Below are 69,434 nucleotides of genomic sequence, written 5' to 3' on the forward strand. Positions count from 1 at the left end.
CCAGGAGTGTCACCCCCTCTGCTCAGCCAGCCCAGCCTCGCCCGTGCCCCCGAAACCCCCGGCCCCGCTCTCACCTGCGGAGCGGGCGGCGTTGCGCAGGTCGCCGTGCCCGGCCGCGCTGCCGCCGCTGCGGGCGGGGACACCGCAGCGCACCGGGCGGGATGCCGGGCGGGGGATGGCCCCGAGCAGGGGATGGCCCCGGGCGGGGGATGACCCCGAGCAGGGGATGGCCCCGAGCAGGGGATGGCCCCGAGCAGAGCCGGTCCCGCCCGGGGGCCCGGTGCCGCCGCGGCAGCCGCCGCCGGTCGGTCGGGCGGAGCGGGGCGGTCCCTGCGCACGCCCGCCTGGCACCGGCCCGCCTGGCACCGGCCCGCCTGGCACCGGCCCGCCTGGCACCGGCCCGCCTGGCACCGGCCGGCCCCGAGCGCGCCGCCCCCGCCGGCCCGGCACCGGGCACGGGCTCCCGTCCGCCAGAACGGCCGATCCCCCGCTCGGTACCCGCCCCCGGTGCCGCCCTCCCCGTGCGCCCCGTCCGCACAACCCCGGGCGCTGTGCCGGCAGCGGCTGCGGGCCGAGGGCAGGGGACACACCGGGAGGGCAGGGGACACACCGGGAGAGAAGGTGACACACCGGGAGGATACACCGGGACAGCAGGGGACACACCGGGAGGATACACCGGGAGGGCAGGGGACACACCGGGAGAGCAGGAGACACACCGGGAGGACACACCGGGAGAGCAGGGGACACACCGGGAGAGAAGGTGACACACCGGGAGGATACAGCGGGAGAGCAGGGGACACACCGGGAGAGCAGGAGACACACCGGGACAGCAGGGGACACACCGGGAGGACACACCGGGAGGGCAGGGGACACCCGGGAGAGAAGGTGACGCACCGGGAGAGCAGAGGACACACCGGCACAGCAGGGGATACACCGGGAGGACACCCCGGGAGGGCAGGGGACACCCGGGAGAGCAGGGGACACACCGGGACACCGCCTCGCCCCTGACACCGGTAACAGGGACAGGTCCCCCATGTCTCCCTGGCATTGCTGCGCCCCCATGCGCAGCCCCAGCGATGCCCGGCTGTTCCCACAGCCCACCCCAAAGGCACAGGGCTCCCGCCGTGTTATCCCAAGGTCAGGCGTGTTCCCGGCACTGCCCCCCTGCTCTGCCGTCCCTTACCCGCTGCTCAGCCTCGGGAACGGGGACAGGGAAAACAGAAATGAAAATACAACCGAGGAAGCGGTGGCCAAGGTTAGGGCATGGGGAAGCAGTGCCTGCTTGGCATGAAGTTGTTTTTTTGCTCGGTGAGGTGTCTGCATCCTTATAAATAAGCTATTGAGAAGAGAGAGGCTGAGCCCTTGTCCTGACCACAGGGAGGGAATGGCAGCACTGGGTTTTTTTCCAGGCTGACCCACAGCGTGCAGAAAGTGTCACTGAAAAGGACTCTGAGTTTTTCAGTGACTCATGCAGGACAAGGCAGCGTCTGTGACCGGATCCAAACCTCCCCATGGGCCAGGACAAGCTCTCTGGCACTCCCAGCCCTTCGCTCTGGGTCCCTTTGTGATACGGGCAGGACAGGGCAGCACAGGGACCCACATGCACCTGCTCCTCTGGCTCCCAGCCAGTGCTGTGCCACAAAGGCCATCCTGTCCCACTGCTTGTCCTGCCTGTCCCACCTCCTGCCACGGAGAGACAAAACTCCCAGAACTGGCTGGGTAGGAGGGCGGCTGGGGTAAAGCACCCCAGGAAGATCATTCCCAGGCTGGTCTGTGCCATGTGGGCTTAGGGAGTGACATGGCTGCAGGAGGGACCCGCACAGGCTGGGCAGCGAGGGCGTTACCTGGCCGTGGCCTCGGGCACACAGATGTCCTTCCTCCCTTGCAGGTGGCAGCAGGGCTTCAGTCCTTGCCCAGGCGCTTTCTGAAGCAGCAGGAGGCCCTTTGGGCTGGCATTGCCCCGATGCCAGGAGTTCTCAGCTCCATCCTTGGGCAGGAGCCCTTACTGCCATGTCCAGCAAAGCCATCGGGACACATCACAGCTGCTTTGCTCCCATCAGCACGTTGTGGATGACCCAGGACAGGAATCCCATCAGGGCAGAGCTCCCTCCTCCCCCAGCATCTTCATCCCACCAAGCAGGACCAACACCCCCAGCCCCAGCTCCTCCCCGGCCAGCTCACAGCACGGGTGTTCCCTCAGGCATATTTCCCATTCCAGGCTGGTTTTTCAGAGGCAAGATAGCCTGGCTCCAGAGAGTTCCTTGCAGGATGGGCTTGTCCTTCCTGCCAGCTCCTTCCCTCAGCACAAGCCGTTTCCTTCCTGCCCTGCTGCTGGCACCACACACCTCCCGTCCAGCCCTGGGCTGGGGCTGTGGCTCCACTCGCCTCACCTGGGCGGCTCAGGGAGCACCGGGAGCGGTGTGACAGCGCTGTCACCGCTCCAGGGCTCCCCAGGAGGTGTGACACTGGGTGTGACACTGGGCTGGCTGCCCTGGCCCGGCTCTCCTTACACCAGGAAAACAAACAGGCGCCGGCTGGTCGAGCACAAGTGTTCGTGTCGCAGGGTGAAGCCAAGCTGAAAGTGTCCCAGCAGGGTGGGCTGTCCCCTGGCACCCAGCTGGGTGTGCTCCCACCCTGCCAGCACAAACCCGGAGAGCTGTGGCAGGGAGTGGGGTGTCCTGTGGGAGCCTGCAGGGAGGCAGGACCGGCTCCTCCTGCAGCAGAGCCAGCTTTGAGCAACCCCATTGCAAAACTGCTTCTCACAGAGCAGGGGCAGCCACCTCCACAGCGCTGCCCAGCGCTCCCCATACCCACTGCCACAGCAGGAGTGCTCTGCCAGCCCTTCTCGGGCAGTGTTTGAGAAAAACCCAACCCTGTGAGGCTGGTGGGACTCGATCCCCTGTGACCCTCCTTGTGTGATGAGCACAGCCTCTGCCTCAGCCCAGGGGCTGGAGAAGCACCTGGTGATGGTTCTGTGCTCAGGCTCAAAACAGGACGTGGCGAAAACCTCGGGAAGAGGAGGCAGGAACATCCAGGCAGAAGGCACCACCTCACCCTGAAAAGGGGTTATTTCCACCCTACATCTCACCCTGAACTTGCTGGCTCCTGCAAAGCCTTTTGCTGTTTTGCCTTTTCCCAGCTACTCCAAACATTAACGCTCAGGATATTGGGATGAAAGCTAAAGCCATCAGGGGGCTCTCTGGGAACACTCCAGACAAGCTTGGCATTAAACAGGGCTTGCTCAGAAAATAAACACAGCTTCCAGCCATGCAAAGCACGACAGTTCAGGCTCTGCCTAATATCAGCAGGTGGGGGGTTCTTCTCCAAGCAGCAGGTTTGTACAGGAAAGTTACATTTCCTCAATTTAATCTCTTCCATTCTTACTGTTCTTTCCTGTCTAGAAAGGACCTGGTTACCACAGGATGGAAAGGAAAACACAGGGAGAAAAACAGCAACTCAAGAATGTGCTCCCAGGTGCGTTCTAATAACAAAACTTCCTCCCACATAGGGAGGCAGGGATCAGAACTGGACTTTGCCTGCAGTCCCACTGCCTGTGTGTGCTGTGCTCCAGCTCCAGCACTGGAAAGGAAGAAAAAGCCTGTGAAATTAAAGGTTTTCATTCTGCTGAGCTTGCCACCAGCATGAGCAGCTCCTGAAAAACCACAGGGATGTCATTGCTTCCTCTTCCTGCTTCCTTTTCCAGCTAATGTGCTTAGGAGGAAAGGAGGGCTGTGCCTGCCTGCTGGGGATAATCCCATCCAGGTACTCGGCCAGGGCTCCCAGGCAGGTGGAAATGGTGTCAGCTCCAGGGCTCTGGATGGAGCTGCAGGCTCCAGCCACATGCCTGCACCACGAGGCAGAGCACAGCCTAAAAATAAGCAGATAGGATTTGATCTAGGCAGAATAAACGAAGAGTCAGCTCTTTATTTCCAAGAGGGTTATTTATGGGCCTTGCAGAGGCCTCCTTCATGGAGGTGGCTTCAGCCCCTCTTGGCCTCTGCTGAATCCATGTTTTTGTGGTAAAAGCTTCACGTCCACCAGCCTCTGTGGTCCTTCCCTCTCCCCTCTGCTGCTCTGCCTTGCTTTTCCTACCCCCAGATCTCCATTTCTCTCCCAGGGCTGGTGGCTGTGGGCCTTTCACCCGTTTATCACAAATCCCTGTAGCCAGCTGAGCCAGCTGGTGCTCACAACAGCTCAGAGGCTGGTGTGAGGGCACTGAGCTCTGAGATATTCCTGTTTCTGCCCTGTTTCTGGGATATTCCTGTTTCTGACAGAGGATCCTGCTCTCTCAGGACCAGCAGAGAACGCAGAGTTGCACAGTCCATGGGCACCAGAGCTGAATGCAGGCAGAGAGGGAGGTGTCTGCAGCATCCTGCAGCTCTGGCAGGAAGGACACATGTCCCCAGGCCAGTCCAGCCCCACACAGGGCCACCCACACCCCCATGGGGCAGTGCCAGTGACAACACTCCTTGCCCAGGGCACCCCACTGAGGAGCTTCTGCCTGCAGCAAGAAGGTAACAAGACATGGGAAAAGTTAGAAGGGCTCAGAAATTTCTGGTGGTTTCTGCTGATTACTCATTCCCACTGATCCAATACTGATCTCCTCCCTGGCTGACTTTGTAGGATTTCTGCTCCTGCCACGTCATCACAGCCACCCACTCATGGAGCTGGAACTCCACGTGAGTTCCTCCTCCTCCTCCTCCTCCCTGTGGGCACCCCACACCCCCGGGTACCCCGGGCATCCCCTGCCCACAGCTGCCCCCGGGTGCTGCCACTCTCCTGCACAAGGCAAGGGCTTGGGAAGCCAAGGGAGACACATCCCCTGAGAGTCACCTTCTCCTTTGGGATCAGGCACCTCTGGAGTCCCACCAGTTCCTCCAGGCAAATCCCTGCAGGAGGGGTTGTTCTGGAGGCACAGCAGAAGCTGCTGCCTGCGCAGGAGGAGCTGCAGGAGCTGACTTCTCTTGCTTCAGAGAGAAATGAGGTGGCAGGGAGGCGAGAGCCCCTTCAAGATGCCAAGCTAGTCCTTGGGCAATCTCCCCATCCCTTTTCCCACTGATGCACCCAGGAGCGCCTGTGCTGCCACAGGGCTCGTGTCTCTGCCACAGGCAGGTGCCCCTTGAGAGAGCCACTGGGTGCTTGTTTCACTGCTGGAGGCAGAAACCCAGCCCAGGGGCTCAGGTGGGGCTCACAGCATGGTGAGGACACCTGAAGCAAAGACCTGGCAGGTCACCAGCTCCAGTCGCTGCTGAGAAGGAGGGCAGGACTAGGCAGCCCTGAGTTTTGTGCTACAGCCTGGGGAAATTCATGGCCAAGAGCTCTTTCATGGGAGCAGCACCTGGGTCCCTCTTCATTTTGGGAGAAATGATCACCAGAGGCTTCAGAGAGCTGGGACTGCTGGGGCTGCCAGGTGCCAGGGCTGAGAAAACAGGGAGATGTGGCTGAACAAAGCCAGAAGGGATGAAAAATGGTGGAGGTGGAAGGAAAGCTCCAGAGGTCCCTGGAGCCTCAGCAGCAGCAGAGGCTGCAGGGCCAGCTCATGGCGTAGCCCACACATCCTCCTCTCCCCACCACATCACACCAGAGCAGGGAGGATGTTTTACAGGGGAGGAAGGTGTTGTGGAAAAACCCCAGCAGCTCATGCTGTGGAATAGAAAATGACAGCCAGGAATCTCAGTTCTGGTGGCACTGAGGTCTGCCAGCTCAGCCTGGGCGCCAGGTACAGCTCAGAATCCCCCACGGCTGTGGGTTAATCCCAGCTCTGGCCATGTGGAGCTTCCTGCCAAAGTGGCAGCGCCTGCCCAAGGTTATTGAGCCTGTCCAAGGTTACTGAGCCTGTCCACTGCTTCTGCTGAAAGCAGAGCTCCCCTGTGTGTCAGCAGCCATTGCTTCACCTCCTCCCTCCAGCCACAGGGTGGCTGCAGTGTCGGAGGGACGTGTCCATTATTAATCAGTCTCCATTATTAATGAGATTCCAGCTCTTGCAGCCGCCCTGACTCACCAGCCCATGGCCCAGCTCCTCCCCAGTCCTTGCTGGTGAGAACCACCAGCCCTGACACCCCTGCCAAGCCTGGCTCCTGCTCTGGGCTGCGAGAACACGGGGCCATCCTGCAGGGATGGGGAAGGAAACCTGGTTTGTGAGATTTTGTGAGAGGTCCGGCCAGGCCTCCCAGCAGAGCTCCTCAGGGACAGGGGAGGGACGGAGGAAAAACCTGCCAGGCAGAGCAGTTGTTACAGGCAGGAAAGGAAGGGCTCAAATAAAGGGGTTGTTTTCACAGCTAAGGGATGTTACCTGTGGGAAGCCACTGAGTTTGTCCACAAATTGTCTGGAAAAGGGCAGGGCCAGCAAAGTGACCGTGTTTGGCACCAGCACCGAGCTCTTTGGAGCTGCTGGTCCATGTCCCTGAGCAGGGGGCAGCCAAGGGAACTCAGGAAAGGACTGGGAAAACACATAAAACCTGTCCTAACACTGGTAGCCCGGTGATAGAATCTGACTGGTGCATCTCCTCCCAAGAAGAGAATCTTGGGGGTCGTGCAAAATGATCCTTCCAAAACGCCTGGAGCAGAGAAAGCAGAAAATTGCCTGTTGGAAATGAGCAGGGAAGAAGCAGAGGATGGGAAAGGAAGCACTGGCACAGTGTGAGCTGGGCATGTGCCCACGCTGAGGATGCTGCCTGCAGCTCTCCCCGCTTCCTTATCTCCAGAGGGGTGTGGAAGAAGCTCAGAGAAGAGAAGCGAGATGCCCCAAGCTCTGCAGCATGAGGAATGGCAGCGTGGGCAGGAGAAGGGGTGAGGAGAGGGGTGTGATGCAGATCTGCCCTGCCTTGGGAGGCGTGTGAGGGCAGGCAGGGTGATTACTCACAAACTCCCTGCAGGAGCACAGGCTCCCAGTGAAACTACCTGCAGGGAAGGCTGGGGCAAGGAAAAGGAAGTGGTTCTTGGTGCAGTGTGTAGTTAAACCACGGAGCTCCTCGCCACAGGATGTGACAGATGCAAAGCATTTAAACAGGAACTGGATGAATTCATGGAAGAAAAATCCTTTGGGTTATTAAAGACAAAGAACTACCACCTCTTCCTTAAGGCTGGAGGTCTGGGGGGAGCTCAGGGGACGTTCCTGGGACAAGCACTCTGCAAACGTCTGCTGTGGGCCACAGCTGGACCAGAGATTGGGTGAGCTGTCCCATGGCTCTCACATGTTGGCCTGAGATGGAACCAGAGATCAGGAGTTTCCTGGGAACACAGCACACCACTTCCTCACCCAAGGAATGCTGTCACCTGCTGCACCCCAAGGCTTGCTCACCTTGTGTGAGCACTCAGCACTCCTTCCTTCTTTTTCTGGACTGAGGCCTTTTTTCTCTCTCTGTGGCAAGCACTTTTCTCCCCCTCTCAGGATTTTTCATAGAGGTGCACAGAGAGAAATGAAAGAGAAAACAATTCTTATCTCTGCTCCTTGTTTTTCCTATGTGGAATGTGTTTGGAGAATTGTTTACCTGGGGTGATGGCTTGGTTGGATTCTGGTGAGGATTGTTTGACCCTGGTGGCAAATCCAACCCACCTGGGGCTGGATCTCAGAGAGGGCCTCGAGTTGTGTTAGAGTCAGAGAAAGTAGTATGTAGTTTTAGTATTCTCCTTTTATATAGTATATTAATGTATTTTAACATAATTATAATAAGAAAATAATTCAGCCTTCTGAATTAAGTCAGACATCAGCATTTCTTCCCATTGAGTTCACCTGCATTTACAATATCTCTCTGCAGAGGGGAAGCAAGTCCCACATGTCTGAATTTTCTTGAGAAATTTCAAGGTGAAACATCTCCTCAAGAGAAGGCAGGTGGGATCCCAGTCCCAGGGCTCCACCAGCCCAGGGAATGTGGGCTGGCTGTGGGGAGGCACTGTTCAGTCAGCACACATTCTGGGGACACAGAGCACTCTGTGTCCCTTGAGGTAGGGTCACAGGACACCTTGGGACAGCATGGGGACTGCCTCTCTTAGAACCCTGAGAGGTGACAACTCCTGGGCCTGGTCACACGAGATTTTGATCTGCTCCCCAGCTACCAGTGGGGTTTGGACTGGGCCAGCAGCACCGTAATGGGGGTGAGGTGTCCTGGCTGGGTGACATTTCTGTGCCAGGCATCAGCCACCACCTCACAGACCTGCAGGAGCTGCTCAGGAAGCAGTGGGGTTATGAGAGCTCATGCAGTGACAAATCTGTCTGTATTTTCAGCCAGCCTCAGTGCCAGGGAGGCCAGGCACAGGGCAGTGACCAGCAGAGCTGTGCTCCCATCATGAGGCTGCTCTGCAGCCAAATCTGGTGCCTCCAGCTCTGCAGCAGGGACCAGTCCCTGCCAGGATGTGCTCCCCCATCAACAGAGGATGCTGCACAGGGAGCCTGTGCCACTGTGCTGAGCAGAAGGGAGCTTCATCCTTGCCCCTGCTGCTCCCACCTTTGCACTCCTGAGCACCCTGCCCTGCAGGGCACCCAGCTGCTTCCCAGGGCTGTCCCCTGAGCAGCAGGTCAGCCCTCGGGCTGCCTTGTGCCACAGAGCCCCAGCCCAGCTGTCCCCACAGGGTCTCAGAGCCACCCAGCTCTGGGGCTGAAGTTGGATCTGGTGCCCATGAGACCCCACAGAGCCACTCCTGGGGTGCCTAAATAAAGGCTGAAGTGTCCAACATGGGCAAGAGTGCAAACCACGGCCCTGCTCTGTGCTGAGCTGCTGCTCATCACTGCTGAAACTCACTGAGGGCACAGAAAGGAGCCCTTGACAGAGCTCCCCAAGTGCATCCTAAGTGCCAGCCCGTTCCCTCTCCATCTGCTTGTTCTGCTCCTCAGGCCCTGAAGGACCCACCTGTCCTGGCTGCTGCTCCAGAGGCTCGTGGGGCAGCGCCTTGTGCATCAAGGGGCTGATGGATTCATTAGTTTTATTTCCAGTGCTGTGCTGACAATAACATGTGATGAGCCTTTCCCCTTATCTGGCACTTTCCACCCTGTGCTCTTCCCAAACGAAAATGAACCCGAGCTCGTGATGATCTTTGGAGGAGGGGAGAGAAAAAAATTCAGGCATAATCAAATAGCATTTCTCAGCTCATTGTTGGGCTTTTTTTAATCTCAGCAAGCATCAGCTTCTGAATGACCTGAAAAGCTCACCCATTGAGGAGAGATGTTCAGGCAGGAAGGAACTTGCTTTAAAAAACAAAGGGAAGGGATTGTAATGTCCTGACAGGAGAACTCTGCTCCAGCTCCACATAATTTCTCCCCCAATGTGTAAATAGATCCAGAGCACCCCAAAAAGAGGGTGATGGAGCCACTGGGACAGGCTGTGCTCAGCTGGCTCCTGCCACTGGAGAGCAGCAATGTCCACCAAGCACAGCCAGAGCCTGCACTGGGACCAGCTCAGGCACTGCACCAGCTGCTTCTGTTCCTCTTATCCTCCCTGGCATCCTAAAGCACAGCACACGACATGTATAAAACCCATGTTCCCTAAAATGGTTCAAGAAATTGCATTTAGTAGGATGATTTACTCCCAGGTGTATCAGCTGTCATCCAGCAGCTGAATTATTTTGTGTTAGAGCAGACTCACCTCAGTGATTTGAACCTGACTGATTTAAGCAGCCACAGAGGAAATGTGCCTTGGCTGCCAAATACCAGAACTCTGCACACCAGCAGGGTAATTAATTCAAAAGCACCAGAGAAGCTGCTGCTGAAGACTTCTCCACAGCACTTGACATGCAGTGGATCAGCTGTGCTGCCATTTGCATCTTTTTGGGCCCATGACTTGTTCAGGCTCTCTTTCCTCACCTCCCCGTGCATCCTCTCAAGCACTCAAAGCAATTTCAACCCTGACATCGCTGGAAGGTTTGGGCCTCAGCTCCACTCGCTCTGCAGGAAAGTCTTCCAGGGAACAAGTTCATTGCTGGAGCTTCAGCTGTGCACTAAAAACATTCCTGTGAATCATCCAAATTACTTGAAAATCTCCCTTTTCCTCCAGTGCTTAAAAAAAAATTATAAATCCTTTCTCCAAACAGCCAAGAATATCCCAGGTTGCAGAATTCCCCTCTAACTTCTTACAGGCTTGGAAGTGGCTCTGTTGGCTCCTGGATGGTTCTCCCTGGACACAAATACCTTTGGTTCAACCCAAGCACTGCCAGAATGAGATTTGTGCCACTGTCCCTGCCTGCTCCAGGCTCTGTCCCAAAGCCACCTCCCATGTCCAGGGCCTGCTGTGTCCTTTCCCTGCTGGAGAACAGCAAGGCACAATGGCTGTGGGTGCTGGGATCTGCCTGGAGACAAGATGAGGTCAAGTATAAAGATTTGGCATTAGTGGGGGAGTCTTGTCCCTGCTGTCCTCTCCTGCAGCAGTGCTGGTGTTGAAATCCCATCATTTCATGGCTGCTCACATCCCTGCTGAGGCAAAAAGGCATCTCCTGTGCTGGCTGTAACTACAGGGGCTGACAACTTTCTGAGGGTTGCATGCAAACACTTAAAGCAAGTGCCCTTGCCAAAAATAATGGTGCCTCTTGCCTCGTGCCAGCACTGGCATTGAAGCTTTGCACTGAGATCCAGCCTGGCAAAGGCTGCCAGTGTCAGACTGTTCCGGAAAAACGGAGTTATTTTCAACCTGGAGCAGCTCCCCGGGCTGGCTCCCACTGTGCCAGGGCAGGGGAGGGAGGCACAGGAGGGCAGGGACAAGTGGCAGGGTGGCCAGCAGCACCTCTTGGGGTGCCCTTGGCGTGGGTGGGTGTCAGGCAGGACACTGCCCGTGGAATGTGGAGGGACAGGATCCCTCCTGCCACGCTGCAATGTCCTGGTGAGCCCCACGTCACCCTGCTCTGCAAGAACCACCTGAGGGACAGGAGGGTTTGGCAAATCCACTTGTCCTTGGCCAGGAGCGTCCGAAGCTGAGCTGCCTCACCTGGTTTGGTCCCTGCTGGCACAAGCTGCTCCTCTCCAGCCATGTTCCCAAACACCAGAAGCTCTGCTAAAATGAGCTGCATGGAGGATGAGCTGAGGGCAGCTCCAGGATGAAGGCTCAGGAGGGAGGGCAGAGGTCTCTGTGTGAGGGACACGCTGCTGGTGGGAGGCATGGGCAGATGCCAGAGCAAAGAGGGGGGCCCAAACCAGGACCTGCTGGCACCACCTGGGACCAGATCTCACTGACACACACCCCTCAGTGTGCCAGAAGCTCACTTGCTCCTCCTGGCAAAGAGCAAAGAAATTCTGAGGTGATTTTGGCTGCCCGGGACTCGGTGACACCCATTGGTGGTGTCTTGGTTTTGTCTGCATCTGAGTTTTGCTCACTTACGGGGAAAATGGGGTAAAATTGTCTTGGGTTCCCCAGCTCTCTGAGACAATAAACACTTCAGAGAGCAGATGAAGATAAGGCTGAAGATGAGGCTGAAGATGAGGCTGAAGATAAGGCTTGCTCACACTGGAGGCTTGGTCATGCAGCAGGATTTCTGGCCTCCCAAGTGATGCAGATACAAAGATGTTTTCATTGTCTCAGTGGCCCTGAAAGATGTGACGAATAATAAAGGACAGGATGTTGGGATTTCACAGATTCTCCTGCTCTCTCCTGGTGTCTGCAGAGCTCCTTTCCAGGAAATGGGAGATGTTCCTTCAGTTTTCCAGCTGACACCTCCTGCCTGCTGTTCTGCCATGTCACTGCCAGCCTGGGACAGCCCTTGCACTGTCCCCTGGAGCTCCATCAGGGTCACCAGCCTGGCAGAACATTAACCCGGATAAAGCACTGGGAGAAACCATTTGGAAAAGTTTCTGTTGATTTGGAGAGCTGAGCTGCCCATGGGGGCTCTGCTGACCTGCCAGAGCTGGGCAGTGAGAGGATGAGTAGGAGGGAAAGAGGATGAAGAAGAGAGACCACCCTGTGAATGAGCAGCAGTGAGACCTCGGGTCAGCTCAGCCTGAAATTCCCCTCCCAAATGACATTTTCAGTGCTATTGAATTGGAATTTTAAACCCAGTCTCTGGACACAGAGCTGTCCCCAGGACACAGAGCTGTCCCCAGGACAAAGAGCTGGACACAGAGCTGTCCCCTGGACACAGAGCTGTCCCCTGGACAAGGAGATGTCCCCAGGAGAAAGAGCTGGACACAGAGCTGTTCCCTGGACACAGAGCTGTCCCCTGGACACAGAGCTGTCCCCAGGACAGAGCTGTCCCCGGCAGGCAGGAGGTGGCAGCATTGCCTAGCCCAGCAGATCCTGCTCTCCTGCACACCCAGGCACAGGGCTCTTTCCTGGCCCAGGAGCTCCAGACCTGTTTTTCCAGCTCTTCCAAGGATACGTGACTCAAGCCAAACGCCTCCCAGCTGCCCGGATCCCACTCAGAGCAACCATTAAACACAACCCCAAAGGGTGACAGAGGCACATCAGCTCTGAGCTGTCTGCAAATCACAAGGGGCACCTGAGGACACGGGGCTCTGCTTTCAGGGATGGCTGTGGTGTTCAAAGATACCTCATTTGCCCTTGAAGCTCCAGCCCCCTGAAGGAGTGTGTGATGCATCCCAGATCCCCCACACGAGATCCGCAATCCCTGTGAGTGACAGGAGTGTGGATATTCTTGCCTGCACAAATGCTCCCTGACAGAGCCGAGGTGGGAATGAGTTGGAGGCCAGCTCGTTCTCGGAGCATCGTTTTCCTTCTGGTGCATCTGGCTGATTTTGAATCATTTGCATTTCAGTTTTTTTCATCAGAGATGCAGAGAGAGCTGTAGTAAAACCTTGGATGTAAGCTCCCTGAAACACAAGGGGAACTTGGAGATGATATTTGCCATGCAGGGCATTGCTGAGTGCCAATCTTCCCTCTCCAATCCTCCCGGTCTCTCACTGTGGAGTCATCTGGAGCTCAGTGAGTCCACCACAGGAAGAAACTCGGGAAAATCACAGATTTCCCTTCCTGCCTCACAGCCAGATGGACACAATCCAGGGCTCTTTTGCACTTGTGCAGGCAGAAAGTGTTTTTACCAAGCTAGAAAGCAACATGGTGAATTCAAGAAGAGCTTCTTCCACTGTGTGGATGCTGTTCTTTGAGAGAACTCCTCCACCTTCATATCCTATTGATATGTCCTAACCTGGACCTCTCAGTCTCACTTTTCTCCAAAGCAGCCAGCTATTAAAAAAAAAAAAATCCATGCACAGAAAGGTTTTAAAATCCATATTTTTATTATTTCCATGGCTTTGGGTGCACCAGGCATGCCGGGAAGCAGTTTCTGCCTGCCTGCCTTCAAAGCAGACACCCTGAGTAGGCTTTCCTTCTACTTCCATGAGCCACATTAACTGGAGGAGCTTTCTCTCTCCTGCAGACTGAATCATTTCCCAAATGTAGCCTCGCACGGCAAAAGACGCCGCTGTGACAGGGAGTGATGATGAGTCACCGGGAATCCACAGTTTGGTGTTCCTGCAGAGGGAAAACTCACAGCGCCCAGAGGGAGAGGGGGCAAGGCAGGAGATGGCACTTGTGCCAGGCAGCAAGAACAGCCCCTGGAGCACGAGCTGCTGGGTCACGGTGACCCTGGCCAGGAGAGAGCCGCGTGTGGGGGCCACGTGAAAGTGGAGCCGGCAGGGATGAGGGACGTGGCCGTGACGGGTGGTTCTGCTGGCAGCATCCTTGTCAGGGTGCCATGGGCTTCTCCTGGCTCCTCACCTGCAGTGATCACCCAGGAGCTGCACTGCTGTGCAAGGCACAGGCCCCAGCGGAGGGCTGGGGGGCAGCTGAGGAGTGAGGAGGGTGATGGAGCAGGGTGTGAGGAGCTGAGGAGTGAGGAGGGTGATGGAGCATGGTGTGAGGGCTGAGGGGGAGCAGGGAAGGTGATGGAGTACAGTGTGAGGGCTGAGGAGTGACGAGGATGATGGAACACGGTGTGAGGATTTGAGGAGAAGGGAAGGGTGATGGATCAAGGTGTGAGGGCTGAGGAGTGAGGAAGGTGATGGAGCACAGTGTTTCAGGCTGAGGGTGAGCAGGGAATGTGATGGAGCACGGTGTGAGGAGCTGAGGAGAAGGGAAGGTGATGGAGCATGGTGTGAGTGGCTGAGGGTGAGCTATGGAGAAGGGAAGGGTGATGGAACATGGTGTGAGGGCTGAGAGGGAGCTGAGGAGTGAGGCAGGTGATGGGGCACAGTGTGAGGAGCTGAGGGGGAGCAGGGAATGTGATGGAGCACGGTGTGAGGGGCTGAGGAGCAAGGAAGGGTGATGGAACATGGTGTGCGGGCTGAGGGGGAGCTGAGGAGTGAGGAAGGTGATGGAGCACGGTGTGAGGAGCTGAGGAGAAGGGGAGGGTGATGGAGCACGGTGTGAGGGCTGAAGGTGAGCTGTGGAGAAGGGAAGGGTGATGGAGCACGGTGTGTGTGCACAGGAACAGCTCGGTCCCAGGATCCCCCGTGGACATGGGCTGGGAAAAGGAGGTTGTGGATTTCAGAGAATCACAGATTTGCTGGAGCTGGTCCAGGAACAGGGGCAGGGGGATGCATCCAGGTGGGTTTGGGAGGTCTGCAGAGTGAGGGACTCCAGAGCAGCCCTGGGCAGTGTTCCAGGGCTTGGCCACAGCCACAGCTGGCATGGATCTCCCAAACCATCCATTCCTGTGACCGATCCCCACTTTGGGACCCAGACCAAAGCACTGAGCGTCTCATCCACCCTTTCCAGAAACACCTCGACAGAACGAAGTTGCAGTGTTTATTTATCCACAAACCAGCCTGTTACTGTAAACACAGGCTGGGGCCTGGGCTTTGAGAAGAGCCTGGCAAAAGCACCACACGTGGGCTGGCATCTCCGTGGTGGCTGACCCATCTCCAGCCCCTGTCGCGGGCTATGTAGGCAGCGCGGCCACCGTGAGAAACCCCCGAACCGGCACCCCCCGAACAGCCACCCCCTGGCCGCTGCCGCCGCCTGCCCCTTTAAGAGCGAGTGAGGGCACGTCCGCCCTGCCCGCCTTCTTCCGCCCGGACTGACGGAGCGGCGCTGTACGCACGCGCACACCCGCAGAGCCCCCCAATCACCGCCCTCGGCTGGTGGGCGGGGCGCCGTTTGAGGACGGTGATTGGCGCATCTTGGCGAGGGGGCGTGGTCACGGCAGCAGCGCCCCGCCCCGCTCCCAGCGCGCCCCGCGCGGTGAAGAAGCGGCGGCCGCGCGCCGGGGGCATTTTGTGTCGGCGGCGGCGGCTCGGGCACAAGATGGCGGCGGCGGCCGAGTGAGCGGCCGGCGGCCGCCGCGACCCCGCGAGTTCCCCCCCCTCCCCCTTTCCCCTCCCTGCTCTCTCACAAGCACCTCGCGGGCCGCTTCTCCTGTTTTCTGGGGAGCGGAGCAGAGCCGCACAAGGGGGGGGACGTCCGCCCGAGGGCCCCGGCTGGAGCTGAGCGCGGGGATCGTCTCCCCCATCCCAGCCCCTTTCCCCTCCTCGAGGGCGGCCGTAGAGCTCTCGTTGTCCCAGCGAACCGGCCGGGAGGGCCTGAGAGCCGCCTCTCGCCATGGCGAGCAGCAGCGGCTCCAAGGCCGAGTTCATTGTCGGAGGCAAATACAAGCTGGTGCGGAAGATCGGCTCGGGCTCCTTCGGGGACATCTATCTGGCGATCAACATCACCAACGGGGAGGTAAGGGCCGCTCGCAGTCGCTCCTCGGGGGGAGCCGGGCACCAACCATCGCTTCTCCGAGCCCCACCTGCGGTGCCCTCCGGCTCCCCGGGGTGGGGTCTCCCTTCTCCCAAGGGTCTTCCTTTCCCCCTCTTTCCTCCCTACGAGGGGCTTCATTCTCCCTCTTTTCCCCGAGGATCTTCCTTTCCTCCTCTTCCCCCGCTACGAGTGGCTTCATCGTCCCCCTTTCCCCCGAGGGTCTTCATCCCTTCCCCCCGAGGCTCTTCCTCGGTGCCCTTTCCACAGCAAAGCCCTTCAATCTCCCTACCCAGCACTTGGGAGAGGAGAAGAGAGGCGAAAACCATTGTGGGAAAACATATTTAAATTATATTTGTGTTCTGTGAGCGGCTAAAGTCGTCGTTGCTCGCCCGCCATTCATCTCCTCTGCTTCAGCTGGGGAACACTTTGTATTCTCGTTTCGTCAACACTAATAGAAACAAAGAAGATCCCCCCTGTTTTTCCAGCTTTTCCTTTGGTTTTTTTTTTTTCTTTTCTTCCTCCCCCTCACGGCTCTGAGCTGTAAAGAAGAAACACCCACGTATGTTCTTCCTCACTTAAGTGCTTCTGAAGACTCCACATCTCTATCCCGAATGCACGACCCGGGATGGATATTTACGTACAAATCAGCGCGATGTGGATTTTAGCGGAAGACGCCACAAAACGCAGCACGTCGAGCTGGGAAATAAATAAATATATAGCCGAAAGCGTTGGCATCGGGGGTGTGTGTGGGGGATGTGGAAGTGCTGTGCCCCTTAAAGCTCGCTGGACGCTCTGCCCTGACTCCTTGTTCCCTCTCCCTGCAGGAAGTTGCTGTGAAGTTGGAGTCTCAGAAGGCTCGGCACCCCCAGCTGCTCTATGAAAGCAAACTCTACAAGATCCTGCAGGGAGGAGTTGGCATCCCACATATACGGTAGGAATCAGCCGTGTGTGCCAGTGCCGTTTCTGTCTGCTTGGCATGACTTTTTTTTGTCGTGCTTATTACTGTATATTGGCAGTTGTTTAATACTTTTGAGTGTGAGGCAGGGCACCGCCATGAAAATAAATTTGTCCATGCAGGACTGGGGGTGATAAAGGGGGAAATGCTCCATTTCAAGCTCTCCAACTCGCTGGGTTCCTCTGGCAGGCCTGCTGTCTGTATAGACAGCGAGACACCCAGCGAGAAATTCTTGTGGCTATTAAAACAAAGTGTGAGGAGGCTGTTTCTCCGAGAGGCAGAGAGTTGGGAGCCGGCCCTGGAAATGGCTGCTTTCTTTTGTTGCCTCTCTCTCTCTTTTTTTTTTTTTTTTTTTTTTTTTTTTTTTTTTTTTTTTCAACATGTCTTCCTGCTCCGCTCAGAAAATGGCGGCTGGACGTGATTAACCCTCCCCCTTCTCCTGGTGGGACAAGGGACGTGCTCGGGCTTGTGCCTTTTTTCCTTTCATAGCTATGAGCCGCCAGCCTTGAAACTGCGGAGAACCTGGAGCAGGAATGAAATGGCAGCGGCTCCTTTCTGCTGCCCGCAACAGATGCGTCACCAGCCTTTCGTACGGGATTAATCCCTCCCAGTTCCTCATTATGCGGCTCCTCACTTCGTCTTCCAACTGAAACTTTCGCCAGGGTTTCAGAATTTCTCGATCTGGAAGAAAATCGCTGCTGCAGGACTCGTGGAGGGGTTATTCCTCCTGGGATTATCGAGTTTTTACCCTGGGGTAATGCCCAACTCCGGAATCTGGGCATCAAAGAGTTATGTAAAACTTCAGTTTTCTTCAGGGAGACTTTCTCAAGTTGTTCCTTTTTTTTGAAACTTTGTTAATAATTGTTTGTAAAGTTAGTATTTTTTTTCCCTTGGCACAATGGCCTAAAGGATTTTTGTTCCTTGATCTGCACAAACTATTTCAGATTAGGTTCTGTATCAAACTGTGGATTCCATTTAATTTAACCCTTCCTAACTTTGTACAGGATAAACAGTGACATTTAGGGTCTGCTTTAAAGTTATCACGATGACATAGCCAAGATTCTGAATTAATTTGGCCAAAGCCTAGTACAAATCTGCATTTCTGAGGTTATTAGCTCCCTCCTCCTTCCCCCCAACCACAACTGGCTCTGATCCTGAATGTGAGCTGGAGGAGACAGTGTTGTCCTGGCCATCTGTCCTCATTCACTCCAGCCTTTTGCAGGGACACAATCAACATACCTGAATTAAGTACTTGCAGCTTCAGCAGAGTTGCTGGTGTGAAAACAGATGCAGTCTTTCTTTGAGAATACAGTTAACTTTTTTTCTCAAATGTGGCTGCCTTTATTTCACAACTGAAAGAATAGGAATTGCATTTTGGAAAGCTTTCACGGTATAGTTGCATGCTAAAACAGGGATAACTGGGAAAACAGCCAGAGCAAGCAGATATCAGGTGTTTCATCACAGAACTGGAAAAGCAGGCATTCTTGAACTACTTTTTTTGAAAAGTAAATGAGTGAGTGGTGTTATAATGAGGCCAAGTTGCAAATTTTTGGCTTTTCCACTGAGATACTGTTTCATTTCTTCTATTTGGTTAAAATGCCTTGGGAAATACTGGTGCCTTGCATACTGAGAAACTTGCCTCTGGCTTCAACTACAGCTTTCCTCTGTATTTGTTATTCTTGTACCCCCTAAAAATAATACAAGGTCCAAAAAAAATGAGAATGGATAAATGAGGCAACACTCAGCAAACTGATTCATAGACTCATTGTGCTAAAGGTGTGTAATTATTGAGTAATGTCAGTCAGTTCTTTCAGGTTCTCACAATGTTAATCTTCGTAGTATTTTTCTAGAAAAGTGAGTTTTTGGAAATACTGTGTTTCTTTTAAGAAGCAGCATTGCTTGTAAATCTATTTTACGTGCCAGATTCTCCTTGAGAGGTTTCTCTGGACTTCTGGTATTGGTTTGGTGATGCTTGAGAAAATCTAAATCAGCATTCTTAGGTTTATTTTCTTTAAAGAGGAAGCTGAGCAGGGGACCAGCACAATTCTTGTGACAAATATTAAAATATTCAGTGTTTAGTAGAGGTAGAATCCATGGTGCTTTGAATCCAAGTCAATACTTAGGTCACTTTGCATGTGTTGCTGATAATCCATGTGCCACCATTGTGTTATAATAATATGCTGTCACACTGGAATAAGCTGTTCTGGCTCAGTGTATTCACAAGGGTGAATCAACTTGAAGGAAAGTCAATGCATTTGGTAAAATTTCTGTAATGTGACACCTTTAAACAGCAGCAGCACAAGAATTTGATAGGAAATGAAGGAATCATGCCAAAATTTCCCCATTGCCATGCTTCATAAAACTCAGTCCACATCTTGGACACGTCAACACAAAAATTTGTGCCTCTCATTTGAGAGTGATGAACTTTTCCTCTGTTTTTCACCTACTTAAGTGATGCACTGGCCAAGATCAACTTCCTGGCATTGCATGACGTGACTTTGCCTCACTCAAGTGGTCTCTGCTGTGGTTCTGTGACTCAGAGCTGAGATAATAAATGAGGTCTGGATTGCTCATTCACTGGGGCTCCTGGTTCTAAAGCTGAATTCTGCAATGTAGAATTACAAGAACATGTGTCTAGATTGTCACTGAAGTTACCTAGAACCAAGGAATTCTTTTTACAGCCTTTAAGGTTAATTTGAGGGACTTTGTATCTCATTCCAAGAAACTAATGAGCAAAAAATCTCAGTTTTGGGGTTAACAGTGGGGTCAACAGTGAGCCTTCACCTGTGGAGGTTGAACAAGGGGCCTTGGTGCTTAATTCTGCTGTAATAAAACACGCTTGCAGAGAAAATAGCACAAAGATTGGCGTGAATGAATTGGAAATTTTATTCTCTGAATATTCTAAACGATTTTAAATCTTCAAATTTGCTGCTTATTGTTTCCTAAAAGAGCAGCAAAGTTTGTGAAATTAACCCTAAAGTTTACAAGAACTTCATTAATACTCCAAAAAAAAAAAAAACAAAAAAAAAAAAAAACCAAAAACTTAAGCTATGTTTTATTCTTGATGTTCAAATTTTGCTTGATGATTACTTTATTTTTTCCCAAAAGGCTCTTAAACCCAGTTTAACATGGTGACAGTCTGCTGTGCCTTTAGGACACTGTGGCCAGGCCCCAGCATTCTGCTGGGCTTATTCTCATTGTTCTCCCTCATCAGCTGCCCTTTGCTTTTTTTCCTCTCTTTTTCAGTGACAAAGCATTTTGAGCTGTAATCTCATTAACTGGGCACTGATCCTATTAGCTGGGACTATCCACCTTTATTCCCCAATTCCTGGTGCTGCCTTGGAGGAATGCAGCAGTGTGGGTTTGATTTTTGGGTGTTTGTCCACAGTGTAACTCTGGTAAATCTTTATCCACAAAAGCAATTATTCAAATTACCTGGGACAGCCACTCTTGATGTTTTTGCCATTTATGGTGCTCATCAGCTATTGGTTGTACCCTTGATGAAGATGAGTTATTTGTAAGTTAAAAACAAAAAATTACTTAGTGTTCTGTGAGTTTTTTCTGTGCAAAGTTCCCTTGCTAACTGAATAAATAATCTCCACATTTCTGAGTTTTTCAGTGCAGCACTTGCAAATATTTTGATGTTGAGAAATTCAGAGAGAAATTATCAATTGAATGGAGTTTTTTGGAGAAAAATTATTTTCAGTATTTATGCTTCTGGTTGATTACTGCCATGTTGCTGAATAATTATTGACAACAGAATGTGCCCTTCTACATCTTCATTAAATACTACCTATGATGGAAAGATGTCCAAGGTTGATAATCCAAGAATTATCAAAATTAAATTTGCCTTAAGCACTTGAAATGTTGGTTTTTAGCAGTGCTTCAAAAAGTGCAAACACACCTCTCAAACCACCTGCATTTTTAACTGTTTTCTCAGTAACTTCCTGCAGCATAAAACCCCTGACCAACCACCAAAAACACCCAAACCACCATGAGAAAACCAGAAAACCACTAAATAAACCCACAAGAAACCCCACTCCCCCTCCAGAAAAAAGGGTTCTATCAATAAGTCCTACTATGAATTAACTAAGTTATTAGCATATTGAAGGGTAGGATGATTTCATAGGTAACCAGAAGTCTCTGGTGCCTCTAAATCTAATGAAAGATAATATTTTAAATTGATACCTATGGTTCCTTTATTAAGAAAATAAATATATGTAAATAAAATTTATTGCCTGTTTTTTAGCAGTCTAAACTCTTGTCTTAGTTGGTCTTTGTGGATTTTTTCAAAGCATCCAAGAGAGATCAAAGTTAGAATTTTTTTCTCCTTGCCTTAACTCAATTTTTGGAGTTTGAGGTCAGTGTTACTCCTGTTTGAAACAAATGATCAGCAGAGATAATACTAGAATATTCTTTTTCTCAGTGATGTTTGCTGTCCCCACTGTGGATTAATGGTTCACCTTCTCACTGAACTGCAATTCCTGACTTTCCTGACTTCCTCCCAGGTGTTAATGGAGTTTATTGAACAGCTCAGCAGAACAGGGTGCTGCATGCTTGCAGCATCACACTGGGCAGATGAAGCCACCTCCTTGCTGAGGGATGAGTTGTGCTGGCATCCTTCGTGGATTGCTCTCAGAACTGTACAAAAAGTGATCCAGAATTTTATTTATAGAGTGGAGCCAATTCCATAGCGTAGGGTGTTCATGGCTGTTGCTTTATTTAGTACTTGGGTGGCCTAATTCATGCTCTCCATGGCAACTAACGTTAGGTGACATCTGCTAAATATTGCACTTCAGGATTTCAGTCATGCCATATTATGTGAAGTTCATTTATATTACTCCTAGCTGGTTAGCAGTTAAGTGCTTTTCCAGGTTCAGGGGAGATAAAGCAGAAATATAAAATATGTGTCAATTTAGAAATGAATCCCTGATGGATTACCTTTCTCTTATGTGTTGCTTCAGTGTCTGTAAGACTCAGTGCATTTTTACAGGCATAATTAACTTTCCAATTTGTCTACACTGTCATTTTTGTCAGGAGATGTCTGTGCTGGGAACATGGGAGCAGAAGGGTCTGAATCAGACAGATGCAACGTCACAACTTTATAGGCCAGCAGGGCAGTGCTCAGGATTGTGTTGTTGGACACAGAGCCAGAGTGCCTGAAGATAATGCTTGTACCCACAGGCAGTCAACTGCCAGTTCCTTTTTTCCCTGATTTTTGTTAAAAACATTTTCCTTTTCCCCATCCTCCTGTATCTATAATGACTAATTGCATAACTCCATAACTGCCTTCCTGAGCTGTTTGAGTAAATGGTTGCAGAGGCCACAACTTCCCATTTTCTGTGAAGTCTCTTCTGCCCTTGCTGGGATTTGGGTTTCCTTTCCTGAATTGGTGACAGAGCTTGCAGCAGTGATCCCAGTTCACAGGTTCTGTGTGTGGGACAGCTGCACCTTTCCTGTGAGGATAACTTGGGATTTTTCAGGGCTATCAGAGCTATGTAATTACAGGGAGGTCAGTGTTCTCTCTTTAGTGCCATCATCTGACTAATGCCCAGTTCAGAGACTTTTGTGTGAGTGACTTAGGGCTGGCAGGGTTGGAATACAGTTCCAGAGTGTTCACCACATCAGTGCCATTTGGATTTCTGTGGGATGTCTGAATCCTTTTTGTCCATGAGGCTTTCTAGACTTGCATATTCCCCCTCATGTGCCTGCTGACTTGTCAAACTTGCTAATTAGGTGATCTCAGGTAACTCTGTTAGCAAGTTTCTTTCAGCTTGCTTTTTCACCTTACATTTTTGTTCTAACAGCTTTTTAAAACACTTCAGTTCTTCTGACAATCTCCATTTCTGTCAAGAGAACTCTTTCACTTGTTGCTTAAAAACACAAGTGCTGAGAAACTTAATTACATAGGATTACACAGAGTAATCATAGGGTCACACACCATAATTTATGAAAGTGGCCAAAGTTTATTTAATGTCAAAGAAGTCAAAATCACCCTTTTTGTAATGGGGTATAAAAGTTTCTGGTAGTGTAAAGGTTTGAGTTTAAATATTCAGTGTTGGAAGAATTGTCCTTCCCTGCAGTGAGGCACCAGGTGTTTTTTTTGTCTGACCAAACACAGCCTCCTGTATCTCTGTTTGCAATTCCAGCTTGCCAGAGCCCCTGTGGGAATAGTCAGTGATGGAGCTGACAGAAGCCTTTAGTGAGGATGGCTTACCTGGCAAGGCAGGTGTTGATTGAGGAGAGCTTTTATTAAGTTGGAACAAAATGATCTTGTCATGGTTTGTCTGGTGGTGGGAACAGTTTTTTGTGACATTACGCTCATGTTCTGGTTTTCATATGAGCTGTAGGCAAAGTGAGGTGCCTTTATTGCCTCCATGTCTTCAGAATTCTGGGATTTGGGGTTTCTTTGGCAGTGGCTTACAGCTGTCATTTACTAATTTAGTAATTTCTTCAATCTTGATCTGAATTCATTTATTTGGTTTGTTGTTTGTTTTTTTTTTTTTATCGTGAATCTCCTGAATCCTTTTCATTCTTTCTCACACATTTTGGGTACTTGTGCTGGGCTTGTTACCTCGTAATTATTATAATTGCCAGTGTAGTGAATAAAACTGTTGGGTTTTGATTGGGATTGTGTGAGTGACACAGTAGTGTGAAACTGAGCTGGAATTTGTGTGATTCTGTTAGCCCTTCACCCCCTTTCTCTGCTAGTTTGCCTAGTTCTGTTTGACCCTTTCAAAGGAAGATGTGAAAAAATACTATTAATAACCAAATGAAATGTTTTCTTAGGTAAAACAAATAAAAAATGCAAACAAAACAACCCAAGCTATTAAAAAACACTTCCTCATACATTTCTTTTGTCCTTGACGTTATTTACAAAATACACAGTTGCTGAAATAGCAATCATTGATTTTTTTGAAAGATGCAGCTCTGAAAAGGCAAAAGGATTTTAAGTTTGGGTAGAGCTGACTACAGTGTTGTACTAGATATGCATCAAGAGTTCACTTCCTTGTCTCAAGGTTAGTGAGGAGAACTTAAAATCCCACCCCATGTTCGTTCAAGTAAACATCCACTCTGCATGTGACCTGACATCATACCTGCTTTATTGTGTATTATTTAGAAACTAACCTCTCAAACTGCTGTTTGGTGTGACTTAGATGTTCCCACAGAGCTCAAATGCTGAAATCCAAGATGTTAGAAAATTTCAGCTTTGTGTTTATGCTGGGATTGTAGACGAGGCTCTCACATGATTTGGAAACTTGGGACGTGACCACTCTTGGTCTTTCACGCAGACAAGTCACTGAAGTCAAATTCAGATTGCTGTGCTCAGCCTTTGACCATGCTCTGATAGAAAGCTTCATAAAAGAGGTTTACTGTATTCTGACTAATTGAATACTTTGATTATGTAGCTTCAAGCAGACGAGGGAAGGGAGAGTGATGAAGCATTTTCCTGCATGGGAGCTTGGGCACACCTTGAAGCTCAAGTAGGTTTGTGACATCTGTATCAGATGTGACACTGCCTGTTCAAGGGTACACTCAACTATTCCTCCTGATTCTGTTCTGTTAATGTTTTATGTAAGGATTAAAGCACAGTAGGAATCAATTAGAGAAAGATCAGGGGAAATTTTTCTAGTAAGGAAGCTTCTCTTCTTGAAATAATACATTATATGTAATTAAATCGAGTAAATTACCCACGGAAAATGGCTCTCAAATAATTCAATCTCTTGCTCCCAATTTTCACTGCAAAACTCCCTTACTTGTGTTGCTTCCTCAACTTTATGATGAGGGAAAGGATTTCAAGTGTGCTGATGGAAGTCCCTGGATCTCTCAGGCATGTGGGCACACTTGTATTCTGAGATGCCAGTGCCACCTAATAGTTGCCCAGGGCTTTGTATGAATCATTTCTTATTAGTAGATAATTCAAAGTTTCCCTGCTGATGCAGTATAAGAACTTGCGAAGATCTCCTTTTGGGACACCAGCTTTTATATATCCTAATATCCAAATTTTCTTAAGAAAAGTCAAGACTTGTAATGTTCTTTCATTCAGAGCTGCCAACAGTAGCAGCTCCTACACCTTGAGTGGACATGATGTTGCTTTACTTCTTAATCCCATTTTCCCTGGAAGTGTTCCAAGGAAAATGAAAACTTAACTTGGAGTGTTAGCAAGGTAAATAAAACACTGATACCTTGGAAGAAGTTCCAGTTGCCAGAAGTGAAATGAATGGGTGTCACAGTCTTCAGTGAGGAATTACAGGAAGGTAAATGTGAAAATGAAATATTAAGGGGTTCTGACTTATTTCTTTTTCTTGGAGAATTGAATGCGCTTTCCACCAGAGCAGAATGGTCAGGAGAGGAGGATTTTCTTGTTCATACTTAGAATTAGGCCAAACAGAGGTTGTGCAATCATCCTGCATTACTGCACTTACTCAGCAGACAGATCCCTGTGGAGGAACAAAAAGGTTTTTAAAAGGCACCTTCCAGGGTGGGATTCCTTTGCATCAGCTCCACCTTGTCTGTGAGGCTGGGACTCAATTTTCTTCAGCTCCACTGAAGGCTGGTCTTTGATTTCTTTCCCTTCACTGCATCTCTTGGGCATTGAACCATTGCTGTGCTGAACAATTACACTCAGCATCTCAATTAGAATTCCATCCCTTGAAGAAAATAGTACTTTATCTAGGTCTTGATTTACTCCTTAAAATTCTTCATTTCAGCCCATTACTCACTAATTTTTTTTTTTTCTCAACGAACCTGTATTTCATAGGACAGCATATCTAGGCAGATCATTTGCTCCCATTTTCATTACTTTAGGTGACCATAATGTTTAATTTTCACCTGTGACCCCTGGAGTTGTTTACAGAGCTGTTCTGTTGACATTTCATTTGAATGATTCCTTTCAAAATACATATTTTCTGCATCCCAGTTTGATGCGGGGAATCTATAAAGGTCTTGGCTGATGTGTAAAACAGGGAGTGTGAGCCACAGCTCATTTATGATTTTAATCAGATTTATAACAATGCAGAAATGAAGGGCATGTTTTCTCCTAGGATCCAGACAGTGGGAAGGTACAGGCCTGTAGTTCCTGAAACAAAGCCAAATATAGAATCTTTTCTGTCTGGCTTTGTAAACATTTTATTGTACTATCCCAGCTAAGCTAAGCTTGGAATCCTGTGAGTACCTAGGAATTTGTTGACTTTATCAGTGGTAACTGTTTTCTAGACAACCATGCATTGGTGTACTGAAGTCATTGCCTAAAGTGGAAATACAGTGTCTGTACAGATATTTAAGCCCCAACTGCTGCTTTAGCTGAATCTTGAGTTATTTTTTTTTCCATCTGCATGCTCTTCTTATGAGGCGCATCCATGGGGGTACCTTGTCCATGCCACTGTTGTTGGGAAATTGAGGGAAATTCTCCCTGGACTACTGGCTGAAGGTCCTTGATGTAAGAACCAGGAGCTTAGAAAAGGCAAAATTGCAGCCTTCTGATCAAACAGGTGTCATGTCAGCTTCAAAAGAGCTTTTCTCACACAGCTGTCACTTAACTGTAGTTATCTGGGTGTGCAGAAGGACTGGAGAGGAGAATATTCCAGCCCTGTCTTTGAAGGGTGGAGATTCACAGCTGAGATGTGCAGGAGTCCAGGACTCCAGCTCTGCTCAGGAGCTTAGGTGGGGAGATACCACCCTCAGCTGCAGATGCAATAAAGCAGGGCTATGATGGAAATCTTAAACATGGATTGGAAAGGAAAATATCCATAGAAGGACTTCTGCTTGTCCTCACAGCATTGTTAGACTTTATTTTTGTCCAAAATGTATTAGGCACTTAAAGGTTACTATCACAATATAGCTGCAATTAATGTTTTGTTGTGTTTCTACTTTAGCTTTCTCTATGATATTAAAATCCTGATAAAGAGCCTTTGTCTTTGACTTAATTGGAAATAGAATTTGATTGCTTTTTTTAAATTGAGAAATAAATGAAAAAAATATGTGAGTGAACTGCTTTGGTCTGGTGCAGAGAAGTCAGATCTGAAAACAAAGCCTAAGGCGTGTCAAGATGATTTTGTGATGTGAAATGATGCAGGAGCAATGAAAGTAAGGTGTCTTACAGAGGAATTTCAGTCCAGGTGCTGTACACACCCCTCAGGATAAGGGCACTGCTGCTTTGATTGCATTTTCATTCTGATGTTTGGTATTTTGGTTGTTGAAGTGGAGTAGTGGTTTCTCTTCAGGGAGAACGGCCAACTTGTGAGTTCTGGTTTGTGCTCAGACTTTTGTTTCCAGGAAAAACAAGATATTGCCAGCATTAATTTCTCATTAGCTTTCAAGATGGAACATTAGTAAGCAACATGCCCTTGCAGCTGAGAGCACTGAGGGTACTCTGGACTGCATCAGGATTCCTGCCAATAATGCTGGATCATTTCCTTTCTTGCAGGTGGTATGGTCAAGAAAAGGACTACAATGTTCTAGTCATGGATCTTCTGGGGCCCAGCCTGGAAGACCTCTTCAACTTCTGTTCTCGCAGGTTTACGATGAAAACAGTACTTATGCTAGCAGACCAGGTATGTGCACACCTCAGCTTCAGAGCCCTGAGGGATTCCTGCAGAGTGCCTTAAATAATTAATGCAGTGTTTTATACACTAAGTGAGCATTTGACCTAAATGAGGACAAAGTAATGGTGGTTTCTGTGTGCTCTGCCCTACAAAATGCACCGAGCGGAAGGGCACTGCAGCTGCCAGCTCCTTTGTGCTGCTGCTTTAAGGGCAACTTCATTAAAATATTCAGACTAATTTGGGTGGATTCACTGCCAGTATCAGCACAGGGGCTGTGGTGGGGGGGCTGAAACACTCTCCAGTTGTGGGTGATCTAAGTCAGTGGGACCTGTGGTGACAACATGCAAGTCTGTCCCTGTGCTCTCACACCCTCCTGTAGCCTCAAGTGATGCCTCAGGTTTTAGTTTTATATTTTTCAGATTCTCTGCTGCTTTAGTGTGTAGTTCTGAGCTTCATATCAGGGGATGGTGAGCTCTCTTCACAGGGCAAGGAGACAAAACAATTCCTTCCCAGCTGGGGACCAAGGACAAATGATGCAAGGCATCACTAGGACCAGACAGTGAGCTAATAATAATTAACTGCCTTGCTTGTTTAGTCCTCACAGACACTTCTTAAAGCTGTTAGTGGAGATGAGATGCCACTCTACCTCCAACATAATCAAGGCCTCTAAAACTCTTAAGTCTTTTTTTATAGCAGTTGATGTTTTTCCAACTTGGTAGTGAGAATACAGCATTTGAAATGAGCAGCCATATTTATTTCTTACTGCTTAATAAATGGCTTGATTGTGCTGCTTTCAGCCCCTTGAAAAGCATTGAGGGTTTTTCAAGTTGAATTTTTCAATGGTAGTTGAAATTTCATCTAATATTACATAATAGATATCAGTACCAAGTTGTCACTTGGCCAGATGCTCGTAGAATCCCAGGCTCTTGGCCAAGGAAGCTGAAAGCATTTGTCTGGAGACAAGGTCAGCTGTCCCTGTTCTCAGCTGCCCTGAGAGGGTGATGTGCTTGCCTTAGAGAGCCATTTGCCTGCTCACTTAGAGTCTGGGTGTGACAGCACCTCCAGGGAGTCCACCAGGGGCTTGTGCAGTATTCCTTAGGATGATAAACATTAATTTTCTGTCATCTGGGAAACAGGCAGAAATGGAGGATAGCAGTGCTCAGGTTGGCTTTTAGGGCACAGCCCAGCTGTCAGGGATGTGATGTAACAACTCAAGCCTGCAAGAGGAGGGTTTGAGGAGCTGCAGAGCTGTGCCACATCACCACGGGCCGTGATCTCACCCACAGGAAATGGGCTGGTCCTGTGTTAGGACACAGATGTGCCAGGCTTTCTCCATGTCTCCAGATATTCTGGGCTCAGGGTAGCCTAGATATGGCACCATGGGCCACCATCGACTTGTAACTTGCTCCATGAAAACTGTTACCTGGAAAAGTGATGTTTGATGAATGAATAACCAGATGAATGAATAACTGGGACAGGGGGAGGGAATGAGCTTTAAAATTGGCTTGTGGTAGCTATAAAACCTTTGAAATAATGAAAAACAATTACTTTTTAATAAGATGCTATAGTTAGAAACATGAACTTCAATATCTGGGAATTACTCAGATATTTAATCTGGCAGGTTCTGACCAAGATTGTGGAATTTTAACATAAAAAGAAAATACTGAGACAGCATTTTAAAAAAATTGTTTTCATTAAGCAAACACATAAACTGAAGTTGCAGAGGAAGGTAACACTAAAAATTCATGCTTTCATTGAAGGTTTATTGAAATGTCTTGCTCTCTTTGAAATCTTACATGTTGCTGATTTTTTTTACAGATGATCAGTAGAATTGAATATGTGCACACAAAGAATTTTATACACAGAGACATTAAACCAGATAACTTCCTAATGGGTATTGGGCGTCATTGTAATAAGGTTAGTCCAAAGCTCTTTGTTTCCAAGCTGCAGAGGGAATGCCTGTGTGATTTGATTCCAGCTGCACAACTTTTGTAAAATCCATTGCTAAAACTGCTATTTTGGATGCTAAACCACAGTTCTTGGGTGTGAGAACTTGGTTTTCTTGGTGTCCACTTGTAAACTCTGTGGATCTCTCTCCCACTCTGGGAGATGCACTTGATTGCAAGATGATTTCTGGACTTGCAACAAGGTTATAAACTAACCCTAGAGAATACTTGACTACTTCTCTCAAGATGTCTGTTGTCATAGCATTTTATTCCTCTATGATAAAGTCAAATCTTACCTTTGGCTTTGGGGCTGACCTCCTAGGATGAAAACAATTTGTGCAACGCGGGAGCTCCTGACCTACCAGTCAGCAGGGCTTTAAACCTTGCAGTGACAGACTGGTAAAGTCTCTTCAACCATCAGAATTGTGGATAAGACCAAGAGCCAACATGCAGATGCCTTTATAAATAAAATAAATTATGCAATTATGTTGATGGAAAACCGTTAAGCTGTAGAATACCTGCTATACAACAAAATTTTTGTCTCAGTTTACTTTGTCGGGGGGGGGGGGGGGGGGAAGCTGAGGGTGGGTGGGGGGTGGGCTGAGGTTGTTACACTTTTTGGGATGGGTAAACATAGTCAGAAGTGCATGTTTCCTGCCTGGAAGGCAACTTTTTAATTTTATTTTTAGTTTTCTTGAGTGAAATATGCTTAATCCTGCAATTTGTATGTCGAGCTCGGGCAGACAGGCAGCATTGGCAATGCATTAAGCATGCTACTGATTAGAAATTAACTTCAGGACAAATGTATGTGATCAAGCTGTTTATTGGAAGCAAGATTCCCACTTATCTTCTCTAGATGCCATCCCAGGATGTCTCATCTGGTTAGGCACTACCAATAATCAAAATGTTTACCTTTGTTTGCCTGTATGAATGCCAACGTCAGGGCCATGAGCATTAGAAGGGGAAAGCTTGGATAATGTGAGATAACAGCTCTTGTCTGAAGAGGTGCAATGCACTGAGTGTTTAGAGACAACCAGTGTTGGAAAAACTTGTAATTCCAGCTGAAAGGCAGTCTTTATGTAATCCTGTTGCTGTTAAACTTTGTTTGTTCCCAAGTTTCATACTTTCCCTCTGTACAGCTCTATTTTTCTCTGCTGTGTTGAGCAGTTTAGGCTCCTTAATTCTCTGGCATGACTCAAAGTAGAACTTGAAAACTTTTATTTTGGTTTTTTCCTAGTTTTAGTTTCTGATTTCCAATTGTTCTTTTTGGGCCATTTTTCTATACTTTTGCACAGTCATGCTAGGTTGGCATTGCTGCACTCCAGTTCATCTTGGTGTGGATTAATGGCCTAGAAATTGCTGCTCTGCTTACTCTAGAAGAGGAACACATTAGATTTGCATCAGCTGAAATCAAAGACAGAGTTGCCTACAAACCATTTGATTTTTTCCCCTTTAGGGAGCCATGCAATGATATGGTGGTAAAGCACTGTGGGCATGGGCTTCACTTATGCTTCAGGGGGTTAGCGAGGTAGTTCCTGACCCAAGTGCAAATTAATAGTTTTACATGAGCAAAATACAAAATGGGTTCCTTCACTTTGGAATCAAGTGTTTTATCTAGGAAACATTTGCCACCGTACAATATTTAATGTTTCTTTTTGTAACCAAGTGTAGTTTTGGGGTTTTTAGAGATGACTCTACACAGTTCAAAGAAAATCAGCCACAAAGACTAGAACAGCATGGTAATCTTGTTCCAGTAGCTTCCTGTCAGTTATATTAAAAAAAAAAAAATTGATTTTTTTCCCCCCAAATTTTAATTTGGTGATTGGGGAGAAATTTTGCTCCCACCTTAAAAGATGAATTTCCAGCTCTGCTAGAAATAAGCCCTGCATGCTTATGAAAGTAAACTTTAAGGTGACTAAATGCCTTCTACCTCTTCCTTACTGAAGATTTACTTTTTCTAAATATCTTACGGGGGAAGGGCAGTTTGTGGAACCAAAGGCTGCTTTTGTAAGCAAAAACTTGAATTTCTTTTTTAATAGAGCCAAATGTCACCATTGCTATCCCTGGTTAAGGCAGTGCCATTTTGAAGCGGCTCACAGTTGAAATTCACCTTGTCCCATCTGTCAAATTTTCTCCTTGGAAAACAAAAAAAATACTACTAGAAATAATCAAAATATGACTCAAAAAAAAAAAAAAAGATGGAAAGATACAGTTTTTTTGAAAAGTACAGTGCTTGGTGGAAGAAGGATGGCATTTGGCTACCCTGTTCTTTCTCGAACGCCTCGGTGTTGCCTGTCTGCGCCGGCCAATGTTGCAATGTAAGCAAGACTGTTTGATGCACTGCCACCCTCTATTGTTTGTTCAGTGTTTAGAATCTCCAGTGGGGAAGAGGAAAAGAAGCATGACTGTTAGTACTTCTCAGGACCCATCTTTCTCAGGATTAAACCAGGTCTGAACTGTCTCCTATTCCAACCTCAACCCCAAATTCATGTGCTTTATTTTTTGTTTTGGTTTTTTTTTTTTTTTTGTTTGGTTTATTTTTTGTTTTTTATTTCGTTTTTCTGGAGAATGTAGACCTTGCAAAAGCACCTCTTATGTTGGCATTATTCAGACATACTTGGCAAACATGTAACATTACTAAGATGTTTCCCTGTGGCGCTTGTTTAAATTGTGGAATTATTTCTAAACTTTGATAGGGCTAAATGTACGTGCTTGATTTCAGGTGCAGGTTTTATTTGTGGTCTTTCCAACTCAAAAGGCAATCTCCTAAAAATGTGGTGAAGGATAGACATGAAATAGTAGAGCTCCTGCTTGCCTTGCTGAAGGTTTCCTGCAGTTCATATGGATGCATGTGGAGAAGTTCTGTTATCACTTCAGCCAGACTCCTCCCCGTGCAGTTCTCCCTTCAAAATAACCCCAAATGTGTAATGAAGACTTAATATTTTCATCCATTGTGCTTAAAACCTGAAATTACTCCAATAAGTTGTGTCTTGGAGAAGCAGGAGCTTATCTTGTAGTGTCTAATGTCATATTTCTGACTCTTGAAGAGAAGATGAATTGCAGAGAGAGGAGCACATTTGCCAGTTGGTAGCAGGACAGCTGGAAATTGCAGAATATGAATCACTGCTCAGGAGCTTGGCCATTGGTCCATGGCTTTCCACAGCAGTCTCCACAGATTAAATCCCAGGCGGATTCCTGCTGTACACAAGCTGACAGGCTTCTGTTGTCTGCTTCTGAAACTTTCTTATCAGAGGCACAGACTTTGATCTACTTCTCTAGCTGCTCTTGGCAAAAATTATGCCCTACTTCTCCAGTTTCCTGCTGATAGTGCAACAAACAGAATGAAGGTGGTGTGAGGTTATCTGGGAACTGGCACTGGGACGTTCTGTGCTCATCCAAATTGGGCTGTGTCTCCCAGCTTAATTCTTTCCAGGAGGGACTCACTCCTTTGCCTTCAACCCATCCACAGGGAAATACAGACTGATCCTGAGCTAGGGAAGAGAGCAAACCTCCCCAGGGAAGCTGCTGCTCAAAAATAATAGCCAGTTACAGGTCTGTGTTGTGGACCAAGTCAGAAAATGAGGGATTGCATTCGAGGTCAGGCTTTGCTTCTAGGAAAGTCACAGCACAGCAGTCACGTAAAGCTTTATACTGTCTGCTTTGGGATTCAATATCAAATATTTCCTGGTAGCTAGGAGCATATCCGTGCTCACTGCCTGTACTGGGTGCAGCACAGCCAAGACCTACACCTTGCTGAGCTGTCTAAGCAGTGGAGTTGATTTAAAAACTTGGGTTTATGTCCCTTGCTCCAAGCATTCTGGGCTTTCAGGATTCTTTCCACCTGAACAGAAATTGTAGCACTGCAGTGCCTTGTGTTTGCACGTAAAACGTGGCAAGACTTCAACCCCAGGTTTTCTGCTCTGACACCAATAGTTTAAGAGGATTTTAACTTTGCTTTTTCCTGTCTAAGCTACTATAGTTGGTAAATCTTCTTGAATCAGAATTCTGAACCGTAGCTACTCTGCAATTCAAAAACTTTCAGTATCTTGTATACTTGATGCAGAGCTGAAATTCCTTGTTCACAGCACTTCCAGTGTGCCAGTGATACCCCCATCCTATTTCAGCATTGGATGTATTTCAGTCTCCAGTTTGACTTTAAAGATACATCTTCAGTTCTGAAGTCAACCTTAAGGTGATACTGAGTTGGTTTTTACTGAGACTTTATCAGACTTTAAATATTTTCTTTCCATGATGTTCTGCTGCCTCCCAAGTTAGTTTTGTAGTGCTGATCAGTCTCTAGGGATTGTATTTCTTTATCCTGTAGCATTAATTCAGTGTTGGAATCAGGATTTGTAGCTTGAAGTCTGAGTGCTAGAATTTGAAAGGTTCTTTATTTACTTCTTTCTGCCTCAGCTTTTTTTGCCAGGTCCTTAAATCTTGCCCAAGAAAGTACAGCCTGGATGACCCTTTGTAGGTGGGCTGGCTGGCAGCACACTGATTACCCCATACTAATTACCACACTCAGGTTGCTAAATACCAAATCATTGGGCAAGCTTGGTTATTAGAAACCCAAATTGGATCCATTCCTTGGCTCCAGCTTCCTGGCTGTGTTAAAACCAGCACGTTTGTCCTGCTGCTGTGGCAGTGTTCTGGGAGCCTTCAAGTGAGCCAAGAACAAGCTGTCTTGTTTGCTGGGGAGGGTTTTGGCCTTGTGCTCTGCAGAATGGCCACTGTTCTTTGGGACAGGAGGTTGCAGGATGTTGCCTCGTGCATTGAGCTGCCCTTCACTCCGTGTGTGTGCCCTGCTCTGGTGCCAGTGGGGTCTGGGATGTGCTTTCACACATCTTCCTCCCTCAGCAGTGCACTGCAGTCATCAGACTGCTGTAGGGATAGAAAATAGTGGTAGAACTAAGCTCCAGAGGCTGAGTAGCACCACCTAATCCATTGCAAGGGATTGAGAAAAGGCTTGAACTAATTCACCATTGAGTTTTTAACTGACTAGTTAAAGCTGGTTGCGCCTCTGCACTGTTACTTTGCTTCTTTTAACTGTAGGCTGTTACATTGTCTGGGTGTCTTAAAAACATAGCTAATGCCTAGTGAAAGAAGTTGGGAATTTGGGGAATTGGCCAGTAATCTAACCTGTTTTCATTTCTCTTGAAGTTATTCCTTATTGACTTTGGTTTGGCCAAAAAGTACCGGGACAACAGGACAAGGCAACACATACCATACAGAGAAGACAAAAATCTCACTGGCACAGCTCGATATGCCAGCATCAATGCACACCTTGGCATTGAGCAGAGGTGAGTGCAACGTTCTGGAAGGGTGCAGGGTGATCTTTGCAAACTTCTGGGGAGTCTGAACTCATTTTGTATGAAAAGTGTATCCATCTCCTTGCAAGTGTCCTTCCTTTTGGCTGCCTGTGCAGGGATAGGGGGGAAAATCCAAGCACCTAATTTGCTTCTTGAAGAGACTGTGTGTCTTGCAGACGTCAAGTGGATGTTCTGCATATTATTTTGGCTTTTTAAAGGCTAAGCCACACTTTGATGTGGGTCTGTCAGAGGCCCTTGACACATAAAATGGTGCACTTTGCTGATGTGTTGGTACCTGTTGGCAGCACTGCTGACTGGCTTGAGAGGCCTTTCTGGAAGCAGAAAGGGTGTTCTAAAGCTGGTGTCTGGCCTGTTTTCTCACTCTCCAACTTAATAAACCATTATTTCTCCTTTTGCCTGCGAGCAAGACTTACATACCTTCAGTCACACGGTATTTTAGTTTCATGTCCATATTTACACGTGTGTGTGGATATATTTATTGGAGCTTTGCTTAATCAACAAACACATTTTTATCTTCTGGATCAAAGGCATTTTCTTCCTACAGAATCCTAGTATTTTCTAGTGGAGAGAGAACTTCAGGTTGTTTGGAAGTATAAGGTATCTATGGGATATCAAGGGATGCCTCTCTTCCTTACATCTGTGCCTAAAAATTGTATTGGATGACTGAAGAGTGTGGCTTTACCTCTCTTGGATAGTTAAAGTTTCCAGGAATGTCTGTGCCTCTGACCTTTGTGTTAACCAAGGTGGAAATGACAGAATTTCTCATGGTCAACTTCAACAGAACATGTAACCCACAAATGATGCTTTAAAATGCTCCATGTTTCATTTTTTACTTTAATTTCCTTAAGGTTCCTTCTGGGTATTTTATTGTCTGTCAGTGCCATTATTTAAGCCAGTTTGGCATGTGGCTCAGGGAGATAATGACAGGTGTCACTTCTGAAATAAATGCATTTCACAGATCCCAAGGAGTTCTGGTAAAGGAGTATCTGTGCTTGCACCTGAGAGTAAAGGAGGGATCTCCAAAGGATGTTGCTTTAGAATTTAGTTGGGCACCAAAAATTGAATTTAGTTGGATTTTACACCATATCTGATGGTAATGGGAATTCTGTTATAATTAGAAATGTAGGTTGGTGCTTGCTAAAAGCTGCTAAACTGTCTAGGTCAAGCTAGCAGTGAAGCAAAGAAGTAATGCATTCCTGTAATCAAGAGAAACCAGTTCTGGAGCTTATGGCAGAATATTTCAACCTCTACTCCTGTACTTTTAACTGTTAGAGAACATGTTTTCCTACAGGTAATGACAGCTATGCTCAAAGAGCTGTTTGCAGTGGTATTTATCTTAATAATGGAGAGCATTGTCCTGTTTTCCAAATCCTGAAAACTACTTTTATCAATATATTGTAAAAATGTACCCATTACAGATTTACAGAACTAAATGTTTCCTACTACAAGATCGTGGCATTTAAACATTGAAACAATGAGCTGGATGGGGGATGGATACTCTTAATCCTTTATTGCCTCTGAATTTACCACTGCCTTCTCAGAAAACATAATTTTATGTCATGGCCCTGTACAGGGCCACTGAATGCTGTTGGTGATTAGAATCTGCAGTTCTAATGGAATTAGCAAGTTTTGCAGACTGGAATCTGTGGGCTCAGTATCATTTTTCAGCCCTTTGTCTGCGGTTTCATGTTGCAGCTGAGATGATCTAAGGGGAGGGAACCAATCCCCTCTTCCCTGGGCACGGCAGAGCTTTTCTGGCCTTGTGCTAAAAGCTTTAGGGAGCCAAGCTGATTTTCCCCTGGGATGGCTTTGCTTTGTTCCCCAAAGGGTCACAGGGCTGGCCCATGAGTGAGGGGGTGCCAGGCTGTTCTGTTCTATTGGCTGGGCTAGAACACAAAAACATCACCAACTCCTTTCTTCTCCTACCAAGATCTGCAGATAGATCAGGTTAGAGCCTGTTCCCACTTCTGGGGAACTGTTTTCCCCCTCACCTTTTTGTGTAATCCTGTTTGCAATTCCACTGTCAGCCTTTTGATCCTTGTTGGGGTAGGAGATGTGGAGTCTGTCCTGCCATCCTGTAAATCCTTTTTTGTGTGAGAGAGCAGCAGCAAAACCCACCAGCTTGTTCCCATAAGGGAGCAGGGAGGAGAAAAAGAAGTTACTTTTTTGCCTCATATTAAATAGATGTCAGCTGCAGAGGGGCAGTTAGAGGAAAAATCGGATTTTACCACAGCTGGGAAGAGGCAACTTTGCCAAGAGGAAAAAAAAAAAAAATCCTGGAGTGTGTTTTCCACTCCAGTGAACTGTGCTGCTCTTGGTGCTCAGGAAAGCTGTGAGCAAAGTACAGTGGTGCTCATGTGGCCAGAGTGGGGCGGTGGAACATGTGCAGGGCAGAAAGCATTTGAAGCCTTATGCATGAGAGTTTGTGCCAGTTCCCAGTGAGGTCTGTGCTGGATCACTTTGGAGTTCTGCTGCCTTGGAACAGGTTTTCATGGGAAGAAGGCAGAGGCACCTCTCAGATTGATTCATAAATATTGCTGCCTTTTAAAGTCAGAGGCAGCTCAGGGGGTTTTGACAGAAGGCAAGGAAGAAAGGAGCAATGCCCCTTAGGGACCAGGTGGTCAGGATTGATGTCAGACTGAGCCAAGGTTCAGGGAAAAATGTGACTGACAAGATGTTACAGCCTTACTGACCTCATTAACCTCATTCTCTCTTACAATGCATTCCATGGTTCCTGCAGGAAAATCTTCAGTTTCTACCCAAGTTACTTAAGAAGGCAGGAAGGACATTTCTTGTTTCTTTTCTTTTCATTTTCCAAAGTTTTTGTTTCCCATATCAGTGTAATTGCAGATGGAAGCTTAGAACACACAATACCTACAGCATATTCCTTGCTTAAAAAATGAATAGGATCTCTTCCTGTCTTAGGGTTCTGTTAGGCTTTATTCCTGAACTATTTTTTTAATTTAAATTACTGAATGCTAACACTGTGGAATAAAGTAAGAAATGCCAGAATTTGTAATTCCTTGTGTTTTTTCTCCTGCAGTCGTCGGGATGACATGGAGTCTCTAGGCTATGTATTGATGTACTTTAACAGAACCAGTCTGCCTTGGCAAGGATTAAAGGTAGGTTATGATGCCTTTTTTTCCCTCCCCCACCCTTTTAATATTTTTTTTTTCATGTTTGGGTAGCATGCTTCTGCCTGTCAGGTGGGTTTGTATAATGTTTAGCCTCAGTTGTACAAAGCAGCTTTTCCCAAAGCTTGATATTTATAGACTGTGGATTCTGCCTCTCACGCAGCAGGCAAAATGTGCATTGTTGGACTTGTCTTAAAATCTATGCTAAACAATAGCTGACATCATCTTTGCCAGTTATTGTCCTGTTGCAGGCTGAGGCCCCTTTGGGAAATAAAAAATAACATTGTTAGTGGCTTTTTGAATTGCTGGAGAGAGCATGGAAATAATCTCTTGCCTGGCAAGTTCAGCCTCAGTGGTATCTTCAGGTTATGGCACAGCTGAATAATTATTAACTGCAGCAGGCTTGTTCAGGATTTCCATGTATGGGAGCCAGCTACAAATGTGGCAGACATTTCTTGTTTCACTTATTCAGACTCCAATGATTGGTTTTCATGTTTTAATTGTTTTTCTTTCTTCGTGTGAGAGTTGTGTAATTCCAATGGTGTTGCAGCTGCACAGTTTCTAAAAAGGCAGCAGCTTGTGGACCACTGGAACTCCTCAGCTGCAAATGAATGTAAAGGGTGCTGAAGCACCAGGCAGCCCTGAATGGGGCACTGAGAGGGAATTAATACAACTTTGGCAAATGTAGCTGCAAGTCTGTTGTGGTTAATGCACAAAAGCAGCAGCTAGACCTACACGAGCTGTGCCATGTGATGGAAGCATTAGACTGCGACAAATGGTATTAAACTGTGGCCAAATCTTAATACCAGATTGACCTTCATTCTCTTTGCAATAAGTGTGTGGGACTTGGAGATTTCACATAAAATACTTAGGGTTGACCAAAGGATTTTTGTCATTTTTTTTTTGCTGCTGTCCTTGTTAATCCAGTGTTGCACAATATCTCTTATATTGTGACCTACATGTTCCACAGGCTGCAACAAAGAAGCAAAAGTATGAAAAGATTAGTGAAAAGAAAATGTCCACTCCTGTTGAGGTTTTGTGTAAGGTAAGAGTTTCCAAATGATGTCACACTGTGAAATGGAAATTCTTTTCTTGTTTGGTTTGTTGTTTGTTGTTTTTTTCCCTAAACTCGAGCCAATATATTAAATAGCCTCACATGGCATTTGCTGCTGAATAATACTGTTTTGGCAGGCACTGGGTGCCTTGTGTTTGGCCACCCAGCAAGACTGGGAATGCGTGTACAGGGCAGCATTTGCTGCTGCTCCTTGGCAAAGTTCATGCCACCATCATTCAGGTCTTGGTGACTGTTGGGTGTGTGAGCTCCCAGCTCTCTTACACGAGGCTTGTTCAGTTTTTCAACATTTACAGTGCAAGTTTGCATCAGAAGTAAATAAGTAACCAAGGTGGAGCTGTCTGGCTTGCCCACATCCACTTTCTGCCTCTCCAGGAGGGTTCATATTGTCTGCCCATACTCAAGTAGTGGATCTAGTGGAATTGGATGCAAGTGATCTTTGTTTTTCCAAGGTTTTCCTTTGAGTCTTAAGATTCCTCTTGCACTGTGGCATCCAAGTGCTTCCTAACAAAGATCCTTGAGAACACAACAGGGCTTGTGCCCTTCAGACAGCAGCACCAAGGATTGCACTTTCCAGTCCTGCACATCTCTATCCTCAGAGTCTGACAGCATCTCCCAAGCTGCTGAACTGTTCATGGAATGGTTTGGGTTGGAAAGGACCTTAAAAATCATCCAGTTCCAACCCCCTGCTGGGGACAGGGACACCCTCCACTAGTCCAGGTTGCTCAGAGCTCCATCCAGTGTGGCCTTGAACTTCCAGGGATGTTACACCCTATGATTTTTTACAGCACTATTCCGTGTGCTATTACGTGTTACAGGCAGGCTTTCATACAGCATTAAATGTTTAAAAATGTAAAGCAGAAAATCTTTGAACAAGTTTTCATAATTTAAGTTTTCACACTTAATGCTTATTAACTGACCTTGTCTCTACAATGTTTAAGCAGATTATCAAGGAAACAAGAATTAATCTCTTACCAGATAATTATCATTATTTGAGAGAGTTAATAAGAACAAGGTTTAATTAGGATGAGTAGTGTGCTTTATAAATAAGTTAAATGTTGAAGGTTCTGGTAGCAGAGAGCTTATGTTTGCAAACCACCCATGAGGTAACAGTTCTGGGGAAGGAATGTGGACCTGTGCAAATCCACATACTGAACTACAGAACACATTAACACTAGGGGCAAAGTGGAATTAATTCATGATCTTCAGCCAGTTTTCCTCTGCTGTTAGAGACAGATGTACCACTTTTTGCCTTTGTTAGAAGGTTTTTGCTGCGAGCCATGGCTTGATTAACACTGTTGATTTCCAGGGGTTCCCTGCAGAATTTGCCATGTATCTGAACTACTGTCGTGGCCTGCGCTTTGAAGAGGCACCAGATTACATGTACCTGAGGCAATTATTCCGTATTCTTTTCAGGTCAGTCTCCAAGTGGAAAAGTACAGAAACTTCTCAGGGATCCAGTTGGGAACTGCTCTGTGGGACTGGCACTGCAGAGAGCAGCTCCTGTGTGTGTGGTATAGGGAGTTCTTCTGGGACTCCCTTTCATTTCAGAGCTTCAAAAGCTGTTTAAAGGACCCGAAAATTATTGTTCAATGTTAAACATAAAGGGAAAAGATTCTCTTGTTTTTGCATTGTGTGATGTGACCACAGGGTTGAGCCCATGCTTCAGGTTCTGTTGCAAGTACCATAAGAAGTTGACCCCTTGGTAGAAGTCTTTGAAGCTTTTTATATTTGGAAATTGGTGCTGGGCCCAGCAGTGGTTCCCAGGAGAGAAATTTCAGTGGAGGAGAATAGTGCTGCTTCATTGAGCTCGTTAGAGCAACTGGAACATAAATTCCACCTTGTGTAGTGAACAGCATCTGTCAAAAGAAGGGCTGGTACTGATCTCTGGAGTCTCCCCTCAGGTTTCTGGAATCCAAAGAATTCCTATTCAGTGATGTACAATACTGCAGTCTTTCCTTGAAATTATATCTATATAAAAAAAAAAAAAATGCTCAGAAGCTGAGTGCAGGCAGTGGGTGAGCTGGGCTGGGAAGGAAGTGCTGCTTCCACAAGCACAGACCTTTGTGTAAGCAATGAGTAAACTCTGCTGGCTGGCATTTGGGCTTGCTGCAAGAATCCCTTTAAGTTAGTAATACTTAGCATTTCTATACCATTCATAATCTCTAAAGCAGCTTAGGGAAGGAGCTATCCCCTAGTTTTGGGATTCCAGGCAGGGCTTGGTGTTAGCTCGGGTGTGTTACAGCAGAACATCTCCCTCTCTTGCAGGACCTTGAACCACCAGTATGACTACACATTCGACTGGACAATGTTAAAGCAGAAAGCAGCACAGCAGGCAGCCTCTTCCAGTGGGCAGGGGCAGCAGGCCCAAACCCCCACAGGCAAGCAAACTGACAAATCCAAGAGTAACATGAAAGGTTAGTAGCCAAGAACCAAGTGACGTTACAGGAAAAACAAAAATTCCACGAATTTGGACAACGGCGGCAATTTCAAGTGTTAGATCAAGGAGGTGGTTTAAAAACTACATTTGGCTCTTAAATTCAAAAGCAAAACCAAAAGACGTCCTTGGAGAATTTGACTACTAACTTTATACCAAAATGTCCTTGTTATTCATATCATTTCTTCTGGGGATATTGGGTCATTTTTAACCACTGCATCTTTTGCTCCCGCATTAACCACTTTCCAAAAACAAGAAACTGACTTGGTGTTGGGAATGTGACATTTTTATTTATTTTGATTTATATATATACATATATATGTCCTTATATATGTATAAATATATAATGCAATCCAAAATCCTAGACCTAACACTTTTTAAGGGATAATTCTCATTGACCGGGCAAGGATCTAGAGACTTTGGGTTCTGCTCTGTGGCAGCTGGTACAGTGCTGTGGGTTTGCTTCTGTTCTGTATGCCTCCAACACTGGGAACAGAAAATTGTGACTGCTCTGGCTTCCTCCAGTGGGTTTACATTGAGACATTTGGTCCAGAGTACCAGGAAGGGACCAGTGAGCTCAAAATGCCTTGTCTAAATCAAGCAGTAACCCCAGACTGCTGTGGACTGCCAACTCACAATTTTCTGAACTATCTGGGTGCTCTGGGGTGGGGCTTCAGGTTTCCTGATGACTTTTTGATGGTTCTGGGTTATGGTTTCAAAGGGAAATGTTGTGACATGTTCAAATGTAATTGTGTAATAACTGAAAACTGAATTTGAAGAGACACATCAGTTTTTTTTTTCCACGTGGTCTAGAAGCTTTTAAAATATTTTTTCTGTGTGTGTGATGCAAATGTGCTGGTGTGAGTCTGGTAAGTCCCTAGGATGAAACTGCCACATTTGTGCATTTTTGAGGCAGTCCTGCCATGAAACCAATTCCTGCAGCTGAGCTGTGGATAAAATTGAAACTAATGAGATTGTGTGACTGAAAATAGAGAAACAAGGTTTAAATTCTGTACTGGGGCATTGCTGCTCTTCAGTACCTCTTGTCTGTCATTTTTATATGTATAAAATTACATACTTGCTAACATGACAGTCCTGGAAATCAAAGAAATGCAGAAGTGTTTGCAATAAACTTAAACATTGTTCTTCACGTATTGTGGCAGCATTCAAACATTACCAAGTGTCTTTAGTCAAAATAGCTATCAAAAAAACACATTTTGTTCAGAAGAAATGAGGTATTGAAACACCTGGTGCTTTTCCCAAGATTGAAGTGGTTCTTGAAAAAAGAAACAAAACTCAGAGATGCCATTTTTGGCATAGAGTGGCTGGATCTGATAGGGTGGAAACCAGTTCCTGCAGCTGCAACACCAGTAGCAGACTGGGTGATTAAGCACCTGGGCATGGATTGCTTCCTGAAATAGAGAAACTCTGACTGAATTCAGAACCCAGCCCTGTTTGGGGTGTGGAGAGGTTGGCTGTTCAAGCAGGAGAAGATAATTGGAGCAAAAATGCACATTCTTCACAACAGCTCACACTCAAAGTGAAGGCTTTGCAGGAGGTGATGATCTCTAAGTGGAACCTGTCCTGAAAATCAAGTTGTGAGCTGCTGAAACGCACTTTTGCTGAAGTGTTCTGAGGTTTAATGTGCTGCTCTCCTGGCTCAGACAGTCTCTGCCCGAATGCTGTGTGTGAAGAAAGAAAAGGTCATTAAAGTGATTATCTGCCTGCACCTTGAAGTGATGCTTCAGTGCCAGGGAGCAGAGCTGAGCTCACTGCCAGGGATGAGCAGGGAAGCTTTGCCATGGAGCCTTAGATAATTTCTATTCACTGATTTACATTCCTTATCACACTGTCCTTTGGGAGAGACCCCTTGCTACAGCTAAGATGAAATTCCTGGGGTTTCAGCACAGTTTTGTTAGGATTTTTTGGGGAATGACTCTCTTCTTCCCTCCCCATCGAGAAAGGACCTTTGGATTGATCAAGCTGTAATGTCAGCAGAGCATTAAAGAAGTGCTTGGCAAACACCTGAAGACTTCAGAGGCTTCATCTCTTCATCAAAGTAAAGATTTCCAGAGTCCTAAAATCCTACATGTCTTTTTGTGGGGAATTCTGCCTGTTAATGAAGATTTTTTTGAACCCAGCTAAGCTGAAGGAGGAGCCTGTGTGCCTTGGATGCTCTGTCACACTGGAGAGGATGAAATACCCGATTATTTTTTCTGGAGTTCAGTTAAATTCTTCTGTAGTTGCTGTAGCAAAGCCTGTGTGGAAGCGGCTTAAAACGCTTCCAGGTATCAAATGTTAACTCTGTGGTAACTCTATCCATTGAACAGGAGTCCTGCAAATAGCAATGTACAGGTGCAGTTATTTGTAAAGTGCTGTGAAGATCTGCATCTGGGCAGGGTGGGCCAGAGGAGGACAGACTCAGATTGTTTGCCCAATGTGCTCATTAACAGATATTAATGGCTTCCTTAACTCAGATACATGCTAAATCATCAGTGAATCCTAGAATTTATCCAGCCTAAATACTCTGCTTGGTTCCAGAATAACCTGTTCTGTCCATGGCCTTTTTTCTCTCCAGTTGTTTTTTTTTTCCCTGCCCCTCTCTGGAACTGTGTGCAGTGTCTTTTGTAACAGCCAGATCAGCTGGTTTGGAACTTGGAGAGGTGAGCTGTTCCAGCAGACAGAGCTCTGCTGACTCGGGCAAGTTGTGCTGCCTCTCTTTTGCCAGAGCAGCAGTTGTTCAGGTGTGATTTGTAACTGTGCTTACACTCAGCTTCCCTCAGTCATAAAAGTGACTCAAGCAGTCAATCTGCAGGATAAAGTTTACCAGGTCCATTTGGGAGAGGTGTTTTTAACTCCTGGCAGTGGGGATTCTGTGAGGCTGTCAGCAGGTCCAGTAATATTTGCTGGATGCCTGTGGTGGTGGCAGCATTGCTCAGAACAAACTGAGACTTCTCTGCTTGAGAAATAGAATTATTGACACCTGAATCCTTCTCACTTGCTTGTCTGGAGGAATGGAGAATACACAACGTTGGAGCATTTCAAACTGAGGAGGTTTTTAGGGAACTACATTGCAGTTGCTGCTCCCCTGTCAATCAGATCTTCAGCCATGGAAATAATAAAGCAATTTGAGGATCCCTCACATAGCACAGAGATTTTCAGAGGTTTGGGTAACACCTCAGAGGGACAAGGAGTGATGATTTGGCCCTGTATGGAGTGAAGATCTGTGGAAGAGATGCCACCATGAGCTCTCCAGCATGTTCCTCATGCCAGCAGTGCTCTGTGTGCTCTGAGAATCTCCATCTCGTCTGACAGATGTGGTTGGGCTGTGTCTTTACAGGTCTTTGCAGAGACATCTTGAGTAGAATCCAGTTCCTTGTTGCTCTCTGTAGCTGGACATTCTTCTGCCCAAATTACCTTGGGTTTGAGGAGTTCTAATAGCAGCAGATCATTTGGTAGGATGTCCTTTGTCCTCAGGGTCAGGCTTCAATTTCTTGTGAAATATTCAGACTTTTGAAGCAATGAGTTGATCTGTTTCTTTCCACACTCTCCTTTGTTGACTTTGTTTTGGCTGCTTTGATGGAGAAAGTGGTTCAAAAGATGAATCAGTGTTCTCTGAACACACTAAATGGAAAAACAGCATAATTTTTGGTTGTGTGCATTAAGTAAGGATTAGGGAACTCGGGAGTCTCAGGGCTTTCTGTGGGAATTTGCACTCAAGTGGGAGTGGCTGTCTTGATTCTGGCGCAGGATTTTTTTTTTTTAATATGACCAGTGCTGGATAAAGAATTATCCCTCAGTGCATTACACTGGGTTTGAAACGAGTTATTAAACCTCTTTGAAATTACCTGTAGCTAGTTCTGGAAGAGTTAAAGCCATTTCCTGGGTGCTCTCCAGATACATTTTGGACAGAACGTGAGACCAGTAAGACTTGTTTGCACTTGCTTCTCTCTGGATGACAGCACAAGCTATAGCTGAGGTCAGCTCTGTCTGTATTTCACTGAGAAGAGATTTCTGTTGCAAAAACTCGGAGTTGTTGATGTGAGGAACTCGCCCATGGCCAGAACCATCCTGTCTGGAGAGCATCCAGAACGGAAACTCGCTTGGCAGGGCCATCTTGGGTTGAGGCTGCTGTTCCTCTGTAGAGCACAGCCCTGCCACCTGAGTCACCAGAAAGCAGCACAGAGGGAGGACTGGCTTAGCCTGCAGCTCCTGCTTCATGGAGATCTGTGTGTATTCCTGTCCTCTCCCTGTCCCCCAGTGTCCTCTGGAATTGGGAACATGAAAAGAACTGCTGCGTGTGCACCGCCTCCCCTGCCCTGTGTGTCAGCACTGGTCCTTGCAAAGGCTGAGGTGTGTGTGCTGCTTCTCCAGGCAGTGTCACAGCTCCTGCCTTGCTGTGGCTGCCCAGAGTGCTGCTGTGGCTTTGTGGTGGCAGCAGTTACTGGGAGCTGAGTGATCCCTGCCTGCCTGGCCGTGTGACACTGCCGTGCTGCGTCTGGAGAGCGCCCGCAGTCAGATGACAGCTTGACATTCAGGGGTTATAAACATGAGCCACTGCAGACGAGTAGAAAACAATCCTATGAAATTACATCCTGTTTCCTAGTGGCAATAACACAGCTTGTTTTCAAAGTGCTGGGCTGAATTCCTGCTGGAGCAATGTGCATCCAGCTGCTGCACTCAGCCCGTTGCCCAGCGCAGCAGTAGGTGTGAGTGAGAGGTGTGTGAGCTCCAGTGCTGGTTACCTTTGGAGATGGACACCAGGAACTCTGCAATTCCCAGGTGGAGCAGCATTTTCCCCTTTGAATGACCATAACTGCTGTTCAGTTTTCCTCCTGTGAATGCTGTTGCTCCTTTCCATCCCGTATCAGTAAGTTTGCCCTTGTGTTTATCTTGCAGGTTTCTGAGCATGACGAGGATGGGACAAAGCAGAGCAGATCGGAGCAGGACTTGTCACTCCCCAAATCCTAGAAATTTTAGTTGATACACTTGCCAGTGGCTGTGGGCAACCATTTCCTTGGTGTAAAGAACTTAATATCAGTATAAACTGGCTCTGGGCAGTGTCAGTGATGCTGCACTTTGAGTTGTAGCAGCTGTAATTGTGAATATTACTGAGATAGTGAAACATGGTGTCCAGTTTTCTATTGCATTTTTTTCAAGTGGAAAAGTTAACTAATGGTTGACACACAAGTGGAGAAAATTGTGCATATGCCAAGTTTTGTTACCTTTTTACTTTGAACTACACTGCTTATGAGATCTCATTGTTTTGGAAGAATGGCATGAACAGTCTTCAGCAACAGTTGTGATAATTGTAAATGCTCACAATTGTGCACTCTTTTCTGGTTATTCCTCCCTGGGTTTTGAAAGTTGTACACTTAAAACATTCTTAAAGTTGTTGGCTTCTATGTGCAACATACCAAGCCAGCTGACATGGTAGTAACCAAAGATTCCAGTTTTTAAGCATATGAAAGACTCTGCCTGCTTACCTGTGCTAGAAATAACAGCATCTAAAGTGAAGACTTAAGAGAAACTTAGCGACTACTAGATAATCTTTAGGACTCTGCATTAACTCTATAATGTTCTTGGTATAAAAGGAAAAACAGCATATTTGTCACGAAATTTAGTTAACATCTTACAACTGAACCTGTATGTAAGTTGCTTAGATAAATGTAATCACTGTAAACATCTATATGATCTGGGATTTTGTTTTTATTTTGAAGCGGGAGCTTTTTTGTTTACAAGTTCATTAAAAACTAAAAACTGTTTCTGTAAGGAAATGAGATTTTTTTAATTTGCCTTGTTAATTCAGTTTAAGAAATTTACATTACCCTGTTTTTAAACCAACTTTAAGGCCATTTGTTAAGCAAAAGAAGTCATATTTCTTTCTAAATCATTTTAGATTTAGTGTTGTAACTCTTCCTCATTTTGTTTTTAAATAAATTTTGTATTTTTTCCTTGAGGGGGAAGGGGCAGTCTTGCATTTTTATAACCTCTTGTTTGAGACCAGCCCTCTACAATAAGATTGGAATTTTTAAAAACGAAATGGCATCTTTTGCAGACCCAGGATTGGCAGCCTCCGAGCATTGCCATGTCCTGCCTCGGCTGGACTGACTTGTGATTGCTGCTTTGGACAAAAAATTGGAATGCTTTGAAAAAAAATTTGGATGGTTTGAAACCAAGGCATTTTCTTTCAAGTTCTTGTGAAGTGGATATGACCAGATTTCCTCTTGTTCTTGGGGGCAGCCTCGCACCATGCAGAGTTCACATTGGTTACTGCCCCAGGCTGTCTTCCTTCTCACTCCTATTCTAGCCCAGCTGAAAGAACGAAATACTTTTATTGCTGGTAATTCTTTAACAGTGTAATTTATTCCTTTATAGCATGTCAGAATAAATTAAAAAAAAAAAATGTCTGAAAATGCTGCCAGATGGCTATTGTGTAAATCTTGTCTGTATGTTTGCTTTCTAGACAGTTTTCATGCATGGAGCAGAGTTCCCGCTCACAGTTCATCTTTTTTACTGTTGGAAAAGATCTTTCTTTCCTTTTGAAAATAATTTCCTCAGGATCATAAGACGCTGCGCGCTCCTGGAATGGTGATGATGTGGATCAAGGCTCCTTTGTACTCTGTCCAAGAAGGGTCTGCCCTGAGATGTTAAACTTTAGGTGGAGAACGCTGTGTGCTAATCATAATAAATAATAAACGCTGGGCTAGCTAATCAGGCAGGCAGGGCTGGGCTGCAGAGATAGCAGCTCACACTGGGAGCTCCTGAGGCACAGCAGGCTCTGCTGCCCGCCAGCTACAGCAAGGAATGGAGCTCATTCTCCTGGCCAGGATGCTTTAACAAACTCTGAGTATTGCCCCATCCAAATAAGGATGGTTTTCAAGCAATGCCTCCTGTGAAAACCAGGCTGTTTGTAGGAACTGGTATCTAGAGCACTGTGAGATGTCCTTATCCATGATTTCTGCTGTCTAGGCAACGTGTCTGACAACACACGTTGGCAGGAGGGGAGGAAGCATCAATGAAATGCCTCCTTGGCAGCTGTTCTTGGAGAGGCTGCTCGGAATTGTCGTGGCATCGCTTTTCATGCTCTGACATGAGATACTTGCTGAAAAGTTGGAGAAAATAATTTGGTTTCAGGAGAATAAATTATTTTCTCCGTCTGTTGAATTTGCTCGTGACTTTGAGGGGGGTTTTGGAAACAGAGCTGCTCTTGATGAGCTCTGCAAGGGAGAGTAAATAAATGTAGGGTGTCAAAATGCATTGGTTTGTAGTTTGGGGAGCTGCAAGGGCTGTGGAGGAGCCTGGAGCTCAGCCAGCCTTGCAGATGTGTGGGAACAGAATTTGTTTCTGCACAGGAGCGTGGGCCAAGTGTTTTGCATCGCCAGCTTGTGCCAGATGTGCTGGCCAGGGCACGAGATGCCCACCTTCCTTAAACAGGCACCAAACACCCGTTTGCTGCGTGTTCTCCTTGGTTTGTAACAAAGACTACAGCCTGAAGGATTAAAACTCTGGATCCTGACTTCTGCTGGCACCTCTGCAAACGTTTTTGTGTGGAAAGAGATTCACCTGCCGAGTCAAAACTTCTGCAAGCAGTCCGGGCCCTTGAGAAGGAACCAGCATTTGGACAAGAGGCTCTAAAGCTCAAGACCTGCAGCCTCGTGCTCCCTGGAAAGTGCCAGAATTTGGGTAATGACATTAGGCTGTGACAACAGCTCCTTAGTCATCTCACTAAGCTGCGTCCAGGCTCTCAAAGCAATTTATTAAACCTTAGAACGACTCCGAGAGGCTTCCCAAGGCCACCTTTTAAAGGATTGCTTAATTGGGAGTACGGAGTGCTCATGTGCAGAGTCCTGCTTCATTATTTTTAACCTATTTAAGCCATTCCTTGTTAGAAGCAGTTGAGAGCCTCTTTCTCTTCTCCTGGAAAGGCTCTGAGGAGAGACAGCTCTGGCTCCCAGTTCTGCCAGCGTCACTCCTTGGCTGCTCCCCTGCGTGGTGTTGGTAACAAGTGACAAACACAACCCCTGGCTGTGTTAAAAACTCTTGATGTGCCTGGTAGGTCTGGAGCCTGTCCAGCATGTGCCACACTTTGGTTTTTTTTTTCCCTCCCTGATTTCTATGCAGTTGTGTCTCTCCGGGGGTTATTTTTCAAGCTCAAGCTTTGCCTCGCTGTTGCAGTGTTGTGCCTGTTCTCTCTTGGCTTTTTTAGGTGTTTTTTTTTCTTTTGCTTTGTGCTGGGGTTTTCCTGTACTGAGGTGCCTCAGTCCAGCCCCACTGCCCTGGCCAGGAGCTTGGGCTGGGGCTGGCTGCCTCCCTGCAGTTCCTCCCGTGTGGAATCTTTGCCATCCCAACTTGACTTTTTGCACGAGGCTTTAATTCCCCTTGACGGCGTTCTCCAATTTAGAAGATTGGTTGCTTAGCCAGCTCCATCAGCCCCATCTGCTCCTGCCTTAATTGCAGTGAAATCATCATGATTTCATACCAGCTTGATGTCATAGCACACGGTGAGCATGGCAGGCTGCAGACGGAGAGGAAAGCGGAGAGAGGAGGAGCTGCCTGGCCCTGGTGCCTCTGGAAGGATGGCACAGAGCAAATGCCCTCCCTGCTCACAGTGAAGGACTGTCCCTGGCTGTTGTCATGTGGAAATGGCTCTTGAATGTGACCCTCCTTAGAGCCAGGAGCAGCAGGAATGGAGAAGGGTGGGAGGAATCGAGCTGGGGCACAGCTGCAGTGATGAACCTTCCAAGCACGCCCAGGTCTCTGTCCCTCTCTAATGTACCACAGCGAGCTCAGCTGCTCGCTGAGCTCTGCAAAGCTCCGTGCTAAAGGTGTAAAATCCGTTCCTCCGAGATGCTAATGTGACTTTTTACTGAGAGATGATCTTCCGTGTGGCTGTGGGTAGTGCTGGATTTCGGTAGCTGGAAATCGGGAGGAGCCAGGGAATAGTCTCACAGCAGACTCGGGTTGTTTGGGTTTTCAGATATTTGTGTTGATAAGTTACTGAAGGTTGATGTAGCTCCTTCCTCAGGGAAAAACTTGGTGTTTTGGTTTCAGGGACTGCTCCTGGAAGTACCTGAGCACGCTCAGCCCTCCCCGTTCTGCCTGCCTTGTGTTCCTGTTGATAATGTGGGTTGTTTTCTGTAAACACAGCTGATTAACTGCATTTCTTTCCCCCTCTGAGTTTGTAGGAAGGCATGGATGTGCCTGGCTGGAGGAGAAGCTCTTCCAGAGCTGTGTGTGCACCTCTGGTGTCCCAGGAGCTCCGAGGCTCCTGCTGCTCCCTGTCCCCACCCTGGCAATGACACCGAGCCAAGGCTGTTTTGCAGGTGGCAGACTTTGAACTTGTTTTGAATGGAAGCAATTTGAGCTGCTCAGGAGGCTTTGAAGGAGCGTGCATGTTGTCCTACAGGGTGGACTGGCTTGTGAGCTTCCCTGCTGCTCCCAGAGCCCCTACGTGCCTGATAAATTCAGCCTTCATTTTACAGCCCTGTAAATGCCCAGGGCAAGAGCCTGACTTGGCAAAATCCTGTGCCTGGCAGAGGTGCGGCAGGGAATTTGTGTGACTCAGCTTCGTGGGACTTCATGAGCCACCAGAGCAGGGCCACGAGGACCAGATCCTCCCTGGGCCTTCCTCATACCTGGGGTGGGTCCCTCGTGCTCTGTGCTCCGAGCAGGGCACTGGGACTTTTCCAAAGGAGACCATCGTGGGTTTAACTGGGAATCTGCAGGGCTGAGCTTGCCCTGCTGTGTCTGGTTCTCCTGAGCTGCTGCACTTCCTTCTCACAGGGTTTTAACTCAGCACTGTGGATGAATTCAAGATTCTTGAGCCCGTTTCTGGTGACTGCAAGGATTTGACAAATCCAAGTGGGCACAGAGGGCACCAGGACCAGCCTGGGGCTGGCAGCTGGCTCTGCTTGAGCAGCCAGACCAAGCTGGGTGGCCTCTGCTGATGGCATCTGCCAGATCCTCGCCTGGTGGGAGCCATGGGCAGGGCTTTGCCCTGATGGGGCACGGAGGAGCAGGGATTGTTTCCCTGCCTTGGCAGCTACAGTCAGGCAGTGGGGGAGGAGAGCAGGGAGGTGAAGGCAGAAACTGGTGCAAGTCCTTTGAGCTGAGAAAAATCACTTAGGCAGCAAATAGAATCCTTCTCATGTGCCGACAATTTCCCCCAGGCACCGCCCTGCCTCGTGCTGAGCTCTGGCTTCCTCCTCCTCCTCCTCCTCCTCCTCCTCCTCCTCCTCTCTGGCTGGAGTTGGGCCAGGGCTGTTTGTGCCACTGGCTCGGGGTCACCCAGGCGGGCAGAGCCTGTGGACAGCTCCAGGAGGGTGGGCACGGTGGGTGGGTGTTAGTGCCCCTTCATGGTGCCACTCCTGCTCCATGGAGCAGCAGACAGAGCCAGAAATCCCTGCTGACACACCCTGGCAGCACCTGCCTTCCTTCCCAGGCCCCTGCATTTGGGGAGGGAAGGTGAGGAACAGGCTGTGCCCATTCTTTGTGTCCCAGGCCCCCTTTTATTTGGAACAGGCTGTGCCCATTCTTTGTGTCCCAGGCCCCTTTCTTTGGGGAGGGAAGGTGAGGAACAGGCTGTGCCCATTCTTTGTGTCCCAGGCCCCCTTTTATTGGGGAGGGAAGGTGAGGAACAGGCTGTGCCCATTCTTTGTGTCCCAGGCCCCCTTTTATTTCGAACAGGCTGTGCCCATTCTTTGTGTCCCAGGCCCCCTTTTTTGGGATCAGGCTGTGCCTATTCTTTGCTTCCCAGGTCCCCTTTCTTTGGGGAGGGAAGGTGAGGAACAGGCTGTGCCCATTCCTCCCCTGGGCTGCCCAGGGGGTGTTTGCTGCTGGTTTTTTTGGATGGCTCAGTGCTCTTCGTGCCTGGGCAGCTGGGGAGGGCTGCTCACCCTGCCCGAGCTGCGTCCCTGGGAAGGTGGAGCTGTGCTGACGCCGTTCCCAGCCTGAAGCTGCTCACAAATCCCATAAACTGATTATGGGTGTTAAGTCCCTGCTCAGTGACCTTTCTCCCTCTCACTGACAGCTTTGAACATCGTGCCCGTCCCCGCGGTGCTGGCGGGGGGTTTGGGGACAGCAAGGTGGGTATGGGGCGGGCATGGGGCTGCCTGGCGTGCCAGCCCTGCCAGCCACCTCCCAGGGGATGCAGCTCGGTGCTGATTGCAAGTGACTTGTTTTTGGTGATGGAAAGTGACTTTTTTGCTTCCCAACATGCAAACAGCTCGTGGGCTCTGCTCAGCCTTCCCCAGCGAAGAGCTGCTGGCAGGGCTTGCCAGCCAGCTGTCCCCACTGCTGAGGTGTCTCCCAAAATCCCGGCTCCTGGCAGGGCAGGGCAGGATCCCGTGCTGGCTGTGGAGGAATGGGATGGCATGGAGGTACTGGACAGATGTGGCTGGCAGCTCTGCCTGGGCTGGCTGTTCCCAGGAGGGGCTGGTCCTGTGTGACCGGGGCACCTGGGCATCCCTGGGGCATGGGGTGTGTGCCCATGCGTGTGCCCATGCGTGTGCCCATGCATGTCCATGTGTGTTTCTATGTGTTTCTGTATTTCCATGTGTGTTTCCATATATTTCCATGTGTTTCTGTTTCCCTGTGTGTTTCCATGTGTGTTTTCCTGTATTTCTCTGTGTCCATGTGTGTTTCCATGAATTTCCATGTGTTTCCATATCTGTTTCCCTGTGTGTTTCCATGTTTTTCCCTGTGCTTCCCTGTGTTTCCATGTTTTTCCCTGTGTTTCCCTGTGTGTTTCCCTGTGTGTTTCCATGTTTTCCCCTGTATTTCCCTCTGTGTTTCCCTGTGTGTTTCCATGTTTTTCCCTGTGTTTCCCTGTGTGTTTCCATGTTTTTCCCTGTGCTTCCCTGTGTTTCCATGTTTGTCCCTGTATTTCCCTCTGTGTTTCCCTGTGTGTTTCCATGTTTTTCCCTGTATTTCCCTGTGTGTTTCCCTGTGTGTTTCCATGTTTTCCCCTGTATTTCCCTGTGTGTTTCCCTGTGTGTTTCCATGTTTTTCCCTGTATTTCCCTCTGTGTTTCCCTGTGTGTTTCCATGTTTTTCCCTGTGTTTCCCTGTGTGTTTCCCTGTGTGTTTCCATGTTTTCCCCTGTATTTCCCTCTGTGTTTCCCTGTGTGTTTCCATGTTTTTCCCTGTGTTTCCCTGTGTGTTTCCATGTTTTTCCCTCTGTGTTTCCCTGTGTGTTTCCATGTTTTTCCCTGTGTTTCCCCGTGTTTCTGGCCTTCCTGGCGTGGGGAGCAGGGGGAGGGAGCAGCTGCTGCCCCACAAGCCCCATCCCAGTGCCAAGCTCACGTGGGCACCTGCCTGTCCCTGCAGCCTGCCCCACGTCCCTCCTCCCTGGTTTGTGTCCCCTGGGAGCTGCCCTGTCCCTGTCCCTGTCCCTGGCGAGGGCAGCCTGGCACCCCTGCCCTGCTGGTGCCAGCAGAGCCAGCACCGCTCTGCTGCCCCTCTCCTGTCCCCAGCAGGGTGCTGGGTGACATAAACAGCACGGGCAGTGCCAGGGGGCTGGGTGCCCTTCACCCCTGCCTGCAGCCGGGGCACAGCTGTGCCCAGCAGAGCTGGGGTGCCACCGGGACCCGCCCGCGTTTGGGACACGCTGCTGACCCTCTGCATGCCCCTTGCCCAGCCCAGGTGGGTCAAGGTGGCTTCTTCCTGACCCCAGCCTTCATTTTGGCTGCCGGGGCAGCTGCTGAGGCTCCCTGGGCTGGCCAGGGGCTCCCAGGGCTGCGGCATCCCCGGGGCCTCAAACACCCCGTTCTGCAGCTGCCTCTCACCTCCAGGGAGAGCTGTAAATCAGGATATTTGAGGCAGCAGGGCCCCAAAAGCTGTTTGGCTGCTCCTCAGCCTCTCGCTCGGCCTGCCTGGGAGGATTTGCTGTGTGGGGGGCACTGGGAGCGTCACCCCAGCGCTGGCCGGGTCTGTGGTGGGCTGGGAGAGAGGAGAGCAGCTCTGGGAGCAATCCTGCTGCTGGAAATAACTTCCAGCTGCTGATGTTTGTTAGCGTGGCCGAGCTGAGCCCCTGCAGGAATGTGAGGTACTCCCGGATCCGTGTCGCAAGGGCAGCTCTGTGGGACGGGAAGGAATCCCAAATGCCAGGAGACGCTTTCCAGGAAAGAAGTGTTTATGCCCAAATCCCAAATGTCTGGAAGGTCAGGGCAGCCTCCTCCGTGGCTCTCTGGCTGCTTTTATTTTTGCTGCGGTAACAGAGCTGGGCTTGGAGTCCTGCTCTGAGGAGCTGAAGGCTGACCCAGCCCTGCTGCAGCTCTCCCACAGCTCTGCAGCTGCCCTGCACTCACTGCTGGGCACCGGAGGGGATGCCCTGCCCTGGGCACCTGCGTGGCTGCCCTGGAGAGGGTTCAGAAGTGCTGGCACAGCCCTGAGCTCAGTCCCTGCTCCTCCTTGGTTGTGGAGAGCAGCAGGGAGCAGCCCTGTGTGGGGACCACTGCTGTGGAGGTGCCACTGGAGCTGCTCTGGAGGTGCCACTGGAGCTGCTGTGGAGGTGCCACTGGAGCTGCTCTGGAGGTGGCACCGGAGCTGCTGCCAGCTCTGCCTGCTCCCAGCCTGCAGGGCAGCATGCCCAGGACATGGGAAAGCTGGGGTAGCTCCTCTTGGCCCTGCAGCTGTGTTTCAAAAGCCCTGCTGCTGCTGAAGCTCAGCGTGGATGGTCTCAGGTGGTCATGAAGCACCTCGGGGTCACCGCGGGCAGGGACAGCCCGTGCCCCAAGCAGGACAGCTGCTCGGGAAGCTGCCAGATGGATTTTCCCCCATGGATAAGGTTCTCTGCAGGGCACTGAGCACAGAGGGGGTTTGGACGGGCAGCTGTGCCAGGCTGGAGTGCAGCTGGAGCTGCTGAAGGAGCCAGCAGTGGTCTGGCAGCACGGGCAGGGTGTGGCAGGGCCAGGCCAGCCTGGCATCCTCTTGGAGTGTGCCAGCTGAGCCGAGGGCCTGCCTGCATCACCTGAGCTGCAATCCGGGGTGCAGGCGAGTGCCTGTGCTGCTCTGCACATCGATTTTAAGTGAAGTACTGAAAGAGTTTCACATCTGCTGGACAGCACAGCTCAGCCTGGCTGCCCCCTCCAGCCCACCCAGCCAGCTCCAGAAACAGCAGCGGGGAGGGAACAAACTGCTCCTTCCTTCAGCTCCCATCGGGAGGAGCAAACAAATCCCCAGCGGCTGCTCTGGCTGTGCCTGAGCAGGAGCAGGAGCAGGAGGTGCTGCTGGTGGAGAGCTGAGCACGGAGGTGCTGCTGGTGGAGAGCTGAGCATGGAGGTGCTGCTGGTGGAGAGCTGAGCATGGAGCTGCTGATGATGGAGAGCTGAGCATGGAGCTGCTGATGATGGAGAGCTGAGCACAGAGGTGCTGATGATGGAGAGCTGAGCTGTGGGAAGCGATTTTGGCTCCCACCGTGTGAGCTGCCAGCCCAGCTGCTCCCTGCAGGCACTGCAGGTGCTTCGTCAGCTCCTGCCGGGGTTGGGCCGGGACAGGCGGCGCTGCCAGGCCGGGCAGGAGCTGCCAGCCCCGGGAGGGAGAGCTCTGGGGGCACAGATCCGCCTCTGACTCCCCAGTCCTGGCAGATAAGCGCCTCTGCTCCCAGCCCGGGCACGGCCAACGCCTTCTCTTGGAGGCACCGCTGCTGCCGTCAGCAGGATTGCAGCAGGAGATGCAAACCCTGCACATCCCCACCCTGGGGAAGGTCCCCAGGAGCCCCCGGCCTCTGTAGCCCATCCTGTGCCTCCCTCCTGGTGCCACCGCTGGGGCTGGCTGCAAATGTCCCCTGGCTGCTGGGCTCGGGAGGGGATGTGTGGTGGGAAGTTCTGGCCAGGCTGGGCTCCTCTTCCCCGGCAATAATAAAAACTTTCCGGGCAGTTTTGAAAGTGCTCAGCCCTGGCTGCTCTGTCCCGAGTGACTCTGGAGCTGCGGGGCTGTTCTGAGCCACCCCCGAGCAGCTCCAGCTCCTTCATCCCACTTAGCCCAGATTTTCTTCTAAATAGGTCGCTCGTTAATTGAGGGCAAGCACAAAGTTGCTGCGTCTCTCCTTGTGCTCCGAGGCCGGCCAGACCCACTCCAGGAGCTGCCAGAGCTGGGGCAGGGCTGCTGCAACCCTCCTGCGCCTGCTTTGCTGCATGCGGAGCTGGCAGGGCAGGCTGGGGCTGCCTCTCCCCTGCCAGGCCCAGTGAGAGCCCAGCCCTGGCTGCTGGCAGGAGAGGCTGGGAGAGGTCTGCCCGTGGCTGCGGGGAGGGAGGGATGGGCTCTTACCCTGCTGGCGTGTGTGCTCTGCCCTCGGGAGCCGGCTGCAGGTGCTGCTGGTGCACCCAGGGGTGCTGGGGCAGGGGACGCTGTGAGCTTTGCTGTCCCCTGTCCCTGGGTGATGGAAAAGGATCCCAAATGCCCCATCCCTGCTGCTGCCCTGGCTGCTCTGGGGCTCAGCAGCTTCAGCTTGCCCTGCTGGTTCCCAGCTGAGCAGCAGGGATGGGGGGAGGCAGCTGCAGCTCCCCAGCAACCCTGGCCAAAGCCCAGCTGGGGCTCGGCCCCGCCAGCCCCTGCCCTGCTGGGAGGACCTGCTGCAGCAGGACGAGCCGTGCCACTGGGTGCCACCACCCTGGGCACGGCGCTGCCCCGCTCGGGGTGGTCCTGTGCTGCTTTACCCTGCACAGGATCTCATGCCCGGCCTCAGGACCCGCTGGAAGGATTTGGGCAGCTCCCCCAGGGCAGGGGAGGTGAGGCTGGAGCCGGGCCCGTGGCGAGGTGGAGCTGTGCCTTGAGTCAATATTGGCAGCTGGCAGCCCGTGGGCACGGCTGGCAGGGCAGCAGGGCTGAGCCGTGCTGGGAGAGGCAGGGCCAGCCCCAGCGGGACCCAAACCCGTTCCCATGGTGAGCCCAGGGGCTGAGGGGAGGAGGGGACACAGGGGAAAGTGCCCTGTGCTGCCCTGGGCACCTTCTGCTGCCCCGGCAGCAGGTTTGGGGCTGGGGCTGCTGCCGAGGGCTTTGGGCAGGGCTGTGGGGCAGGGCTGGGCACGGCTCTGGGCACCCTGGGGGCTCCCAGTGCCACCCCTGATGCTGGGTTTGTGCCGGCAGTGCCCAAAATGCCTCCCCTGCACCAGCCAGGCCCTGGCAGCCGCGTTTGGCACCGGGCTGGGCACTGCGGGCACTGGGCAGGCGGAGCCCCTGGGCAGGGACAGAAGTGCCATGCCATGCCATGCCATGCCATGTCATGCCATCCCATGCCATGCCATGCCATGCCATGCCATGCCATGCCATGCCATGCCATGCCATGCCATGCCTCTGGAGCAGCAGGAACAGCTCATCCCTGCAGGCTCTGGGCTCCATCCCTGGCACCCATCCCTGGGCTCCATCCCTGGCACCCAACCCTGGCACCCATCCCTGGGGCCTGGCTGGAGCACACAAAGCACCACCCACAGCTCCAGGCGTGCCAGGCACTCGGGGCTGGCACCTGGGCACGGCCGCAGCGTACCTGGAGCCGGGAGAAGGGGAGTGAGCTGCCCTGCTGCGGGTGGCACTGAGACACCCCTGGGTACCAGTGCCCTCCAAAGGCTGGGAATGCCCCGTGGGCCCTGGCAGGGCACTGCCAGCCCCCCTGAGCCCGGGGCGCTGCAGGACACGGGCAGGGATTATTTTTAAGCTGATTTCTGCCGCCCATTGACGAGGTGCTGGAGGGTCATGGCAGGAGCGTGGCACCGTGGGACTGGCACTGCCCCTGCTGGGGCACGGGGAGGTTTGGCCCTTTCCTCGATGCCTTTGGGTTTGCCAAACACCCCCCCGAGGGCCTCTAGGAATGAGGGGAGCCATCCTGTGCCCTGGCACCCGGACCCTGCTGCCTGGGCATCCCCAGGGACAAACCCCGGCCTGGCCTGGCACGGGGATGGCTCTGGGCTCTCAGGGACAGTTTCTGAGAGATAAAATTTGGAGGACGTGGCCCACAGGAGATGAGGGAAGGCCAAGAAGCACAAGCAGGCAGTCCAGGGGACAGAGGAGGATTTATGGTCACAGAATTTCTGCAAAGATGGGGCTGGCTTGAGAGCACCGAAGAGTTTCGGGCACATGGGTGCCACAGCAGCACCCACCACCCCGTTATTAAAATCCCATTTATTCCCTGCAGAGCTGCCAGGGAGCCCTGAGCATGGGGCCAGCCCAGGACTCTCGGAAGGAGAAAAATTGCCCAAAAAAGGCAGCGTGGCAGCGTGGCCTCCCCTCCTGAGAGTGGGGAACACGAGGAGCCCATCCTGCCGGGCACAGAGCGAGCAGGGCTCTGCCACTGCTGCTCCCTCCTGTGCCCGGGGCGCTGCTGCTGCTCCCAGGTGGTGCCGGTTCTGCCAGCTGAGTCAGGACAACTCCCTTCCCTTCCCTTCCCTTCCCTTCCCTTCCCTTCCCTTCCCTTCCCTTCCCTTCCCTTCCCTTCCCTTCCCTTCCCTTCCCTTCCCTTCCCTTCCCTTCCCTTCCCTTCCCTTCCCTTCCCTTCCCTTCCCTTCCCTTCCCTTCCCTTCCCTTCCCTTCCCTTCCCTTCCCCAGGGATTGTGCCAGCAGGGGGAAACTGAGGCAGGCGGTGCCTCTGGAGGGTGCCAGGGCAGCGCCTTGCCCAGGGCACCCTCAGCCGCAGCATCCTGGGGTGGAGCAGAGCCCCGGCTGGGCTGCTCTGGGGGCAGGGCAGGGCAGCTGCGTGTGCCTCAGTTTCCCTGGCAGGTGGCTGGGTCAGCGCTCCTGGAGCCCGGGATGATCCCGGTGCTTGGAGCTGGGGATGCAGCTGGAAAATTGGAAAATTCCACGGGAATTTCCAGCCAGCCCTGCCTGGGTGACTGGAGCCAGGCTGGAGCATCCCTGCAGAGGTCGGGCTCACAGGCACGCTCTGGCAGTCAGGAATTCTCCAGTTAAAGAGATTTTTCTGGGCAAAAATTATTGATATTGTCCAAACCTAAATCTCTCTCAGGGACAGGGTAAACCTTGATGAATTTGCTGGCTGACAAATAAAGAGAGGGGAGAAAAAGAGAGAAGGAAAGAGAGAAAGAGAGAAAGAGAGAAAGAGAGAAAGAGAGAAGAGAGAAAGAGAGAAAGAGAGAAAGAAAAAAAGAGAGAGAGAGAGAGAGGAAGAGAGAGAGAGGGAGGAAGGAAGGAAGGAAGGAAGGAAGGAAGGAAGGAAGGAAGGAAGGAAGGAAGGAAGGAAGGAAGGAAGGAAGGAAGGAAGGAAGGAAAAGGAAGGAAGAGAAAGAAAGAAAGAAAGAAAGAAAGAAAGAAAGAAAGAAAGAAAGAAAGAAAGAAAGAAAGAAAGAAAGAAAGAAAGAAAGAAAGAAAGAAAGAAAGAAAGAAAGAAAGAAAGAAAGAAAGAAAGAGAAAGAAAGAATCAAAGCTCTCCGAGCTGGCATTTCCTGAAGTAAGTGCCACATTTTTTTCATCTGGGCGTGTGAGAGCCAAGGCTTTCCCTCCTGCCCCAGCATGTCCTGCAAGCCCCTGACAACCAAAATCCAAACAAATGTTGGGAAGTGTTGAAACGCAGTGGCCGGAGCCGTGGCAAGGCCACGGCGCTGGCACGAGGAGCAGGGTTTGGATTTCAGCTGTCCTTTGCCAGGCAGCTTTTGGGATTTCCCCTCCTGCTGTGGGGCAGGAGGGCTTCCCCATGGCTGCCTTCCCGTGGCGGGGCTGGGCTCTTCTCCTGGGGCTCTCCTCGCCGTGCCAGGCACCCCAAACCCGCTGCGTGCCCATGCCACCTCCCAGATCAGTTTCTGCATGGGGCCTGGCAGGGGCCTGGCCCATGGCCCTGTCCCTGTCCCTGCCCCATGTCACTGTCCCTGTCCCTGTCACTGTCCAATGTCACTGTCCCCAAGTCACTGTCCCATCCCCATGTCCCTGTCCCTGCCCCATGTCACTGTCCCTGTCCCTGTCTCTGTCCCGTGTCACTGTCCCATCCCCATGTCCCTGTCCCTGCCCCATGTCACTGTCCTGGCCCCATGTCACTGTCCCTGTCCCTGTCACTGTCCCAACCCCATGTCCCTGTCTCTGCCCCATGTCACTGTCCTGGCCCCATGTCACTGTCCCTGTCCCTGTCACTGTCCCATCCCCATGTCCCTGTCCCATCCCCATGTCACTGTCCTGGCCCCATGTCACTGTCCCTGTCCCTGTCACTGTCCAATGTCACTGTCCCCAAGTCACTGTCCCATCCCCATGTCACTGTCCCCGTTCCATGTCACTGTCCCTGTCCCTGTGTCCCTGCCCCATGTCCCTGTCCCATGTCCCTGTCCCTGTTCAATGTCACTGTCCCTGTCCCGTGTCACTGTCCCTGCCCCATGTAACTGTCCAATGTCACTGTCCCCGTTCCATGTCACAATCCCTGTCCCCGTGTCATTGTCCCATGTCCCTGTCCCTGCTCCATGTCACTGTCCTGGTCCCATGTCCCTGTCCCATGACCCTGGTCCCTGTCCCGGGATGGGATGGGATGGGATGGCATGGCATGGCATGGCATGGCATGGCATGGCATGGGCAGGGCAGGGCTGCTCCCATCGAGCCACCAGTGCCACCTGCCGGCCTGCCCAGCCCGTACCTGGCACCTGCCTGCTGGGCCAGGGCAGGCTCAGGGTGGGCATCAGCAGGAATTTCCCCATGGAAAGGGAGCTCAGGCACTGGAACTGCCCAGGGAGGTTTGGATCCCATCCCTGGGGTGTCCCAGGAAGGGCTGGAGGTGGCACTGGGTACTCTGGGCAGGGGACAGGATGGGGATGGGGCAGAGGTTGGATTCGATCTGGGAGGGCTTTTCCAAGAGAAACGGTTCTGGAATTCTTCTGCCTCCATCCAGCACTGGGTGCGGGCAGGGATCAGGGCCAGGAGGGATCAGTGCAGGGTGCCCGGGGGGCTGCAGGGAGAGCCCCCAGCCCATCCCCAGGCAGGGATCAGTGCAGGGTCCCGGGGGGCTGCAGGGAGAGCCCCCAGCCCATCCCCAGGCAGGGGCTGCCCACGGTGCCTCAGTGCCCTGCAGCATCACACACCAGCGTCCCCTCTGCAGGAGCTGGGCTGGGAATGGGGGGACTCTGCAGCCCCCAGGGCTGTGCCCCACACCTTCCTGCCCCTCCTTTCTGCCCCACGCCGTGCTGGCAGCTCCCCTCAGCTCCCAGCCCAAAGGACCGGCCAGGACACTCACTCAGGAGAGGAGACCTTTATTGACCCTGGTGCCCAGGCAGGGCAGCACCGTGAGGCCTCCTGCCCCCAGCCACGTCCCCTGGCAGGGGTGGTGACCCACGGGACATCCGTCACCCCCGTGGGGGCTCCCCTCGCCCCCAGCCCTCCCGGTACCTCCGTTCCCGGCTCCTCCGCAGGCCGGGGCTCCCTGGGGATGTGCTGCCGAGCCGTGGCCCCAAGAACAGTATTTCCAGGAATCCCCATCCACGTGCCTAAGGGATTCCTGGGAAAACTGGACCCTGAGGACACGGCGACCCAGGTCCGCGTCCTCGCCGCCGTCCGGGCTCCGTGCGCCTGCTGTGCCACCATCCCTCCATCTCTGGGGGACCCCTCCTGCCGGTGCCCAGCGCCGGGCTGGGGGTCCTGAGACCTCACAGGGCTGCAAGGAAAGCCTCCCCACCCTTCGTCCCTCCTTGCTCTCTGCCGGGAGCTCTGGGATGAGCCCTTTTCCTGCAGGCAGGGCCCAGCTCTCCCTGTGTCCCCTGTCCTGGCTGGGGGTGCCCAGGCTGCGCAGTTCCTCCCTTCCCGAGCTACAGTGCTTCATCTCAGACTCCCAACTGACCAGAGATGCAGCACTGCACCTTGGGCTGGGAGACATGGACGTGTCCTGCTGCCCTGGCTGCGTGGCCGTGGCTGGGGACAGGCACAGAGGTGTCCCCAGCCCCCCGTGGGTGTCCCCAGCGCCCCGTGGGTGTCCCCAGCGTGGTGGCACAGCAGGCCAGGGCTGGGTAGCTCAGCCTGGCCCCAGCAGGGACAGCCAGGGGATGGGTAAGTGGTGGGGCTGCCTCTAAATCCCAAATCTATCTCCCCAGGAGCTGGGCAAGAGGGTGAGGGTGACGGGGGGTGAACAGGACGGTGTGGGTGCCACACAGCACATCCCCTCCCTGCCCCTTCCCCACCCTGGGGATGAGGATGTGTGAAAGCTCCTGCTGTCCCTCCCACCCTTGTCCCCGTCCCCAGCAGAGCCTGCAGCTGGCCACCACCTCGGCTTCCCGAGCTCAGACCTTGGCCTGATGCGTCCCCAGGCTGGCAGAGCCCAGCCCAGCCCTTCCCGAGGGCAAGAACCAGGGGCTGTGGGACAGAAGCTGCGTGGATCCCCTCCCTTGGGTCTGGACAGCTTCAGCCCACCTGGCCTGGAGAGCCGAGATCCGGGGGGAAGCAGCAGGCGAGGGAGGATGGAGGGAGCGGCCGAGCCCAAAAATATCTTTCCCAGGCGAACACTAACATCCTGAGCAGGGCTGGAGCTGATAAACAGACCATCCATCAGAGCCCAGCAGCCCCAGCAGCCTGATGAGAAGCAGATGCTGCATCTCTGCCTGAGCCCCTGCATCCGGCCCGGCCCCCGGCCACGCGCAGCAGCCGGGACAGAACCACCCTGCCCTGGGCTGTGCTCCCCACTCTGCCCTCCTTCTCTGGGGGGAAAGAGCGGGGAAAAGAGCCCTGTGGAGCCCCGAGAGTGCAGCAGCCATTCTCAGGAACGAGGGTTTGGGGCAGCCTTGGCCAGCACGGGGCTGTGTCTGTACCAGCCCTGGCCAAGTGTGACAGCAGCCACAGGGAGCCAAGGCAGGGAGGTGCTGCAGGGACCCTCCTGCCTTTGCCACAGGGAGCCAAGGCAGGGAGGTGCTGCAGGGACCCTCCTGCCTTTGCAGAGCCTCTGCCGGGCCCTGCACGTCCCCAGGGAGGGGCTGCAGTGCGTTCTGCAGGAGGGATGGGTGGCACTGCAGTGTGCCCTGGGATCCAGCTCTGGGGTCCTGTCCCTGGGATCCATCCCTGGGCTCCATCCCTGGGCTCCATCCCCTGGAATACATCCCTGGGCTCCAGCCCCCCTTGCATGACTGGCAGGGGAACACCAGCCCATGGCCTGTCCCTGCCTGTGCCCAGGAAAGGGCCCGTGGTGGTGGCTGTGTGGCAGCGTGGTGGCACATCAGCTCTGTCGTCTCTCGTGGTGGCACATCAGCTCTGTCATCTCTCGTGGTGGCACATCAGCTCTGTCGTCTCTCGTGGTGGCACATCAGCTCTGTCGTCTCTTGTGGTGGCACATCAGCTCTGCCATCTCTCGTGGTGGCCCTCTCGGGGGCTGTACCATCCTCTCGTGTGTGCAGCAGCTTCAAATCCCCAGGGACAGCCTCAGCTGAGCCTGTAGAACACAGAGCATGGGTCAGCAGAGCGTGAAGAGCTGAGTGTGCAGCCACAAGCTCTGGGTCCTGTCCTGGGCAGCTGCTGCGGGGCTCCTTTGGGTGCTCAGCACCCCCTGGGCCCGAGGACAGCAGTGCCAGCAGCTCTGTGCACACAACAAACCTACAACCATCACTCCAAATCCTCCCTTTGTTGCTCAAAGCCACGTTTGCCCAGAGCCCACAGGTGTGGGACACGTCTCCTCTCCTGGGAGTGACTTCCAGGTCCCCCAGGTGTGCACGGAGCCTGGGGATGGCCCTGTCCTCCCCCTGCCACCATCCCCTGGTGGGAAGAGAGGGGACAGAGCCTCGCCTGCCCTGTGGTGTGGGGCTGGGAGAGCTGAGCTGCCATCCCCGGGGCGGTGCTGGGGGAAGAAACGCCGAGAGAGAGAGAAAGGCTGGAGGAACGCGCCGGGCTGCGCATCCCGCGGGGATGGAGGCACAGCATCTGCCCCAGCAGGCAGCCCTGGGGACAGACAGGACTGTCCCGTGCACAGCCCTGCCCGAGAGAGGCTGTCAGGACACACAGACACCCCGCTCCTCCTGCAGCGTCCCCAAAATGGGGCCTGCCCTGTCCCCCTCGATTCCGCTGGCGGTTTGCTCCCAAATTCCCAAGGAAGGACGACTGCCGCCGGCGTGCCGTGGTCCCCACGCTCAGGTGGCTGCTGGGCACCTCCGTGTGGGGACAGCAGTGTCCCCCGAGCCAGGAGAGCCCCAGGCTGCTCCTCTCACTCGTGATGGGTGCTGGCACCCACGCGGGTTCGGGAGGATGCGGAATGACAAATGGCCGGAGCAAGCTCCTGCCAGCGCCGGGCACCCAGCAGCCACTGCCACGTCCCCACGGTCACGACGGCCAGAGGTGCCCAGGGCGTGATGTGCATGGCCAGGACGCTCCCCTGGCACCCTCTGTGGTCACAGCAGCTCTGCTGGCACTGCCCCTGCCCCGACCCATCGCTCACCTCCAGCCTCGCTGTCCCAGGCCGTGTCCCTGGCTGTCCCAGGCCGTGTCCCTGGCTGTCCCAGGCTGTGTCCCTGGTTGTCCCCTGCTGCTGATGCCACAGGAGCAGGAGTGGGCGAGTGCTCGAGAGCTCCGTGGCCACCCCGAGCTGCTCCCGGCAGCGCTGGGCTGAGTCAGAGCTCGGCCCTCCCCGTGGTTACAACACAGCGCCCTTTCCCCTCTCCAGGCAGGCCTCCGCTGCAGGAAATGTCCTTTTTTAATAGCACTTGGGATTTGTTCCTCCTTCAAATTCCCCAGCCCTGCCAGGCCAGGCTGGGGCTCCTCAGGGACGCCCGAGCCCCCCGGCCAGGGGGGTTCTGCTGCGAGCAGCTCCCTGCTCTTGGGAGGGTGGAAGGCACTGGGTGATGCTCAACCCCATTCCAGTGGCCTTTCCCGTCCTCCTGGCCCCCAAAATCCTGATCTCCACCAGCCACCAGAACCCCATCCCTGCCCCAGACCAGCTTGAATCCATCAGCTTCCCAAACAGCCCTGGTGGCTGCACCAGGCAAGGTAAATCCTGCCCGAGAACCCCCTCTGACGCCCCTCCTGGGTGCTGAGCACTGGGATCGTGGAGGAGAAGGTGCTGCAAGGACTCACTCAGCTCCAGGAATTTAAGGGGCTGACCCAGGGCAGCTCCTGCTGCCTGTTGGGTGCCTGCAGGCAGTGATCACACAGGGATGCTGCTCCCTGGCACCCTGCAGCACCAGCTGGTGCCAGGACAGCCCCAATGCTCCTTCCCACTGGGGTCTTCCAGCCCTGCCAGCATCTCCATCCCGTCCCCCACCGAGCACGGTGGCCCCTGTGGAGGAGAGGTGCCTCCCCTCTCCTTTCCTCCCTCCCTCCCTCGCCAGCACTGGTATTAAATCAAAGGTTTATGAGAAAATGGAGGGGCCAGGGGAGATCCTAATCTGGTCACAGGCTGATTAACCCCGAGTTCAGGCTGAGGTCCTGATGCTCAGCTATAAATAGCTCTGCCTTCCCTTTCCCATCCTCCTGCCGGGACTGCGTGCCTGCCCTTTTATGGTCAAAAAGGCAGATTTGGAGCCTGAGCGGCCCCCATCTCCCCCCATCTCCCCTGCTGGGGACGAGCCAAGGGGGCCCAGGGGGATGCTGCTCCGGCTCTCGGGGTTTTGCTGGGATGAATTACAATGCCAAGAACAAAGGAGCAGGTTTGGGGGGCTGCGAGCAGGGGATGGGTGCAGAGGGGAGAGCGCATCTGCTTTGTGGGGCCGGAGCCGGGGAGAAATCACCGAGTTTGGTGTCTCTGCAGAACTGGGATCCTGCACACGCTGCTCTGCTGGTGGTGGCGTGGCGTGGCATGGCATGGCATGGCATGGATGGCTGGAGGGAGCCCAGGGGCAAACGAGGCCCGTGCCACCTCTCTGTCACCCCAGGGCAGGGCGCTGACCCCGCTGTCCCTGCCTGGCCACCGCTGTGCCCAGCTCTGCCATGCAGAGCCACCGGTGCCAGCGCTGTGCTGAGGGGCTGCAACCCTCCAGCTGCAGATCCTGGCCTGGGGTGAGGAGCCTCCAGGAGGGGAGGAGCAGCAGAACAGGGAGCCGTGGCTGGGAGAGGCCATGGAAGCTCCAGAAGAGCCACACAGGAGCGTGGTCACTGCCATTCCCACGGCCTCAGCTCGTCCCCGCTGCTGCCAGCCCTCGGGTCCCCATCTCCCCATCACCCCCGGCTGCTGTCCTCCCCGTGCCCAGCCCCGTGCCCGCTGCCCAGCCCAGCCCTGGAGGGTGTTTTGGGGCACGGGGGTGGCACCGGGGCCGTGGCCGGTCCGGGGCACGCGGAGCGTGGGAGCCCAGCCCGGCAGAGCCTCCCCACTTTGTTTACCCGGCACATTCCCGGCCTGCAGGAAGTGGTTCGGGGTGAGGTCCCAGAGGGGACAGGCCAGCACGTCACTGTCACCGGGCTGGACGGGCTGGTGGGAACCCAGAGCTCCCCACGGACGCTGTTCCCAAGCAGCGCGGCGAGGCTGCTCCAGCATCCTGCTGGCCCCCGGGCTCTGCTCCCCACCCCAGGGCTCCTGATGGCACAGCTGGCATGGTGGGCATGCGGGAGCTTCCCAGAAGTTGCTGGAGCTGCCTCCTGGGGCAGAGGCACAGCCATGGAGTGCTCCTTGAGCTGTCACAACTTTGGCTGCTTCTCCGTTCTGTCACCTTATCCCTGCAGGTTGTCATTCACATCCCTCCCACAGCTTGCCCAGCCCTGCTCGCTGCCCAGCCATCTGAGCAATAAAATATGTAAAATCAAAAGCCCTAAATGGCTCCAGTTCCCAGCACTCGGGAGATGAGGTGTGGAAAAACAGGGAGCAGGGAAGTTGCAGCAGGACTGGTGTAACAGGCAGTGCAGAGCCTGCGGCAGGAACTGTGGGGTTGGAGGTGGGGACGAATCAAAGTGAAACTTAAAAAATAAGGTTGGGAAGGGAGAGGGAAAAAACAAAAGACAAATCTGCAGCGAGGGACCCCAGTTAAAAAGGCCCAGCTGGCAGAGGGACGCTGATCTAAGCACCAGTGGCCACTGAGCTGGCCCCACAGCGAGACCAGGGGGACCTGCTGGCCACTGTGGGGCATCTTCCAGACCCACGTGTGACACACCAGACCCACGTGTGACACACCAGACCCACGTGTGACACGCCAGACCCACAGCCCCATGCCCAGCCCTGGCTGCTGCCACCCCTCGTGCATCCCGACAGAGCTCAGCCCAGGGAGACACAGCGCTGCCACCAAGGCAGGGGTGTCCCTGCAGAGAGGGGACAGCAGCTCAGGGCAAAGACAAAGCACCAGCCAGCCCCAGGGATGCTGCTGGCCCGGGGGGAAGCCTGCAGCACTGCCAGCACGTCCCAGTCCCTGCCAGCACACCCTGGCACTGCCAGCACACCCTGGCACTGCCACAGCCCACCCCAACACGGCTGAGATGCGCTGGGGCGGGTGGCACTGGTGCCACCCTGCAGGGCTGGCAGAGCCCTGGGCAGCACCCCCAGGACCTCCTGCAGCTTGGCCATCCCCTGCAGCCCCAGCACGGCGCACAGCAGCTTTCAGGGACGCGGGACAGGGAGGATGCTGCTGCTCAGAAACTCCTGCCTGGATGTGTCACCTCAAGCAGAGCCTGGGCAGGGTGACCACACACGTCTGTCACCTCCCCAGCTGGCAGCACACAGTGGGGGCACAGGGCTCTCCCATGGGCCTGCCAGCCCTCCAAGCCCCCCTCCCCACGGACAGCACGACCATCCCAGCTTGTCCAAAACGCAGCTTCAGCCCCAGCACTGCCTCTGCCTGGGGTCTGTCTCCATGCCCATGCCAGCGTCTGTCCCTCTGTCCCTGCCCTAAGCCTGAGAGATGGGGCACCCCCAGGGCTGGGCAAGCACCAGCATCTCCCAGCCAGTGACCCCTTTGGGGGCTACGACAGGAGGAGGAGACCCTCCTCCCCTGTGCCCTCCCAGTGCCCGGCTGGCGGGTGCTGCTGGGCACACACTGCCCCAGATCCCCCACCCAGCACCCCCAGAGTGGGCACACAGCACATTCCCACCAGCCATGCACGGAGCCAGGGCTGGGATGAGCCCTGTGAGCACTCACAGTCCGGGCAGGCAGAGGGGTTTGGGGGTCAGGAGCAGCGAGCACCCCCAGCACCCCCAGGATGTGCCCTGGGCTTCACCCGCCCCGGCTGAGCCCTCCCCGGGCAGGATCTGCTCCCATCGCTCCTCTGCGCTCCCAGCCAAGGTCAGGGCATGGTGAAACAGCCCCAGAGCTCAGATTTCAGCCTCTCGCCTCATTGCTGAGCCCTGCACAGGCTCAGGTGCTGCCCTGGGGACAGCCAGGTCCCCAGCCTGGCACAGCCCCTGTGCTGCCCGTGCTGCTGTCTGTGCCACGCCACTGCCCAGCACCCTGCCTTGGCATGGCACAACACCTGCCACGGCCAGAGCTGTCACTGACCAGGAGACAGCAGTGCCACAGCCACCAGAGCTGTCACAGCAGTGTCATAAGCAGAGCTGTCACTGCCCGGGTGGCAGCAGTGTCATGGTCACCAGAGCTGTCACAGCAGTGTCATAAGCAGAGCTGTCACTGACCAGGAGGCAGTGGTGCCATGGTCACCAGAGCTGTCACAGCAGTGCCACGGCCACCAGAGCTGTCACAGCAGTGCCACGGCCACCAGAGCTGTCACTGCCCGGGTGGCAGCAGTGCCATGGGCTGAGGGAGAAGCCCACCCCAGCCCTGCTCTCCAGGAGCCGCTGCAGGAGGATCCACCAGGCACCGAGCGCTGGCTCTCCCCACTCAGCCCCAGGAGAGGAGGAGGAGGATGCCAGGGAAGAGCAAGGGCAGGTTACCTGGGGGCTGTGGAGAAACAAGCCTCAGAAAAGCCTGATCAGGGACAAGGGTTGTTCTTGGACAGTAAAAGAGACCAAGAAATAAAAAAGGGATCTGAATAATCTGCAGGCTGTCTCTTGATAAGTGTGGAGGGAAATGCTGTTCTCTACAAACCCATTTCCACAATCTGCCACTCTACCCAGAGCTGCAGCCTGTCTGGACACAGCCTTTCCTGAATTCCTGCTGAAATTCCTGCTGAAATCTCTGGTGGAGGTGTCCCCTGTGTTTGTTGGAAGCTGATTTCTCTCCCACCGGCTGGCGGTGGGGAGGCAGTTCCACTGTCCTTTGTGAGGCTCCCTGGATGGTGCCCGGGGTCTGGGGAGCCAGGCTGGGCACAGGCAGGATAGCCCCGTGCAGGGACATTGCCAGGGGATGGGGACACAACTCGTGTGCAGCGTGCCAGTGCCAGGATGCTGCAGCTTCCCCAGAGCAGCAGGAAGCCCTTGAGGAACAGCAGAGCGGGGACAGACTGGGACCGTGGCTGCCCTGGTCACTGTCACTGTCCCACTGCAGAGGGACACAGAACCCGGACCCCAGGGATGGCACTGTGCCCTGGCTGGACCCAAATAACACCGGGCAGTTGTCCCTGCAGAGGAAGGAGCAGGAGGACACGGCACCTTGCAGCCAGCGGGCACAGTGTCCCCAGGTGACCCACAACGAGGGGACAGC

The 69,434-nt window shown here is 51.5% G+C and overlaps 2 protein-coding genes across 5 annotated transcripts in view; one reads left to right on the top strand and one right to left on the bottom strand.

Annotated features, from left to right (window-relative positions):
* ARHGEF37 (Rho guanine nucleotide exchange factor 37) overlaps positions 1-185 on the bottom strand; it is a 10,596-nt gene extending 10,411 nt beyond the window's left edge. The window contains exon 1 of the mRNA XM_021547183.3: positions 75-185. The gene's annotated coding sequence lies outside the window, so the exon portion shown is untranslated. The remainder of the gene's footprint in view (positions 1-74) is intronic.
* A 14,946-nt stretch (positions 186-15,131) lies between these two features.
* On the top strand, positions 15,132-47,448 carry CSNK1A1 (casein kinase 1 alpha 1). 4 transcript variants are annotated; one of them, XM_021532115.3, is made up of 11 exons: positions 15,132-15,596; positions 16,439-16,545; positions 26,996-27,122; positions 28,932-29,030; positions 31,425-31,508; positions 34,220-34,359; positions 37,433-37,511; positions 38,494-38,568; positions 39,905-40,011; positions 40,864-41,012; positions 45,932-47,448. In XM_021532115.3, the coding sequence occupies exons 1-11, from the start codon at positions 15,474-15,476 to the stop codon at positions 45,937-45,939; spliced, it is 1,098 nt and encodes a 365-aa protein (XP_021387790.1). In that variant the 5' UTR covers positions 15,132-15,473; the 3' UTR covers positions 45,940-47,448. The 4 variants fall into 4 exon arrangements, with proteins under 4 accessions (XP_021387790.1, XP_021387791.1, XP_021387792.1 ...); XM_021532117.3 differs by having other exon boundaries at positions 15,133-15,596; positions 40,864-40,976; XM_021532116.3 differs by lacking the exon at positions 45,932-47,448 and having other exon boundaries at positions 40,864-41,017.
* Positions 47,449-69,434: the final 21,986 nt, after the last annotated feature.

Source organism: Lonchura striata, chromosome 15, assembly GCF_046129695.1.
Source record: "Lonchura striata isolate bLonStr1 chromosome 15, bLonStr1.mat, whole genome shotgun sequence".
Taxonomy (NCBI): domain Eukaryota; kingdom Metazoa; phylum Chordata; class Aves; order Passeriformes; family Estrildidae; genus Lonchura; species Lonchura striata.

Bases quoted from the DNA above. Each gene is read 5' to 3' on its own strand.
- CSNK1A1 (XM_021532115.3), top strand. From the start codon at position 15,474: ATGGCGAGCAGCAGCGGCTCCAAGGCCGAGTTCATTGTCGGAGGCAAA. The intron at 37,512-38,493 runs GTAGGTTATGAT...CATGTTCCACAG, and splicing joins TGCCTTGGCAAGGATTAAAG to GCTGCAACAAAGAAGCAAAA. The intron at 40,012-40,863 runs GTCAGTCTCCAA...CCTCTCTTGCAG, and splicing joins TTATTCCGTATTCTTTTCAG to GACCTTGAACCACCAGTATG.